This window comes from Triticum urartu, chromosome 2A, assembly GCF_056163025.1.
Source record: "Triticum urartu cultivar PI428250 chromosome 2A, HENAU_Tu73, whole genome shotgun sequence".
NCBI classification, from domain to species: Eukaryota; Viridiplantae; Streptophyta; class Magnoliopsida; order Poales; family Poaceae; genus Triticum; species Triticum urartu.
The window spans coordinates 632,462,715-632,534,803 of NC_141874.1; positions in this window are offsets into that span (position 1 = coordinate 632,462,715).

Sequence of the window (72,089 nt, forward strand, 5' to 3'; positions counted from 1 at the left end):
CAGACCGAGAGAGTCAATCAGATTTTGGAGGATATGTTGAGAGCTCGTGCGCTAGATTATGGATCTAGTTGCCAAACCAGTTTAAAGATGGCCCCTTTCGAAGCTTTGTACGGAAGGAGGTGCAGGACACCGCTGTCATGGGACGAAGTTGGAGACCGCCAATTGTTTGGACCTGACTTGATTAAAGAGTCTAAACAGAAGGTGAAGTTGATTCGCGATAGGCTCAAGGTAGCCCAGTCCAGACAGAAGAGTTATGCAGATTCTAAACGCAAGGAGACAGTTTACGAAGTTGGAGATAGAGCTTATCTTCGAGTATCTCCACTTCAGGGAACAAAGCGTTTTGGAGTTAAAGGGAAGTTAGCGCCACGATTTGTAGGACCATATCGAGTTTTGGAGCGTATGGGAGAAGTGGCCTACAAGTTGGAATTGCCCGAAGGATTGTCAGGAGTACATGATGTGTTCCACGTTTCTCAGTTAAAGAAATGTCACGCAGAGATGGCTGACATACCGTTGAGAGACACAGTGCCTTTGGAAACTATTCAGTTGGATAACGATTTGACCTACGAGGAGCAACCAATTAAGATTCTCGAGTTTGCCAGCCGAGTTACTCGCAGCAAGGTTATTAAGTTTTGCAAAGTTCAATGGAGCCACCACACGGAGGATGAAGCCACCTGGGAGCGCGAGGAAGATTTGCTCAAAGACCACCCTCACCTATTTTCTAGCCAACCCGAATCTCGAGGGCGAGATTCATCTTAAGGGGGGTAGGTTTGTAACATCCCAAATTTTCAATTTGGAATGTTATACATTAGAGCATCATGCATATCATATTTTATTTTGCATTTTGGTTGATCCTAAAAATTCTATGCAACTCAATGACCCACGGAGAGAGTTGGGGATTTCGTTATTTTCATATTTGAGTTTTCTCAAATTTTGAGAATAGGATCATTTGATTTTATTTATTTTATCATCAATTATTTCTATTACAAAAATATGAGAGAGGGAATAAAATGAATTTCCCAAAATAAAGAAATATTGAGGATTTAATAATAAAATCAAATAAGATTTTATTTCGGAGTTTTTCGGTGTTTTATATGAATTTAGGAAAAAATTGCGTTTTTCAAAATTGCATTTAGGTCCCAAATAAATGTTCACCTTGTGAGGCTTGATTTTAGAAGCCCGTGAAAATTTATTTCAGAATTTTTGGAGTCGGTTTAGTATTTCTTTTATTTTTTCTTCTGAGCGGAATAAATTAAAAAAAATGCGAACCAACTTAACGTGCCGTGTCCGACCTGGACACCGACCCGGGAGGCCTTTATAAGCTGAGGCCCAGCCCTGGGGAGAAACCCTAAAGCTCCCCAAACCCTAGCCCCGCCCTAGCTGCCGCCGCCGCCGACGTCCGCCGCCGTCGCCGGATCCCGCCGTCGAGGTTCGTCGTGCCTCGTTTTCCGTGCCGAAAAAAAGAGAGAGAAAAAATCAGCGTTCATCGTTTTTCTTTTTCTCGGATTAAGTCCGCGATTTTGCTGATCGCGATTCCTGATCCGATTTTCATTTTAGTATAACTTTTCGCTCGTTTATCGGAATCAGGCGATTCAAGCGCCTAGGGATTCGTCTCGAAACCCTCTATCCGTTTAACCAACTTAAACAAGATTTTGCTACTGTAAAATTTGCCCGAGATCCAGATTACTAGAACGAAGTTGTTTTCTTTGGCCAGTGGATTTTCGTTGCTTCATTCGATTTGATTCTTTTTGCCAACCGGACTTCTTACGTTGAACCTTCTGGTTAGATCTCTTATTTGAGTTTTACCTATGCATTAGATGAGTACTTATTGTATGCTTGTTTGTTTGTGTGCGATAGAATACCCGGAGTGCGCCGCCTGTTACTTTGAATCGTTAGGTTTCGCGGATCATCAGCAAGGCAAGTAACACTTTGATCATACCTTTTCTACTACCTAGTTTTATTGCATTAGATCAATCCTCACCCATTGCATTATTAGGATCTAATTAAATTGTGGGATGGGAAGTAGATGAGGTAGTACCTATTACCTGTTATTATCAAACCTTTGGGAGTTACTTCTATGTTTGCTTATTATGCCATGCTATGCTAGTAGACGTGGATTGGGTGAGTGATATCCATGACAGATGTGAGATTGTTAATTAATGGTTTATCTAAGGTGGCAACTTAAACACACATCTGGGTGGATTGAGGCACCTGGGTATTCCAGGACTTGCCTGTTTTCTTTTGGACCGCCACCCAGGCTCAAAGGGATCATGAGACTATTCATACTAGAAACTTCCGTGTGCAGCCACAAGCTATTATGGGCTCTAGCATAGTTGACTAAGTTGGGCGAACTCTTACAGTGGTAGACTAGCAGATGTAGGGGATGTAGGTGGTACAGTCTAACCGATCGTAAGGTGCTAGCGCTTCTGAAATACTATGTCTCGGTCATCCGTCTTCTCAAACACCATGTAGTGCGAGAAACCAAACGGAGGCGATCGAGTCTTGTGGGGAAAAGTGCGCAAACCTCTGCAGAGTGTAATAAACTAATCATGGTTAGCCGTGTCCCCGGTTATGGACATCTTGAGTATCTAGTACCTGGATTATCATGTGAATCTCAACATGTTACTCTAAATTAATTTTGTTGGGTTATGCTTAATGATGATGCTTAATTGGGATTGAGGATGCTATCAACCATTCTCAATGTTTAACAACCACCATGATAGTAATTAAATTTTATTCCTTTGAAGTAGGGAAAATTGGCTTTACGCAAAACTGTAACCATAGAGCTTTCCACCAGCCAAATATGCATGTAGTATAGCTGTTTCATTCCATTACTCTCTATGTGTTACCTTGCCAGCATATTCCATGTGCTGACCCGTTTTCGGGCTGCAACGTTAATGTTGCAGACTTTTCAGATGACGATTAAGGAGTTTTTAGGTCGTGGTTCTATACTCAGTGATGCCGTTGGAGTTGATGGACTCACTTATCTTCCAAGCCTTCCGCTGTTATCGTTATTAGATGGCCTTAAGCCATATTTAATGTAATAAGTTCTCTTTTGAGACACTCGATGTAATAAGTGTGTGATTGCTACTCTGTTATAAATCCTTCGAGTACTATGTGGTGTCAGCATTACTGATCCAGGGATGACACCGGAGCACAGAGATCAGACTGTTTGAGGTCTGGTTGCTACAGAACACAAAGCAAAACAAGCAAAGACTCATATCATACTAGACGCTCCAAGCAAAACTCATAGTATGTTACGAATAAAAATATAGCTTCGAGTAAAATACCGATGGTCGTTAGAAGAAAGAGCGGATGCCACTCGGGGCATCCCCAAGCATAGTTGATTGCTTCTCTTTGGATAATAGCTTGGGATGCCATGGGAATCCCCAAGCTTAGGCTCTTCTTACTCCTTATTCCTTCATCCATTGTAACATCACCCAAAACTTGAAAACTTTAATCACACAAAACTCAACAAAACCTTCGTGAGATCTGTTAGTATAAGAAAACAAATCACTACTATAAGTACTGTTTCAACCAATTCATTTTTTTCTTGCATTATATCTACTGTATTACAACTTTTCTACGGCAAAAACTCTTCAAAGAAAACCATAGAATCATCAAAACAAGCGCACAATGCAAATAAAATAGAATATGTCAAAAACAGAACAGTCTGTAGAAATTTGGGTATTTAGAATACTTATGTAACTCCACAAATTCAGAAAAATTAAGACAACTTGAGAAATTTGTATATAAATCTTCTGCAAAAATAATTGGTAATTTATCGCGCCTTGGTTAAAAATGAAAATTATTTTTGTGAGCGCAAAAGTTTCTGTTTTTCAGCAAGATCAAAGTAATTATCACCCAAGAAGATCCTAAAGGCTTTACTTGGCACAAACACTAATTGAAACAAAAAAACACAATCATAACAGTAGGATAATTGTGCAAACACTCAAGAACAGAAAGCAAAAGGCAAAAATAAATTTTATTCATTGGGTTGCCTCCCAACAAGCGCTATTGTTTCACGCCCCTATCTAGGCATAAAGCAAGGATCTAAGTTTTATCATCTTTCCCCTTAACTTACTTAGAGGTGTTTTTGTCATGAGGCTTTGTAAAAACAACATAAAACATATTATCCATAGAAACCTTAGCACTATTAAGTTGCTTAACATCATAACCCCTTTGATTTCCGGCAACAATCCAAGAGTAATGTTGATTAACATTATTGAAAACTTGTTGGATTATATCTAAAATGGGGACTTCCTTTTTAAGATTCTCGTCAAAGATTTGATTATCCCCAAGCAAATGTCTTAATGCATAATCACTATTGTAAAGAATTTCATCTATCATGGGATTTTCACTATTCATACCAATATACCATAAAAATCAAAGATTTCCCTAGGATTCTTTATAGCGGGAAGCTAAAAAAACTTTGCAAAGTAGCTTGAGTACGGATAAATTTACTTTAAAGTTTCAGAAGTAGTGCTGAAATAGCATCCGCATAAGATCTAGTATTTCTAAGTATAGGAGCATCATCAAGACTTAGATTTCCAACACAATTGGAAATTTTTTGGATACATTCTTTTCCCATAACATTCCCTTGACCCAAGATAAAAGTTTTAGCATCCAGATTGCTCGTATGTCCATTCTTAGGAGTTAGGCCATCATCTGTTGCTGCCATACCGAAATCACTCATGATTGCAGGCAAAGGATAGATCTGACAAGAAAACGACGAAAGAAAAAGAGGGCGAATAAAACGGCAATTTTTGTGAAGTGGGGGAGACAAAAATGAGAGGCAAATGGAAAATAATGTAAGTTGCAAGGAGATGAGATTTGTGATTAGGAACCTGGTAGATGTTGATGATGTCTCCCCAGCAACAGCGCTAGAAATTCCTTTTGATGTCTGCTAGACTACGTCGGTATTTCCCCAAAGAGGAAGGGATTATGCAGCACAGCGATGGTAGGTATTTCCCTTAGCGATGAGACCAAGGTTATCGAACCAGTAGGAGAACCAAGCAACACTACGTAAACAACACCTGCACATAGATAACAAATACTCGCAGCCCAATGTGTAAAAGGGGTTGTCAATCCCTTTCGGGTAACGACGCCAAAAATTGGCAAACGGACGTGAGAGAGTTGTAATAAATTGATAGATAGAATGCCAAATAGAATAAATTGCAGCAAGGTATTTTTGTATTTTTGGTTTAATAGATCTAAAAATAAAAGCAAAGGAAAATAGATCGTGAAGGCAAATAAAATAAAGAAGAGACCCGGGGGCCATAGGTTTCACTAGTGGCTTCTCTCGAGAAAAATAGCAAACGGTGGGTGAACAAATTACTGTTGGACAATTGATAGAACTTCAAATAATCATGACGATATCCAGGCAATGATCATTATATAGGCATCACGTGCAAGATTAGTAGACCGACTCCTGCCTACATCTACTACTATTACTCCACACATCGATCGCTATCCAGCATGCATCTAGTGTATTAAGTTCATGGAGAAACGGAGTAATGCAATAAGAACGATGCCATGATGTAGACAAGATCTAGTTATGTAGAAATAGACCCCATCTTGTTATCCTTAATAGCAACGATACATACGTGTCGGTTCCCTTTCTGTCACTGGGATCAAGCACCGTAAGATCGAACCCATCACAAAGCACCTCTTCCCATTGCAAGATAAATAGATCAAGTTGGCCAAACAAAACCCAAATATCGGAGAAGATATACGAGGCTATAAGCAATCATGCATATAAGAGATTAAAGAAGACTCAAATAACTTTCATGGATAAAAAGAGATAGATCTGATCATAAACTCAAAGTTCATAGCATCCCAACAAACACACCACAAAAGAATTACATCATATGGATCTCCAAGAGACCATTGCATTGAGAATCAAACGAGTGAGAGGAAGCCATCTAGCTACTAACTACGGACCCGAAGGTCTACAAAGAACTACTCACGCATCATCAGAGAGGCACCACTGGACATGATGAACCGCTCCGAGATGGTGTCTAGATTGGATCTGGTGGTTTCTAGAACTTGCGGCATCTGGAATTGATTTTCGTGGACTTCGCTAGGGTTTCTGGAATATTGGGGTATTTATAGAGTAAAGAGGCGGTTTTGGGGGCACCCGAGGTGGGCACAACCCACCAGGGCGTGCCTGGCACGCCTTGGTGGGTTGTGCTCCCCTCGGAGCACCCCCAGGTGCTTCTTTGGTCCACTGGATGTCTTCTGGTCCATAAAAAATCCACAACAAGTTTCGCTGCATTTGGTATTGATTTTCTATGATGTAAAAAACATCAACTGACACTTGGCACTATGTCAATAAGTTAATTAGTACCAAAAAAATGATATAAAATGATTGTAAAACATCAAAGAATGATAATATAACAGCATGGAACAATAGAAAATTATAGATACGTTGGAGACGTATCAATAACCCACTTAGCATGGAAGATACTGACCACCCCTGTCGCTTCATGAGCGGTCCAGTGCTACCTCTTGAGCTTGCATTGGTTTTTCCCTTGAAGAGAAAAGGGTGATGCAGCAAAGTAGCGTAAGTACTCAGTTTTGAGAACCAAGGTATCAATCCAGTAGGAGACAACACGCAAGCCACCGAATACCTGCACAAACAAACACCAACCTTGCACCCAACGCGATAAAGGGATTGTCGATCCATTCATGGTTATTTGCAACATGAGATCTGATAGAGATGGATAAACGATAAAGTAATATTTTTGGTATTTTTGGTTTATGGAACGGAAAGTAAAATATTGCAAAGAAAGTAAATAGGAAACTAGAATTGTAGATCGAAAACTTATATGATAGAGAATAGACCCGGGGGCCATAGGTTTCACTAGAGGCTTCTCTCAAGATAAAAAATATTACGGTGGGTGAACGAATTACTGCCAAGCAATTGATAGAAAAATGCAAAGTTATGGTGATATCTAAGGCAATGATCATGAATATAGGCATCACGCCCGTGTCAAGTAAACCGAAACGATTCTGCACATACTACTATTACTCCACACACCGACCGCTATCCAGCATGCATCTAGAGTATTAAGTTCATAAAGAACGGAGTAACACCTTAAGCAAGATGACATGATGTAGAGGAATTAACTCAAACAATATGATGAAAACCCCATCTTTTTATCCTCGATGGCAACAATACAATACGTGTCGTTTCCCCTTCTGTCACTAGGATCGAGCACCGCAAGATTGAACCCAAAGCTAAGCAGTTCTCCCATTGCAAGAAAAACCAATCTAGTTGGCCAAACCAAATTGATAGTTCAAAGAGACTTGCAAAGATATCAAATCATGCATAAAAGAATTTAGAGGAGATTCAAATAATATTCATAGATAAGCTGATCATAAATCCACAATTCATCGGATCTCGGCAAATACACCGCAAAAGAGTATTACATCAAATAGATCTCCAAGAACATCGAGGAGAACTTTGTATTGAGAATCAAAGAGAGAGAAGAAGATATCTAGCTACTAACTATGGACCCGTAGGTCTATGGTAAAATACTCACGCTTCATCGGAGAGGCAATGGTGTTGATGTAGAAGCCCTCCGTGATCGAATCCCCCTCCGGCACGATGCCGGAAAAGGCCCCAATATGGGATCTCACGGGTACAGAAGGTTGCGGCGGTGGAAAAGTGGTCTAGTGGCTTCGCTGGAAGTTTTCGGGGTATAAGAGTATATATAGGAGGAAGATCTAGGTCGGGAGGTCAACGAGGGGCCCACAAGGTCGGGGGGCGCACCCTCCACCCTTGTGGCTGTCTCGTGGCTCATCTGACTTGCACTCCAAGTCTCCCGGGTGTCTTCTGGTCCAAGAAAAATCATCGCGAAAGTTTTACTCTGTTTGTACTCCGTTTGCTATTCCTTTTCTGCTAAACTCTAAAACAAGGAAAAAAACAGAAACTGGCACTAGGCTCTAGGTTAATAGGTTAGTCCCAAAAATCATATAAAATAGCATATTAATGCATATAAAACATCCAAAACAGATAATATAATAGCATGGAACAATCAAAAATTATAGATACATTGGAGACATATCATGCAGGCACACAAAACAGATGTTCATTTGAATTTTTAGAGGTGGCACATGCAAATTTACTTGGAACGGCAGGGTAATACCGCATATAGGTAGATATAGTGGACTCACTGGAATAACTTATGCGTGAACATAGGTCCTATAAGTCTCCGAGGAGTTTGATATATCCGAAGAAAGTCAACCCCTAAAAATAAATGTCTTCATCTAAAGACTTTGGTTTTCTTGAAGACTTTGAAAATGAGGAAATTCGTGTGACCTTGAAGATATTGATGCGAGGACTATGAAGCGAGAAGACTTTTGTTTTCATAGTTTCATTTCCTTCTTTTGAGTCATAGGAAACACCATACTATTAAAGGGGGTCAAGTTAATACTAAGGAAAAATTTCCAAGTGATGCTCATCTCAAAGCCTACATATATCCAATCCTTCGAGTGAAGCCTTTGGAAATCTCTTGCAGTTCAATCAATTTCTTCAGTGACAGAAATGAAGTTATTCTGGTCTCTAAGGAATTTGTTCTAACTGAGGATTTAGGAATTTGCCAATGCAAATTGCCTATAGTGAGGAACATGATAGCCCTGAGGAATTTGAGAGCTGAAATTTCCGACCATTGCTGTGCTTCGCGCTAGCTGTCCCAAATATCTTATGCACATAACGGTCATAACATTAGGGGCATTTATGTCTTATCATGTCGGGCTGCCCCTAGCTATAAATAGCCCCCCTCAACCAATAGCTGGTTGGCTGCTTCGAGAGAAACTGGCACTTGTCATTTAGAGCGTCCCATCCTCCGAGGACTTTGAGAGAAAATCATCAGTGAGGAAAACCCAAAAACCCCAATACCTAAAACCCAAAGTGATTGAGCATCACTGAAGAGATTGTTCCTGTGTGGAATTGACACTTGTTACCTTTGAAGACTGTGCATCTTTGAGACGGTTAGGCGTCATGGTCTAGAGCGTCCAAGAGGAATTGTGGATCATTGAGTGACCAAGTCTGTGAAGGTTTGGAAGTCACCTTGAAGACTTACCATGAGTGATTAGGCGAGGTCTGTGTGACCTTAGCTCAAGGACAATACGATAAGGACTATGTGTCCTTTGGTTTAAATACCAAGCAACTCTAGAGCCAGATGTATAACTATCATAGCAGTTGTAACTGGTCTCCAAATCACTGTCTTAACCGAGGTACTAGTTCTATTTCGTCAACCCTTCCATTTGCTCGTTTATGTGTTGATGAAATTGATCATTACTATTTGAAGACTTTGACTGAAGACTTTCTCAATTTTCTCAATCCTATTTCTTTAGTCACCTTGTCTTCTCCCTGCTTATCCTATTTACACACTACCTGTGCTATGTGTATGTTTCATTTCATCCTGATGACTATGCTATTGTCTTGTTATGGATGCACCTGAGTACTTTATCTGTTGCTTGTATTTAGTCACTTAGCAAATTCCTCAAGTAGTATTTCTCAATGAATTTGTAAAAATCACCTATTCACCCCCTCTAGTCAATATAATGCACTTTCAATTGGTATCAGAGCGAGGTACTCCCTTGTTCTGTGTGATTTTGGTTTAACCACCTGGAGTTTAGTCATGTCGACCGCATGCATGAAGAAAGTGTCCGCTGCTTGCCCCATATTTGATGGTCATGATTATCCCAAGTGGAAGGCCATGATGAGGAAGCGCCTCTTGGTGATGAATAGTGAGCTATGGACCATCACTTAGATTGGTCTTACCGATCTATGCAAGATGGTGCATGCTGATGTCATTCGCAAGTTACTCAGCTGGATACTATGGCGAGGGATATCATCTGCTCATGCCTATCCAGAGACGAGTTCAGGCGCATTATGCATCTTTTGAATGCAAAGCTTATATGGGACCGAATCTTTGACATCTATGAAGGTCATCGAACTCGTCAGGATCCCTGATTCCTCGAGTTCAAGGAATCACTCAAAACGATGACTTTCGAACCTGATTCATATACTTCTGCACCATGCCTCATGGCAAAAGGTGCCAAGGTACTCAAGTATCCTTCCTCCTCTGAATCCAGTGAAGTTGAATCTGATGAAAACCTCAAACCTAGCTATTCCAAGCTTCCTAATATTGCCACTAAACAACAAAAGGCCTTGGAAAGGATTCAAAATTTGCTAAGCAAAAGCGATGACCTATTGGGTGAGGAAATGAATCGAACTCAAACCCTGACTGATGATTTTACATGTCTTCAGTCTAAGTTTGATAACCTTCAAGGTCGTCATGAAACCCTCTTAGCCAATCATGAGAAGCTTTCTTATTAATTTCTTCAAAGAAAGTAATATCTTGAGAAACTAAGGGTGACTCATGATGATCTTCAAAGGGAAAATGATTCTTTGCTTGCTCAAGAAATCAATTCCACTCAGTAAGAATTCATTCCACCATGTTTGAAATGCATCGAACGTGAATCTGCTAGTTCTTCACCTAAAAGTTCAAATGCTTCTACTGCTGCAAATTCTTCAACTATTTCCATGGTCACAAATTCTTCATCTGAGGATACCACAAGTATCACTGACGAATATGCAGGGTTGAAGGAATTGTATGTGACAGGCATGTACAAAAGCCTCAAAGGGCATCAAGCTCTTTGTGATGTACTTAAAAGGTAGATCTTGAACAAGAACCCTGGGAAAGAGGGTATTTCCTTTGAGAGGAAACTCAACACTGATGGGACCTATTGGAAACCTGAGTAGTATCCCAAAACCTCATGGGTTGCAACAAAAGGACCTCTCGTAGATCCATCTACTTTATCTGGTTTTACATGTGAATCTTCATATTCATTTGATGAGTCATTTGACTCTAACTATAAACTGTTCAAAAACCAGAATGGTGAAGTATTTGCCATATATGTTGGAACTAACTGCAGGAATGGTCCACCTATGAAGAAAACCTAGTTTCCCAAAAGGTGCCTTGAAAGTCTTCTAGTGAATGTCCACATGACACCACCTGCGAAGAACAGGAACCCCAGATCAAATTCTTCATATGGACCAAAGTCTTCATATGGTCAAAAGTACACTTATCCTCGTGCTAATGCTTATGTTTCACATGGAAAATCTAAGAGTTATGAATATGTTCATTATTCTTCAAATCATTATGTTCATAAGTCCTCGAAGAATTTCTCTACTTATTCATATGCATACTCTATCCCCTCTTCTGTGAAACGAAGTGCACTAGCTTCAATGCCACCTTTCTCATATGGAGCTCGCAGAATGATGAACTCTTTGCCACCCCTCCAGATGTGGGTGGTGAAGAATAAGAACCATTCTCTTATGCAGGGTCAGGTCTCTAGACGAACTTAAACGTCTGAATAAATTGCTGGAGACCTAGGAGTGCTTTAAAGGATGCAAGCTAATCATGAAGAAATGAATTACTCATTTCTCACGTCCTTATACTGCTATATCTATTGCACTATCATGTGTGGGAAAATAAAATACCCTGCTGATATTTTGGTTCTTGGTTCTCCACAAGATGATTTTTGTCCCATAATATTTGGTAGACCTTTCTTGAACACTGTTAATGCTAAGATAGATTGCAATAAAGAAACTGTCATTGTCAATTTTGGTGATGTGTCTCATGAGTTTAATTTCTCTAAGTTTCATAGACAACCTCATGATAAAGAATTGCCTAGTAAGGATGAAATAATTAGTCTTGCTTCTATTTCCGTACCTCCTACTGATCCGCTAGAACAATATTTGCTAGACCATGAAAATTATATGCACTCGCATGAAAGGAATGAAATAGATAAAATGTTCTTTAATCAAAAACCTATTCTTAAACAAAAGTTTCCTATTGAAACTCTAGGATGCCCTCCTCCACCTAAAGGTGATCCTGTGTTTGAATTAAAACAATTGCCTGATACTTTGAAATAGGCTTATTTTGATGAAAGGAAGACTTGTTGTTATTAGTGCTAACCTTACAGAGCATGAAGAAAAGAGATTATGAAAACTCTAAGGAAGCAGCGTGCTGCTATTAGATATACTCTTGTTGATCTTAAGGGCATCAGTCCCACTCTGTCAGCACAAGATTAATATGGAACTCAATGCTAAACCAGTTGTTGATCATCAATGACGATTAAATCCTAAGATGAAAGAAGTGTTAAGAAATGAAATACTAAAGCTTCTAGAAGCAGGTATCATTTACCCTATAGCTGATAATAGATGGGTAAGTCCTGTTCAATGTGTCCCTGAGAATGGAGGTATTACTGTCGTTCCTAATGATAAAAATGAACTTATTCCACAAACAATTGTGACTGGCTATAGAATGGTAATTGATTTTTTAGAAAATTAAACAAATCCACTAGAGAAGATAATTACCCTTTGCCTTTTATTGACCAAATGCTACAAATATTATCTAAGCATACACACTTTTGCTTTCTTGATGGATATTCTGGTTTCTCTCAAATACCTGTATAGCAACCTGATCAAGAGAAAACCACTTTTATTTTCCCTTTTGGAACGTATGCTTATAGACATATGCCTTTTGGTTTATGCAATGCACCTGCTACCTTCCAAAGATGCATGACTGCTATATTCTCTGACTTTTGTGAAAAGATTGTTGAGGTTTTCATGGATGATTTTTTTTCTGTTTATGGAACTTCTTTTGATGATTGCTTAAGAAACCTTGATCGAGTTTTGCAGAGATGTGAACAAACTAATCTTGTCTTGAATTGGGAGAAGTGCCACTTTATGGTGAATGAAGGTATTGTCTTGGGGCACAAAATTTCTGAAGGAGGTATTGAGGTGGATAAAGCTAAAGTTGATGCAATTGAGAAAATGCCATGTCCTAAAGATATTAAAGGTATAAGAAGTTTTATTGGTCATGTTGGTTTCTATAGGAGATTTATTAAAGACTTCTCTAAAATTTCTAGGCCTCTTACTAATCTCTTGCAAAAATATATTCCATTTGTTTTTTATGATATTTGTGTAGAAGCCTTTGAAACACTCCAGAAATCCCTAACTTCTGCACCTATTGTTCAACCACCTGATTGGAACCTGCCTTTTGAAATTATGTGTGATGCTGGTGATTATGCTGTTGGTGTTGTTCTAGGACAAAGAGTTGATAAGAAATTAAATGTTATCCATTATGCTAGTAAGACTCTAGACAATGCTCAAATAAATTATGATACTACTGAGAAAGATTTTTTAGCAGTTGTGTTTGCTTGTGATAAATTCAGATCTTACATAGTCAATTCTAAAGTAATTGTTCACACCGATCATGCTGCTACTAAATACCTTAGGGAAAAGAAAGATGCTAAACCTAGACTCATTAGGTGGGTTCTTTTGCTACAAGAATTTGACTTGCATATTACTGATAGGAAGGGAGCTGAGAATCCCGTAGCTGATAACTTGTCTAGGTTAGAAAATATCCTTGATGACCCACTACCTATTGATGATAGCTTCCCTGGTAAACCTGTCTCTGACCACATCCCTTGTGTTGTCACAATTGAAACAACTATTCCAAGCAGCAAATTTTTCCTATTGAATCATTCTGGGTGCAGCACCCGGGCTTCCTGGATGTGGTATCCTCTTCTTGGGCCAAACCGGTTCACACATCGAATTATGCCACCATGATATGTAAAAAAAATTAAAAATCTCAGATATGCATCGAAACAATGGAGAGAGAACACCTCAAAACTCTTAGTGGCCATTGCAAACTCTAACAAGAACCTGGAAGATATTGATGCCTTGGAAAACAAACCTTGCCTTACTGTACCCGAGAGGAACTTTATGAACATTATCAAAAATCACCTCCTCAGATTACTCACCTATCAGATGGAATATTGGTGCAAAAGGTGTACCATTTGCTGGGTATGTTTTGGTGATGAGCTTCCTAAATTTTTCCAAGCCATGGCTTCAGAAAGGTATAGAAAAACAACATCCCAACCCTTTACTTAGAAGATGGAACAATAATTGAAGATCACGCAGGAAAAGAGTCCATCATACATCAGACCTTTAAGCAACTCTTAGGGACATCTAAAGACTTCCAAATGAAATTTGATCTCCCAGCAATAATTAAAAGGGTGGTTGATCTGGATGAACTCACAACCCCCTTCACAGCAGAGGAAATTGACTCTGACATCCATGAAATGCCAACTGATAGAGCCCCGAGGCCAGACGGTTTTAATGGTGTCTTCCTAAAAACTTGTTGGCACCTCATTAAGGAAGATTTCTAAAAGTTTGCAACCAGTTCTTTGATGGAAACTTAGACCTTGAAAGCGTCAATGAGGGTTTCATCACTCTAATTCTGAAAGTATCTTCCCTAACTTTAGTCAATGACTACAAGCCAATTACTCTCCTTAACTTTTGTCTTAAGATTATTACAAAACTTCTGGTAAATAGGTTACAGAAATTCATCCTCAAAATTGTCCACCGTAACCAATATGGATTCATAAAGGGGAGAAACATCCAAGACTGCCTTGCTTCAGCATTTGAGTATATTTTTCAATGACAGAGCTTGAAGAAACAAATTATACTACTCAAACTAGACTTTGCGAAAGCTTTCGATACAATTGAGCATGAGGCCGTGATTTAGATTATGAAACATATGGGATTTAATGATAAATGGCTTGGCTGGATCAAAGGCATTTTCCCTCCGGAAAATCATATGTTCTTCTCAATGGTGCTCCAGGCAGGCAGTTTCTCTGCAAATGTGGGGTAAGATAGGGAGACCCACTCTCCCCGCACATTTTTTCCTAGCAGCCGACCTCCTCAAGGCTGCCATCAACAAGGCTTTCATACAAGGAACAATAAACTTGCCCTTTCCCAAAGAAAATCAGAGGGATTTCCCGGTCATCCAATATGCGGACGACACGATACTTATTATGCAAGCCTGCCCTGAAAAGGCACACACAATGAAATCCATCCTTCAGGACTTCGCTGAATCCATTGGCCTCGAAATAAACTTTCATAAGTCCACATTAATTCCAATTAATTGGTATGACACCCTCAGTAATACTCTTGCTGGTATTTTTGGATGCTCCATTGGAACCATGCCATTCACCTACCTGGGCCTTCCACTTGGCACTTCCAAGCCATCAGTTCAAGACCTCATGCCTCTGGTTTGCTCGACAGAGTGCAAACTATCTGCCACACTCTCCATGATGTCATATGGTGCCAAGCTCTCCCTCCTGAATTCGGTCATCACCTCCCTAACTATCTTTGCTTTATGCACACTAAGATTCCCTCCGAAAATCATTGAGATACTAGATAAAATTTGGAGGAAATGCCTATGGACCAAAAAAATAGAACAAGGAGATAATGTAACTCTCTTGCTGCATGGGATATGATCTGCCGCCCCAAAAAAGTGGAGGGATGGGAATAATTAACCTCCAAACCCAAAGTGACGCGCTCCTATTGAAATACTTGCATAAATTCTACAATCACCATGATATCCCGTGGGTGGACTTAATCTGGACAACCTACTATGACAACAAAATTCCCCATGCTATCGACCTGTGTAGATCATTCTGGTGGAGGGATGTACTCAAGCTCACTCCCATATATCGAGGCATATCTTCTATGACTATTGCATCTGGAGACAAAGTGTTAATGTGGAAAGACTTGTGGCTCAATGATGTACTCGTAGACACACGTCCAAGAGCCTTCTCATTTGCAAAGGATCAAGACATATCAGTGAGGGACTTCCTTCAAGCCACTTCGCTACAAGAAATGTTCCATCTCCCACTATCTATACAGGCACATGATGAGGTTAGGGACATGCAACAATTGGTTTCACACATCAATGTAAATGAGGGAACAGATACTTGGACCTATATTTGGGGAGCCAAAGAATTTACTGCTAGCAGATATTAAATTTTTTACTTCCAAGAGATTGAAGCACACGATGCATTCAAATGGCTATAGAAATCCAAAACAACCATGAAAATCAAAGTCTTCGGCTGGCTCCTACTCTCAGACCGTCTCAACACAAGAAACATCCTTGGAAGACAACACTATAATATTGGGAATGATTTCAACTATCTTCTATGAGGCAAGGCAATTGAGGAGGACGTGAATCATTTGTTCCTACACTGCAACTTTAGCCAACAATGTTGGAATAATCTAGGAATTGTTTGGGGGATACAAAACACTCGCCTCCCTATGCTTGAGATGGACAAGTCTACTTGGGGGAAACCAATGTTCATGGAAATATTTCTCCAGGCATCTTGGAGCATTTGGAAGGAAATAAATAACAAACATTTCAGAGGGACCCCCCCCCCCCCGCATACCAGGCCCGGCTGGCTAGATTCGAAGAGGACTTTGCATCCTCCAATATAGAGTGAAGGAAGATAAAAAAGGCTTTTATTGTATCTTTTTTAAATTCAATCCAGACTCATAAGTGAGACAAACCCTGTACTCCTGTAACCCTAGTCCCCCTAACACTCTCTCCTCCACCCATAGGGGGTGTGTTGGATGTAATTATGTAATTATGACCTGTAAATTGTAACTTTCCCTTATTTTTATAAAAGTCAGTAGGAGCCTCTCCTATTGTCATTAATGGTTCAAAAAAAAACTAGCTATCATAAATGCTTCTCATAATACTCCTTGGTATGCATACTATGCTAATTATATTGTTGCTAAATTTATTCCACCTGGTTTCACATTCCAACAAAACAAAAAATTCTTCTTTGACTTAAGACATTACTTTTGGCATGACCCACATCTTTATAAAGGAGTAGATGGTATTATTAGAAGTTGTATACCTGAGCATGAACAAGAACAAATCCTACGGAAATGTCACTCCGAAGCCTATGGAGGACATCATGCGGGAGATAGAACTGCACACAAGGTATTACAATCTAGTTTTTATTGGCCTACTCTTTTCAAGGATGCTCATAAGTTTTTTTTATCTTGTGATGAATTTCAAAGAATTGGTAATATTGGTAGACTTTAGGAAATGCCTATGAATTATTCACTTGTTATTAAACCATTTGATGTTTGGGGCTTTGATTATATGGGACCTTTTCCTTCCTCTAATGGGTATACACATATTTTGGCTGATGTTGATTATGTCACTAAGTGGGTAGAAGTTACTCCAACTAGTAGTGCTGATCATAACTCCTCCATTAAAATGCTTAAAGAAGTTATTTTCCCAAGGTTTGGAGTCCCTAGATATTTAATTACTAATGGTGGTTCACATTTTATTCATGGTGCTTTTCATAAATTGCTTGCTAAATACGATGTCAATCATAGAATCGCATCTCCTTATCACCCTCAATCTAGTGGTCAAGTTGAGTTGAGCAATAGAGAAATAAAGTTAATATTGCAAAATACTATCAATAGATCTCGTAAGAATTGGTCTAAGAAACTTGATGATGCACTTTGGGCTTATAGAACAACTTATAAAAATCCTATGGGTATGTCTCCATAAAAATTGGTTTATGGAAAATCTTGTCATTTGCCTCTTGAGTTAGAACATAAGGCATACTGGGCAATTAAAGAACTCAATTATGATTTCAAACTTGCTAGTGAGAAGAGGTTATTTGATATTAGCTCATTAGATGAATGGAGAACCCAAGCCTATGAAAATGCCAAATTGTTCAAAGAAAAAGTTAAAAGATAGTATGACAAAAGAATCCAAAAGTGGGAATTCAAAGTGGGTGAATATGTTCTATTGTACAATTCTCATTTTAGATTTTTTGAAGGAAAACTCCTCTCTAAATGAGAAGGACCATATATCATTGAAGAAGCTTATCGCTCTGGAGCTATTAAGATCAATAATGCCGAAGGTGGTCAATGGACAACTAATTAAGCACTATATTTTAGGTACACCTATTAATGTTGAAACTAACATTATTCAAACCATGACACCAGAGGAATACATAAAAGAGACCTTCCAGAACACTCTAGAACCCTGAAAAGGAAGAGGTATGTGATATGGTAAGTAATCTGGCTCTAAAAATTCCGTAAAAATGTTTTTTGTCAGTTTTGGAATATTAGAAAGAAAAAAACACCCGAGAAGGCAACCCTGGTGTCGACTAGGCACCATGGCGCACTTGCCCCTCCTGGCGCGCCCTAGTGGGTAGTGGCCCCCTCGGGAACCTTCCCGACTCCATTTCCTCTAGATTACTTATTTTGCAAGATAAAATTCTTTTTATATATTCCTGGATGTTTTGACCACCATATCACGAAGAAATCCTCTATTCTTGTTACGTGCTATTTTTCTGGCAGATCTAAAAGTATATCGTCACAAGATTCAGATGGAGTGAGCTATGTTTCCCACTATCTTGCAGATCCAAGGATCTTTGGGGATATTTATCCCTACTTATGGCCCACGGATGAGGAGGAAGATACCGACTTGGAGGAGACGGAGGATGCCAGCTCAGATGAAGATGAAGTTCCACTACCTCAACCAGGGGATATGCACGTGGAATTCAAGAAGTCAAGTCTCCCAAACGTAGTAAACAAACCTAAGATCCAATTTATCCCGTCCTGTTTTCTGCAGGAAAGCAAGGAGGCATTATGCAAAAAGATATTGAAGCTTGAGCAAGAAAATGATGATTTGAGGGAGGAAAATTTTATCCTCAAACGTAGGCTGGAGAAGAAGAATGTCACTTCATCACCACCACCATCATCACCAAAGAAGGAGACTTGAGTACACGGGTATGGGCACTCCCCTTGGCTTGTGCCAAGCTTGCACTGGTGCAAGTCGGTCCTAAACAAATGGTTTTTAACCCCTTTCCACGACGGCATATGGAACTGTCTCCAAGTGAGTGTGGGCGATTGGGGGGGGGGGGTACTTCCCACACGACCCAGAAACCGTCGAGGATAGGGCCCTTACAATACTCCTACTCATTTCTGCTCGCATTGCCATCGCAGTCGGTATTCTATGGTGCTACGCTTGTGATACATGACCCATCACAATCAGTTCACTATTATAGAACGTGTATGATATGCGGCCCATCACAAATGGTTCATAGTTAAGAAGATTAGCTAATCGTCGTACGAGTGTCGAACAGGATTACGAAACGTCGGACCGTCGTAACATCGCCGTACACGACAACTATCGCACACGCTATTCTGTGGTGCAACGTTTACGATGCATACTTCATTAGAAATAGTTCATGGTTGAGAATCGTGTATGATAAGGCAACTAACATAAACGTTTAGTTTGCCCGCACCATTTGTGATATTGTCTGACATCGCACACGCTTTGCAAACGGCAACTGCGTGCATGCTTGCACACGTTTCCTCTCTGTGAACCGTCTCGGATTATGGTGCATATCACAAACGTTTGTGTTTTACCAACCGTGTGTGCCATAACAACCTGGAGAGCATAATTTCACCGTAATTTAATTGCTGCTTTTCCAAATTGTACCAGAGTTGGATTTGAATTTGAATGTATGTTATAGCTTTATTCATATCCACCAGGTTCAAACAACTAATGCATTATTCGATTCATAGGTACATATGTTCAAGAATTACATAAGAACCAAATAAGAATGATGAACCATAGTTGTATACTTGTACTATTAAAGACGGTAAAGAAAGAGGCGAAATGTATTCTGGTTGCTGAACAAGGTGAAGCGGAATGCCCATATTGTGCCCTCCTCCATGCAGAACGCATGCACGACTCTAGTCCAATCCCTTGTGATGGCCGACCGCCCATCCTTCACGGTCTTCATGAAAACATCTAGATAATCATCGTGTTTTGGTATAAATACTTTAACCTTTGCATGCCCACCAATCATGTAGTTTGAGAGGTAATCTTGAGTAAACTGCTTTGGCAACCACTTCAAAGGAATAAGATTTCAGACATTGTCATCTAACACAACTCATTATGGGCAGTAAAAAGAAGGCTGTAGAGTTCTTACTTACCATCCCACAGTTCGCTGTTGTCTTGGATAAAGTGTAAACAAATAGTTTAATTGCCATCTTTGGACCCATTTTACTAACAATCTTTATCAGCTTCCTCACTTGATGCTGGTTCATTGGTATCTCATTGCCCCATACGCAGAAAGGGTCGAAACGCGGATCTTTACCAATGACATACGTACCTAAAAGCACCAAGTTAATATTAGAAGCTAAACAACAATGGCACAATGATATAGTACAACACTCTTTTATAATATGTCTATATACATCCGTATGTGTAGTCCATTTGAAATCTCTAAGAAGACAAATATTTAGGGACGGAGGGAGTATCTTATAACATCCAATATACTCACATATTAGATGAATTAACATCTTATATTATGGGCCGGAAGGAGTTTAGTTCGTTCTTAAAAATTATCTGCTGCTGTATCCACGGGTTACTGTTAGTTTGAGCTAGTTCGGGCTCAAATAGCCCTAAAGTATATCTAAACATGAGGGCTAGTTTGAGGTAGTTGCATCTATAACCCACCCAAAAAACTAGTATCCAACCCAAGAGGTGCTAATTGGAGCTAGTTCTCCTAGTGCATTTATTGTTAATCTAACCCTGCCATCCAAACAACTCTTTGGATGGAGGTAGTTCAGGGTTAGTAATGAGCTATAAACTAACTGTAACCTCTAGCTAAGTTGAGTATCCAAACAGGGTTGTGTTGTTGCTATTGCTGCCGCTGCTCTTCTACGTATATCTAGACATCATTAGAACATTAATGTAACACTCTTCCTTGTTCCTATGTAGCCTAGGATTGCATATTTAGACATTAAGTACAGTGCATGTTGCTATGTAGCCTCAGATATATTACATATGGCCCTAGTTAACCTAAGGAAAAATGGGTTGCAGATATATTTAGTTAAAAGTCTGATTCACCGATTAGTCCCTTATCAGCCGTCGGCCTATATGGTACCAGCTACGGATATCCTAAACAGTGAGCAGATATATGCCATGGGATGAAACTAACCTCGATGGAAAACATCAATCATTCCCAAAATTGTCCTGTGTAGGTACATAAAGAAGCATGTTAAGCACAACAGGCTAAACATCAACCAAAATTACACATGGCAGACAAAATAATCTCCAAAAGATAGCTTCAGTGTGCAGGTTTAAGCACGCTAGTAAAGCAAAACAAGTGGAAAGGTGTGCTAACTACAACAGGCCTAACATTTAACAACAAGCAAACATAGTCATTCAAACTGGTATTGTGCCGGTCTAAGTACACTGGTTATGGTTAAATAAAAATGGAAATGCGTGTTAACTACAAGATGCAGCAACCAAATGTAGTCATTCATAGTGGTATTGTTGAAACTGGTACTGATGAAATTGAACTGCACAGTTCATACTTGCACATATAGATCATCACGTTGTGAATAACTGGAATAAACAAGGGATACTACGAACAACCAAAGATAGCATTTCAAACTGAACATATGCTAACTACAAACAACCGAACAATCAAAAAACTTTAAAAGAGGCATATGCTAGCTATAACAGGCTTAACGACAAGCAAATATATGCATTCCTATCGGTATGTTTAAAACTAGATTGATGAAATGTAATACGCAGTAAATAATTGCACATATAGAGCATCACATTGTGAACAACTGAAATAAACAAATCATGGGTTTCCTCACTTGTCATAGATGGGCTCGTTCCCGTGGGAAGAGCACAGACCCTGGATGCATGCCCTCCATGTTGTCGCAGATTGGCTCCTTCCCCTTGGAAGTGCACGGCTGTAGGGTGCCCTCCCTGATGTCGCAGATGGGCGCTTTCCCCTTGGAAGAGCAGATGGGCTCTTTCCCCTTGGAAGAGCCAGAGAGGGTGCCGTCCTCGTGGTCGCCGTTGATGAGGTCTGACTTGGAAGCTGTGGATCCCAAGCCAGCGTCGCTGAACGTGTGCTTTAGAAATGACAAAAGGGGCCCGTGGGCGATTTAGAATGGCAAATTGTCGACAGCGAGCCAGAGGAGATCAGTGGCGGGGCCATGGATGAGATCGACGATGGTTGAACCCGAGGGGTTGGGGGTGGGCCACTTAACCTGTGACATAGCCCGCCTTAGGGCGTCACTGTCGATGACCTCAATGTCGTAGCCGGCGGACGAGACATGCCCGCATACTCTAGCCCGCTGCTTGAGTGCCTGCCGCCAGTAATGGTCGTCAGCTTCCTCGGTGATGTCGGGTGAAGAGACCGCTATACACCTCTTTTTGGCCAGTCGCTCCTCGAGCTCCACGGGAAGCGTAGCCGGGCTTAGGCCGTGACACTCTGGAGTGGGGGATGGGGATGGGGATCTGTGGGAAAGGGGGCATTTGGCAGGCGTCATCTAAGAAACTCGGGGCGACCTGGGTATGGAGATCGGTGGGTAAGCTGCATGGGCAAACCGGCAGATGTTGACAATGGAGGCCTTGAGGCAGCGGCGGCGGCGGGGACTTTGCTAGGATTTTGAGCAAGGGTGTGTGTGTGTGTGTGTGCGCGCACGCACGCTCGAGGAGGTTTTGGTGTGTGTGTGTGGAGGGGGGCGCGGGGTGTTTGAGGAAATGACGCGGGTACTGAAAATTTTACTACGCGGGAGTCAAACACGGGAGTGAAATGCCGGGCTATTGAAAATTTTGATGATAGTGCATCGCACACGGTCCGGAGATAACAACCATGTGTTATGAAAAATAAAAACCCTCGAGGCGGGCAAATATTTTCGATGCAGGCGGGATTGGGAACAAGAAACATCACACACGGTCTAGAGATAACAACCGTGTATTATGAAATAGAAAAACCGTCGAATCGGGCAGCTATTTTTGAGAGGGGGAGCCTCGTGGAGCCCAATGTACTGTGCGTATGTGTGCGTGACAGGTGCACCGACATGGCACATAGTTAGTTTGAGTGAACCGTGTCTGTTGTGTCATACGACTTGTCTAATGTTCATAAATTTGGCAAAAAATGACACGGGAGAGGGTCAGAACACGAACACACTTGCATGTGGACCAAATTTATGTATCAAAAGGGTGGTTTGATTTTCAAATACCAAATGCAACTTCGATGTGGCACCTCTCTCGCAAAGCACACGGTATTGCTTGCTCCCACCCTCTCGTGTCGGCACGAAGGGAATCCTAAGCTATGGATGCATGGCCCTCCCCCTCAACCGAGGTTCTCCTAGAAAAGTGCGAAGTAGCTAGCAGCCCCCCTCATCCCTCATGCTGGCACAAAGGAAATCCTAAGCTATATATTATGAATGCATGTCCCCTCCCCCTCAACCGAGGTTCACCTAGCAAAGTGCGAAGAAGCTAGCAGCCCCCCTCCTCCCTCGTGTCAGCACGAAGGGAATCCTAAGCTATATATGAATGCATGCCCCCCAGCCGAGGTTCACCGTAGCAAAGTGCGAAGTAGCTAGCATCCCCCCTCCCTCGTGTCGGCACGAAGGGAATCCTAAGCTATGAATGCATGCCCCTCAAACGAGGTTCACCTAGAAAAGTGTGAAGTATAGCTAGCAACCCCTCCCTCGTGTCGGCATGAAGGGATTCCTAAGCTATGAATGCATGCCCCCCAACCGAGGTTCACCTAGCAAAGTGCGAAGTAGCTAGCATCCCCCCTCCCTCGTGTTGGCACAAAGGGAATCCTAGCTAAGCTATGAATGCATGCCCTCCCCCCCCAACCGAGGTTCACCCTAGCAAAGTGCCAAGTAGCTAGCAGCCACCCCTCCCTCGTGTCGGCACGAAGGGAATCCTAAGCTATGAATGCACATGCCCCCCCAACCGAGGTTCACCTAGCAAAGTGCGAAGTAGCTAGCAGCCCCCACCCCCTCGTGTCGCCATGAAGGGAATCCTAATTAAGCTATGAATGCATGCCCCCCAACCAAGGTTCACCTAGCAAAGTGCGATGTAGCAACCCCCCCACACACACACTTTTAGTCGGCGGGCCAGAGATGCATATATCTCACCAAGATGGATCGTAAAATGGACCAAGAATAATCCACCTTGGTCGTACAACCTCTCTCTTGTTGTTGGTCAAAGTGAAGGCCGTTCGTGCGACCCCGGAGATGGGCTAGCTTGCCAATAATCACGCAAGTAGCTAGTCCCCGAAGACAACCATTGCATGCATGTGGCCCAAACATATGTATGGAGAGGTGTGTTTTTGAGTAACAATGAACAACTTTGATGTGGCATCGTGATTTCGAACTAGAAATCCCCACACTGAGTGAGGGTTAGGTTGACGATGCATATGTATGTTACACCACACTTCAAGCCAACGATGGAGATTCATATATGCATGCATGCGTGCATAGTATATGCGCTCAAACTTATTAGGTCTGAATCTCACCATGACCTATACTACGATAACACTAACCAAATGAAGAATCCGCCATGGTAACCTATCTTGTTGTTGGTCAAGGTGATCATGGATTTCCACGTGGGCCCATGAATATATAGGCTTGTCACCGATAACCACGCGAGGGAGTGTATTGTTCGAAGGAAACCACTACATGCATATGTATGGAGGTGATGCGTGCATGCATGTTTGAATACACAACATTGATCTGGCGCATGTGTCAAAAATCGTACACTAGCTCCCCACACAGAGCGAGATCGGTTCATGATGGTGTCGTCATACTAGCCACTTCAACTCGATGGGAGGGATTCATGCGTACACATGCATATTTATGTGCTCAAAGTGTATCATGCATGTCATCCCAGAGCAAAAATAATAATCCCCTCCTAAGTCAAATTAACCTCTCTTGTTGCCAGGCAAAAAGAAGTGATGGACCAAGCGGGCCCACAGATGGAAAGCATCGATATCGCTGATAACCGCTTAAGTGGGTGCGAGAGGACAACCATCACCGCTTTGCATGTGGGACAAACATATATATGTTGAATACCCAAAATGCACAACTTTGATGTGCCACATGCCTCAAAAACCGTAAACCATGCACCCACACAGAGCAAGGTTCATATCAAGCGTACTACATATGATGGTCCCCTTCCCCCTCTTCACCGCATACTATATGCTCCCGCCATAATATATGTACAAGTATAACCCAAAAGAATCCTCATCGATGGTGAAATTAATTAACCTCTCCCGATGTAGGTCAAAGTGATGCATGCATGCATGCATCAACAATGGCCTCGTGGGCCCATAGATGGAAGCATCACACATGAGTGTCCTAGCTAGGATATATATATATATATATATATATATATATGCATGTGGCCCAAAAAGGTGTTGTGTGATGTTTGAATAACCAATTTCACAATTTTGATGTGGCACGTGCCTCGGTAACCAAAAAGTCGGCACTGAGTGAGGTGTACTTGTTCATGGACGCATACGTATAGTATATATGTTAGTCCCCTCCCACCTCTTCGATGCGTACTATATACCACCATAACACAAAAAAGATTATACATTGCTGGTCAAATTAACCTCACCGCCGGTTGTTCGTCAAAGTGATGGACAACGACCGAGCGGGCCCACAAAAAATGTCACACACGAGTATCGACTGTCATGTAGGACAACCATCGACTGCATGTGTCCAAAACATTTATGTATGAAAGGGTTGTGTAATGTTTTAAATAATGATTTCATGACTCTGATGTGGCACCAGCCTGCCTAACAAAACGGCCAACCCACACGGTGGCTCACAACTCATAGTGTACTGCGAGCCACCCGCCACCCCCAGACGCACACCCACACACACACACACGCCGCGAATCCACCACAACTACGATGCATGTTAAATTAATTATCCCGCAGTGAACATACATGTTACCAAAGGAGGGACATTTTAATTTCAAAAAAAATCACAGAGATCAATAAGACATTTTAGTACATTGATTGATTGATTGATTTTCTATGGGTATAATGTGCAAAAATCAAATTTGAGCTACATGCATGTAACGCCCTCGATGCGGCTATATCTCCTACGTGTCGAAGCACGACTTAGAGGAATAACCGCATTGAAAGCAATGTCGCAAGTAAGGTAATCTTCACAACAACCCATGTAAATATATAAAAGGGGAAAAGATACATAGTTGGCTTACACTCGCCACGTCACACAAATACATGAATAACATTACAATCATCCAATACACTCATGGTCCGACTACGGTACCAAAATAAAAGATCACCCCCACATGCGACACGGTCCCCAATCGCCCGAATTGGGCACCTCTACTGATCATCTGGGAAAGACACATAGTAACGACGAGAGTCTTCATCGAACTCCCATTTGAGCTCAAGCGCATCGTCTGGAGCGGTATCATCGGTCCCTGCATCTGGTTTTGGAAGTAAACTGTGAGTCACGGGGACTCAGCAATCTCGCACCCTCACGATCAAGACTATTTAAGCTTATAGGTAAGGCAAGGTAATATGTGGAGCAGCAGCAAGCGACTAGCATATATGGTGGCTAACCTGTTCGCAAAAGAGAGCGAGAAGAGAAGGCAAAGCACGAACGAAGAACTATGATCAAGAAGTGATCCTAGAACAACCTACATCAAGCATTACTCCAACACCGTGTTCACTTCCCGGACTCCGCCAAGAAGAGACCATCACGGTAACACACGCAGTTGATTCATTTTAATTAAGTTAAGTTTCATGTTATCTACAAACGGACATTAACAAATTCCCATCTGCCCATAACCGCGGGCACGGCTTTCGAAATTCAAAACCCTACAGGGGAGTCCCAACTTAGCCCATCACAAGCTCTCACGGTCAACGAAGGATATTCCTTCTCCCGAGACATTCCGATCAGGCTCGGTATCCCGGTTTTACAAGACATCCTCGACAATGGTAAAACAAGTCCAGCAACACCGCCCGAATGTGCCGACAAATCCCGATAGGAGCTGCACATATCTCGATCTCAGGGCACACTCAGATGAACACTACGTACAACGAAAACCAACCGTCAAGTTTCCCCGAGGTGGCGCTGCAAGTGGCTCTGTTTGGACCAACACTCAGAGGAGCACTGGCCCGGGGGGGTTTAAATAAGATGACCCTCGGGCTCCGGAAACCCAAGGGAAAAAGAGGCTAGGTGGCAAATGGTAAAACCAAGGTTGGGCATTGCTGGAGGAGTTTTATTCAAGGTGAACTGTCAAGGGGTTCCCATTATAACCCAACCGCGTAAGGAACGCAAAATCCGGGAACATAACACCGATATGACGGAAACTAGGGCGGCAAGAGTGGAACAAAACACTAGGCAAAAGGCCAAGCCTTCCACCCTTTACCAAGTATATAGGTGCATTAAGATAACAAGATAATATAGTGATATCCCAATAATAAACAATGTTCCAACAAGGAACGATCTCCAATCTTCACCTGCAACTAGCAACGCTATAAGAGGGGCTGAGCAAAGCGGTAACATAGCCAATCAACGGTTTGCTAGGACATGGTGGGTTAGAGGTTTGACATGGAAATTTGGGAGGCATGATAAGCAAGTGGTAGGCATCGTAGCATAGGCATAGCAAAAGAGCGAGAATCTAGCAAGCAAAGATAGAAGTGATTTTGAGGGTATGATCATCTTGCCTACAAAGTTGTCAGAGTTGACTTGATCCTCGTAAGCAAACTCAACGGGCTCCTCGTTAGCGAACTCATCTCCCGGCTCTAACCAAACAAGACAAACAAGCAAAAGGAACACAATCAACCACGTGCAATGCTCGAACAACATGATGCAAACATGGTATGCTATGCGGGATGTGGTATGTGATGCATATGCAAGATTTGACAAGGAATGATTGAACCTGGCCTCAACATGGAAATCCAAGAGTGCCACTGGAAAGGTGAGGTGATTTCGGTTGAAATCGATATAAAGATCACCGGAATCGGATGCACGGTTTGGAAATGGCAAGAAAAACAAATATGGCACTGGTCTGCGATAATCAGCAAGTAGCCATCTAAAAGCATCAAGATAATTATGCTACAACATGTAAGTGCATCTAGTGCCCCTTAGTGATTTTGGTGTATTGAAGACTTATAGGTTAAGGGACTAATGCGTGTGTGAGTGTACACAGGTCTATAAGTCTATGAGGAGTTTGATATTTACAGGAAAAGTCGACCCCTAAAAATGAATATCTTCGACTGAAGATTTTGGTATTTCTGAAGACTTTCATGAAGACTTTGAAAGTGAAGAAATTGGTGTGTCCGTGAAGACTTGATATTCATGCGAGAAATATGAAGCTTGAAGACTTTCGTGTTCATAGTTTTGTTTTTCTCTTTCTTGAGTCATAGGAAACACCGTACTGTTAAAGGGGGTCGAGGAAATACTAAGGAAAAATTTCCATGTGATGCTCAACTCAAATCCTACACCTACCAATTCCTTCGAGTGAAGCCATTGGAAATCTCATACAGTTCAGTCAATTTCTTCAGTGACAGAGATGAAGTTCTTCTGGTCTCTAAGGAATTTGTCCTGACTGAGGAGTTAGGAATTCGCCAGTATGGATTGCCTACACAATGAGGAACATGATAGCCCTGAGGATTTTGCTACTCAAAATTCCGATCGTTGCTGTGCTATGCACCAGCTGTCCCAAAATATCTATCCACCTAACGGTCATATCATTGAAGGGCATTTATGTCTTATCATGTCGGGCTGCTCCCTAGGCTATAAGTAGCCGCCCCCTACAACCACTAGCTAGTTGGCTGCTCCGAGAGAAACTGACACTTGTCATTTGAGAGCAACCCATCCTCCGAGGACTTTGAGCGAAAATCATCAAGTGAGGAAAAACCAAAAACCCAAAACCCAAACACCTACAAACCCCAAGTGATTGAGCATCATTGAAGAGATTGATCCTGAGTGGATCCGACGCTTGTTACCTTTGAAGACTGTGCTTCTTCCAGACGGTTAGGCGTCATGGTCTAGAGCATCCAAGAGGAATTGTCGATCGCCGAGTGACCAAGTTTGTGAAGGTTTGGAAGTCGCCTGAAGACTTACCACGAGTGATTGGACGAGGTCTATGTGACCTTAGTTCAAGGAGAATACGGTGAGGACTGGGTGTCTTGGACTAAGTGTCCTTGACTGGGTGTCCGGGACTGTGTGTCCTCGTGTTTAAATACTTAGCCGCTCCAACCAGATGTACAACTGAGACAACAGTTGGAACTGGTCTACCAAATCATTGTCTTCACCGAGCTTACTGGTTCTATTTCCTCAACTCTTCCATTTCCTCATAACTGTGTTGTGTGGTTGTTCATATCTGTGTTTGAAGACTTTGACTGAAGACTTTCTCAATTTCCTCAGTTCAATTTCTTCAGTCTGTTTGTCTTCATCCTGTGTTATCCTATGATTACGCTTCCTGTACTCTGTGCCTGTCTTCATTTCATCATGATGACTATGCTTGTATTCTATTATGTTTACCTTTGAGTACATATTCCGCTGCTAGTAGTTCTTTGCTAAGGAATTTCCTCACCGGCAAATTCATTTCATAAAAATCGCCTATTCACCCCCCTCTAGTCGATATAACGCACTTTCAATGGGTATCAGAGCAAGGTACTCCCTTGTTCTGTGTGATTTTGGTTTAACCGCCTGGAGTTTTAGTTATGTCGACCGCAGGTATGATCAAGGTCTCTGTTGGGTGTCCTACCTTCGATGGGACGGACTACCCCTACTGGAAGAATAAGATGCGAATGCATCTTGAAGCAATTGATAACGATCTGGTATGTTGTGGAAAATGGTGTTCCCTCAGTCACACCTTCTCTGAATGCTGCCGATGTGAAGAGATTCAAGCAACTCGACTCTCAAGCGAAGAATATCATATGTGGCCATCTAAGCAAAGGACAGTATGGCAAAGTGAGTGCTTTGGAAACAGCGAAGCTTATCTGGGACAGGTTGTCCAAAGTGAATGAAGGAGTCTCAACTCAGCGTGACTCTCAAGTTGATGTTCTTCGCAATCTCTTCAACCGCTTCAAAAGACTCGACAATGAAAATGTTCAAAAAACCTTTGATCGCCTCACTGACATCTCAAATGAGCTTCAAGCACTTGGTGCCACTCACATCACTGCATGAGGTGGTGAAGAAATTGCTGAGATCGCTTGATTCCTCATTTGACACTCTGGCATTGATGATACAAGAACGTGCTGATTACAAGTCACTTGATCCCGTTGATATTCTTGAGAGACTAAATACTCATGAGTTCCAACTTGCTGAAAGAGAGATCTCTATGGTTCAAGCTATAGCAGAACACGTGCACTGAAGGCCAAGGCAGTATCTGAGTCCGAAGATGAAGACTTTGGTAGCAGCCTTGGTGATCCTGAAGAACTGAGCCATGATCTGGCTCTGCTCGTGAAGAAGTTCCAAAAGTTCTCAAGACGTGGTCGCCTTGGAAGATCCTCAAGGAGCAATGATTCCTCATCCAGTGACTACAAGAAGAGGCTCTGTCACAAGTGCAAGAAACCTGGACATTTCATTCAAGATTGTCCTTAGTGGGAAAAGGAATCAAAGAATAAGAAATACAAGGATTACAGTTCTGATGATGCAAAGAAAAAGAAGAAATCCACAAAATCCTCATCATCAAAATCCTCAAAGCCTTCATATCACAAGAAGAGCAGCTCCAAGAAGGCCAGGGCATTCATTGGCAAGGAAATGGACTCTCAGGCTGAATCTGAAGAAAATGAGGAAGAGGAGTCATCTGAGGAGTCCGAATCCGGAGTGGCGAGGCTAGCTCTCGCTACTGCATTCGTCAGCAAGTCTATCTTCAACACTGAAGAAAATGACCTCACCAACAAGGCTGATGAAGGCGATGATGACTACGCTCCCACCTATTGCTTCATGGCAAAGGGTGCCAAGGTACTCAAATATACCTCCTCTGAATCAAGTGAGAATGAATCTGATGAAAACCTTAAGCCCAGCTATTCTAAACTTGCTAAGATTGCTATAAAACAACAAAGGGCTTTAGAAAAGGTTCAAAACATGCTAAATAAAAGTGATGATATGTTGGGTGAAGAAATGGATCGCATTGAAACTTTGACTGAAAATCTTCAAAGACTTCAGTCCAAGCTTGACAAACTTCAAAGTCATCATAACACTCTCTTATCGGATCATGAGAAGCTTTCTTATGAATTTCTTCAAAGAAAGCAAGACCTTGAGAAGCTAAGAGTGAGTTATGAAGATCTTCAGAAGGAGCGCGATTCATTACTTGCTCAACAAATCAGCGCATCTCAGGAAGAATTTGTTCCTCCATGCTTGAAGTGCATTGAACGTGAATCTGCTAATTCTTCACCTGAATGTTCAAATGCTGCTAATGTTTCAAATTCTTCACATGCCTCTGCTATCACTAATTCCTCATCTGAGGACATTGCTAGTATCACTGACAATGCAGGGCTGAAGGAATTGTACACGACAGGCATGTACAAAAGCCTCAAAGGGCATCAGGCTCTTTGTGATGTGCTTAAAAAGTAGATCCTCAACAGGAACCCTAGGAAAGAGGGTATCGCCTTTGAGAGGAAACTCAATGCTGATGGTACATATTGGAAGCCTGAGCAATACCCCAAAACTACATGGGTTGCTGCAAAGGGACCTCCAGTTGATCCATCTAACTTATCTGGATTTGCATGTGAATCTCCTCATTATGATGATGAGTCAATTGACTCCAACTATAAGCTATTCAAAAATCAGAATGGTGAAGTATTTGCTAGATATGTTGGCACTAACTGCAGGAACGGCTCCCCTATGCAGAAAATCTGGGTTCCCAAAAGATGTCTTGATAATCTTCAGGTGAATGTCATCATGACACCACCTATGAAGAATAGGAACCCCAGATCAAATTCTTCATATGGACCAAATTCCTCATATGGAGCAGAGTCCTCATATGAACATCATCATGCTAACCCGTCTGTTTCGCAGGGAAGATCTAAGGATTATGGATATGTGCATTATTCTTCAAATCATTATGTCCATAAGTCCTCGAAGAATTTCTCTGCATACTCTTATGCTTACTCTAACCCCTCTTATGTGAGACGAAATGGACTGGCTTCCATGCCATCCTTTTTGTATGGAGATCGCAGAATGATGAACTCTTTGCCACCCCTTCGGATGTGGGTGGTGAAGAAAAAAAACTAATCTCTTCTGCAGGGTCAGGTCCCTAGACACACGTAATCGTCTGAAGAATTTGCTAGAGACCCGAGATGCCTGATAGGACGCAGGCTAATCATGAAGAAATGAACTTTCATTTCTCACGTCCTCATATTGCTTTATCAGTTCTTTTACTTGATGAAATTGATCTGATGAATTGATGTAATATTCTTCACTGATGAAGTATATGAGTTTGTAAGCTGCACTAATTCATCTGCAGGATGATCAACCCAAAGCCACTGAGTGGGTCCTTGATAGTGGATGTACAAACCGCATGACTGGTGACAAGAATCTATTGATGGATGCTCCATTATCTCCGTCGCATCTGAAGCATATCATCTTTGCTGACAAAGGCAAAAGTCAGGTATTGGGTCTAGGTAAGGTTGCAATTACAAAGGATCGACACATGGACAAAGTCATGCTTGTTGAGTCCTTAGGATACAACCTTATGCCTGTCTCAATGCTTCGTGATCTTGATATGGTTGTTGTCTTTGGCAAGTACCGTTGTGTTGTGGTTATGGAAGCTGACAATTCCAAAGTCTTCGAAGGCTTTAGGAGAGGAGACATGTATATTGTTGATTTCTCTACAGGACTACAACCAGCCGTGTGCTTACTTGCAAAAGCTTCAGAAGGCTGGCTCTGGCATCGACGACTTGGTCATGCAGGCATGAGGAATTTGCACACGCTTGTGAAGAAGAAGCATGTCATTGGCATCGAGAATGTCAAATTCCTCAAGGATCACCTATGCAGAGCCTGTGAAGCTGGGAAGATGACCAAGGCCAAGCATCCAGCGAAGACTATCATGACCACCACTCGCCCATTTGAATTGCTTCACATGGATCTCTTTGGTCCTAATCATTATTCTGCTATCTCAAATGAAGCATCTCAATATGGTTTCGTTATTGTTGATGATTATTCTCGTTACACATGGGTACACCTTGTTACTTACAAACATGAAGTGCAGGAAGTCTTCAAACGATTTTCCTCGAGGGCTTCAACCAACTTTGGTGTGAAGATCAAGCACATCAGAAGTGACAATGGCACTGAGTTCAAGAATTCTGGTCTCGATGACTATCTTGATGAACTTGGTATCACTCATGAGTTATCTGCTCCTTACACTCCTCAGCAGAATGGCGTCGTGGAGCGCAAGAACAGGACTCTTGCTGAGATGGCTCGCAATATGCTTGATGAATACAAAACGCCTCGTCGTTTCTGGACTGAGGCAATTGATACTGCGTGCCACATCATCAACAGAGTATATCTTCACAAATTCTTCAAAAAGACTGCCTATGAACTCCTCACTGATAAGAAACCCAACGTAAGTTATTTCAAAGTCTTCGGTGCTAAATGTTGGATTAGAGATCCTCATCACAACTCAAAATTTGCACCGAAAGCACATGAAGGTTTTATTCTTGGTTACGGAAAGGACTCGCACACCTACAGAGTCTTCAGCAACGTTCTTCACAAAGTTGTTGAAACTGTAGATGTGCGGTTCGATGAAACTAATGGCTCGCAAAGAGAGCACCTACCTACTGTGATAGATGAACCAACACCTGAGGAAACTATCAAGTTCAAGGCTACTGAGGATGTCATTCCTACTGAAGAATCTGCTGAAGAATTCATTCCAGAACATGAAGAACGTCGAGCTAATGCACCTGAAGAAAATGCTGAAGAAAATGGTGTTGAAGAAAACGCTGATCAAATTCTTCAATGACAACCAGCTCATCCTCGCATTGCAAAAGAAGTGCAAGTTGAAAAGATCATCAATGACATCAAAGCGCCAGGTCCTCTCACACGCTCAAAAGCTTCACATTTGTCTAACTTTTGTGGGCAGTATGCTTTTGTCTCTATTATAGAGCCTACTAAGGTAGATGAAGCATTTCTGGAGCCTGAGTGGATTCAGGCCATGCAAGAGGAATTACATCAGTTCGAGCTTAACAATGTCTAGGAACTGGTCAAACGTCCAGATCCTCGCAAGCACAATATCATCGGCACAAAGTGGATCTACCACAACAAGCAAGATGAAAATGGCCTTGTGGTGAGGAATAAGGCACGGCTTGTAGCTCAAGGCTACACATAGGTTGAAGGAATTGATTTCGATGAAACTTTTGCACCTGTTGCTAGACTTGAGGCTATTCGCATATTACTTGCTTATGCTAACCATCATGATATCACTCTATATCAAATGGATGTGAAAAGTGCATTCCTCAATGGTAAGCTTGAGGAAGAAGTATATGTTGCTCAACCCCCAGGTTTTGAAGATCTGAAGAATCCTGACAAAGTCTTCAGACTCAACAAGGCCCTCTATGGCCTCAAGCAGGCCCCATGGGCTTGGTATGATACTTTGAAGGAACTCTTCATGAAGAAAGGCTTCAAACCCGGTTCACTCGACCCTACTCTTTTCACTAAATCTTATGATGGTGAATTGTTTGTGTGCCAAGTATATGTTGATGATATTATCTTTGGCTGTACTGACCAACGTTATAGTGATGAATTTGCCTATATGATGAGTGAAGAATATCAAATGTCTAGGATGGGAGAGTTGAAATTCTTCTTAGGTCTTCAAATTCGTCAACAACACAATGGCATATTCATATCTCAGGAGAAATACCTCAAGGATGTACTGAGGAAATTCGGCATGCAAGATTGCAAAGGCGTCAAAATTCCTATGCCCACAAATGGCCATCTGTGCACTAATGAAAATGGTATTGACTTCGATCATAAGGTATACCGCTCCATGATAGGTTCCTTATTATACTTATGTGCATCTAGGCCAGATATAATGCTCAGTGTTTGCATGTGTGCCCGATTTTAAGCTGCACCGAAGGAAGCACACCATAAGGCTGTGAAGCATATTCTTCGATATCTAGCTCACACACCAACACTTGGATTATGGTACCCCAAGGGCTCGGCTTTTGATCTTGTTGGATATTCTGACTCTGACTATGCTGGTGATCGTGTGGATCGCAAGTCAACATCTGGTACATGTCATTTCCTCGGACGATCTTTGGTCTGTTGGTCCTCGAAGAAACAGAACTGCGTATCACTATCTACTGCTGAAGCTGAGTACATTGCCGCTGGTTCTTGCTGTGCCCAATTGCTATGGATGAAGCAAACTCTCAAGGACTATGGCGTCAACATGAAGAATGTACCTCTCTTCTATGACAATGAGAGTGCCATCAAGATTGCTCACAACCCAGTTCAGCACTCGAAGACAAAGCACATTCAGATTCATCATCATTTTCTTCGTGATTATGTATTGGAGGGCGACATTTCTATTGATCATGTGAAGACTGAAGAACAGCTAGCCAATATCTTCACAAAGCCCTTGGATGAGAAGAGATTTAGCAAGTTGCGGTGTGAGCTAAATATCTTAGAGTCTTCGAATGTTCTTTGAAAAGGACACTCATCCTAACACTTATGCAAAATTGATGATTTAGATGTGCAACACATGAAGAAACGTTTTTCTTCAATCAATGAAGAATAACACTCTTAGTGTGACGAAATTAACGAAGAATTTGATTCTCAGAACCCTACGATCATTCTACGCGGTGTCTGAAATCATCATTCTTATACGGTGGGTCAGGCCACCACCAAAAGTTGAAATTCCTCAAATTATTCATATTCTTCAACTTTGCATAGTCTTCACTGGTTTTGTCGTTTTTTCATTGGCTATATATATATATATATATGAGTTTATGTCCTCTACAGCATTCACTTATTGCTATTTCTTCAAGTTGGTTTTCTGCTAACTGAATGTGATCGGACCCTTCCCCTCTATGCTATACTCAACCCAATCTGTTCACAAATTCTTCATGTGCGTTCTATTTGAAACTCGTTCAAAATCTTCACTGTGTCCTTGTCAGCTGAAGAAATTGTGAATGGAACTTTAAAACCTATCTTATCGAAATTTTCGGTTTTGCCGCTCAAACCATTCCGCATCCCTCGATACACTTATCCACTCACCCACGATCTAACACGATCTCCACCTCTCACTACGTGGGTGACACATGTCATGCGAATGAGAAGGGTCAGGGGCACGTTCGTCCAATTTCTTCGGGCAAGCAGTTTTCCACCGTGGCTATAAATACCCCTCCTTCCCTTCCTCACTTCTTTTACTCCGCTCGACCTCTCTCTCCAGCTCGAGCTTCTCAAACCCTAGCGCCGCCGCTACTTCATCGCCGCCGGTGAGGAAGAGATTCACTGCCTCGACCTCGTCGCCGACGTACTCGCGCCAACCGCGGACATCTTCACTCCACCGCCGCTGTAGCCATCTTCCTCCGCCAAGTTAGGACGTGGAAGATCTGCACAGACGAACTTCACATCTCCTCACTCCAGTTCGTCGTGTTCTTCATCCAGGGTAAATAAAAGTTACTTTTACTGCCCTTGTTGATTCGAATGATTATCTACAAAATCTTCAAAAGTGTTTTTCTTCATATCTTCACACACTAAACACCTCACAAGTCATCTGTTCTTGATTCGTTTCTCTAAGCATCATTTTTCTTCAAGATTCCTCAATTGTGTGGATCATCGATCTATACAACTCTAGAACCTAAAACAAAGAACGCTTAGTGAAAATCTTCAAGACTCATCTGGTCAAATTCCTCAAACCTGTTCATTTTGAAAAACCTTCTGAGAACGCATATGATCTCTCCAAATTCCTCGCAACTATACTCTGTTCACAGGTACACATGTTAGCTGCTGAATCACTAGGTTCTCATCAACTTAACTCATTTGCAGCGTTCCTCGAAGAAAAGTTGCATACTTCTTTAGAGAATTCGATTGTTCAAATTCCTCAACTGAAGAAAATGGCTGATGGTAAAAGGCCACAGAAGGGAGGAAAGAGGCCTGAGGTAAATACAACGTTTGAGATCCCTGATGACATATATGCTGGGTACTGCACACCTACTGAGGAAACCAAGAATGAGCGCAAAGTACACATTCAGAAGATAGAGAGGAGATGGGCAAGAGAATGGAGGGAGTACAGATATGTCACTCCTAAGTATATGAAGAAATTCGCACTCATTCCTCCATGCCCAAGAGCACAACTGGCACCTGGCCAAATAGCAGATCCCACCAGCCTCAAGCGCAGTGAGGACTATCCTAATGAATGGGCCAAGCGCCAAGCCAAGCTGGCTAAGCAAGCCAGAGAAGCAGTGAGGAAATTTAATGAAGACTCTGCTGCTGCTACTGCTGCCTCTGCTGAGGCCTTTGCTGTCAAGACAAAGAAGGCTATGTCAAAGAAGCCTGCGCGCAAGCCAAGTGCTTCACCAACAATGCCCTCAAGGCCAAGTTCCTCAGCAATGTCCTCACGGCCAGAATCATCAAAGCCCTCACGGCTAATTCCTCATGCTGCTCCTATTCCTCCAAAGTCCTCAGCTCCTCTGACGAAGCCTTCAGTTGTTCCGACCAAATCCTCAGCACCTGTGCATCTCGCTTCGTGCCAAAGGACTGTCGGCATCTCCATTGCCTCAGGTGTCTCAGCTAGTTCCTCAGCTGCACCAAGTTCCTCAGCTGGCCCCTCACTACTGAAGACAAAGGCCACTGCTGGACGAGGTCCACGCCTAAGTCCTCAAAAGAAGCAAGTCGCTTTCCAAGTGCCGTCTGATGAAGACGAAGCTGATGATGATGAACTTGCAGAAATCATCAGAGACAGGCAAGTCAGGGCCGCTAGAGCCAAAGGATTAGAGGTGCCATTGCTTTTGGATCCCAAGCTGATCCTCGACTACATTGATGATTGGCACAAGGACTCCAACACTCCCTTGCCTGACTTCAAGCTAACTCCTGGCCAAAGTCACATGCTGACCCACTTCATTCAACAAGAAAAGATGAAATTTGAGAAGGCTAGGCAAATCAAGAAAGCGCAGTACAAGAAAGAGCGCTATCTGAAGAAAAACATTGTCTCTATGACAACTGAAGAACTTGTCACTACTCAGACTAAGATTAAGAAACCCAGTGATGACTTTGAAGCATATCGCGCTAATTGGCCTGGAGCCAAGGTTCGTTTTGTGAAACTTGCGGATAACTTCACTTCCAATGTTGCAGCCCCAACGCAACAGGAAATTCCTCAGGCTGAAGCATCTGCTCAGCCTACTGAAGAAAATGCTAGCACCACTGATGACAATCAGGCTGCTGAAGATAATGTGAGTTCCAGGGCTGATGACTGCATTCTAGCCGCTGAAGAAATTGCTAGGGCACCCACTAGTGGTGTGCCTGAAGAAACTGAAGAACTCAGGACAACTACATCAGTTGTGCCTAAAGCAAATCAACCAGATTCATCAGCTGCTCCTGCACCAACTTCAACTCCAATCCTTCCATCTGCATCGGATGTGAAGAAGACCAAGGCTGCAGAGCGTGCTGCAGTGAAGAAAAGGAAAGCATCAACTGCTTTATATTCTTCAGCTCTGAAGAAATTGAAGCCTATGACAAGTTCATTTGCACATCCGATTAATGATGTTCCCATCTCAACCAGGCCATCAAAGGACCTTATTCCTTTTGATGAAGAATATGTGATCCCCACCGGATCTGATGAAGAAAATCATTCTGCTGCTTCGTCTGAACCATTGGATGAAGAAATTGAAGTGGATGCGATCCCTTCAACACCTATCATCTCCCCGCCTATGCCTCAGTTCACAGCTGAAGAGGCTGACGTTGAAGAAATGGAAGATGAAGATGTGGACATTGGCTGTTCCACACCCGTCATCAGTGATGAATTCTGGGAAAGTCAGCATCCAAACTCTCCAATGTTCACTCCTCTACAGAAAATTCCTCAGTCCCCCACACAAATTGTTCACATGGGCTCTGAAGAAACTCATCCCACTGCATCTGTCCATGAGGAAATTCCAGCCACTAGCGCTGATGAAACTGCTGCTACTGCACAACCAACTACGCAGACTGCCATTGAGGAGGAACCAGAAATTCCTCAGCCTGAAGAACCTGCGATTGAGATTCCTGAGGTCGTGATGCAACTCACTAACACTCCTCTGCCGAAGCCAAAGGATCCTTTCTCACGCAAGAAAAAGTTCAAGGCTGATGATTTCTTTTGGCGAGCACGTATTCTTCGAAGATTGCAACCCATATGACTCTGCTTGCATTAGGAAGAGGTGTTTCTGGACTGCCAGTCAAGCAAATTTCTATTCCTCGATGTTGTTCAACAAGGAGAAGATTTTCTACCATGAGCATATTCCTCACGTGGATATGGAATCTCTGCCGTGCTTCGCACCAGTCCTCAGTGTTCTTCACGACACTGGGCTGCTCAACTTTTGCTCTGACATCTGCGATTGGAATGAAGAACTGATTCTTCAATTCTATGCAACGCTGCACATCACCGGAGATGCTGAAGATGTGAATTCATGGGTGCTGGACTAGATGTCTAAAAACACTCACTACACTGCACCAGCCTCTGAATTGCTTCGTGCTCTACCACTCAGTCCTCCCCTTGAAGAAGCTCGCTGCATCTACGGTGAACCTGAGCTCACACATCATTACATTCAGGTGCTGATGAAGCCTTTGAAACCAGGTCAGGCACCACGAACCAAATTCCTCATGAAGGAATTGATGTACATGCCCAGAACTGTATACCGTATTCTTACAAGGACAATCAGTCCCATCAAAGGCCACGACTCCTCTGACGAGGAAATTTTTGGCATCATGAAGAATCTGGTATTCAACATCGTTCATGGCATTCCTGTCAATTATCACAATTTCTTCATGAGGACTATGGCCAATGTTGCACTATCTCCGTTTGAGCTGAAGCCTTATGCACCTTGGATCATGAGATTCCTCAGGACAAGGTCTTCACTCAACTACAAAGCTGATTTCCAGAATCATCTCAGCTACTTGCCCCCAGTTGAAGTCCTCAAGCAGACATATTCCTCAGTTGATGGAAAGGGCAAGGCACCAGCTGTAATTGATGAAGGCATTCGTCCATTGGATGGTCAGTTTCGCAAAGCTGCATCGTATTCCACCAATGATGACTCTGCCACACATGACTCTGCCAATGCACCTAAGTCCACTCCTCAAGCCACTGCTCTGCGCGTGATGACTGACCGTGAACTTCTACTTAGTCTTCACCAGAAGGTGGATCGAAATCACAAATGGGTTAAGCGTCAGTTTGGTTCACTTCTTCACAACATGACTGCCACACACAATGCAGTGAAGAAAAACCACTACTACCTCCATCAAGTCTTCGGTCGCACCTGGGAAATCCTGTCACATCTATATGGTGAAGAAGATCTGAAGAACATGGGTCTTAATGAAGATTTTGACTGGTCTGCACCTCCACCGAAGAAATTCAAGCAGGTCAAGGTTCCTTCTCTGGTGGCCAGTGAAGGAAATATGCCCTAGAGGCAATAATAATGTTATTATTTTATTTCCTTATATCATGATAAATGTTTATTATTCATGCTAGAATTGTATTATCCGGAAACATAATACTTGTGTGAATACATAGACAAACCAAACGTCACTAGTATGCCTCTACTTGACTAGCTCATTAATCAATGATGGTTATGTTTCCTAACCATAGACATGTGTTGTCATTTGCTTAATGGGATCACATTATTAGGAGAATGATGTGATTGACATGACCAATTCCATTAGCTTAGCACCCGATCGTTTAGTATGTTGCTATTGCTTTCTTCATGACTTATACATGTTCCTATGACTATGAGATTATGCAACTCCCGTTTGCCGGAGGAACACTTTGTGTGCTACCAAACGTCACAACATAACTGGGTGATTATAAAGGAGCTCTACAGGTGTCTCCAAAGGTAAATGTTGGGTTGGCGTATTTCGAGATTAGGATTTGTCACTCTGATTGTCGGAGAGGTATCTCTGGGCCCTCTCGGTAATGCACATCACATAAGCCTTGCAAGCATTGCAACTAATGAGTTAGTTGCGAGATGATGTATTACAAAACGAGTAAAGAGACTTGCCGGTAACGAGATTGAACTAGGTATTGAGATACCGATGATCGAATCTCGGGCAAGTAACATACCGATGACAAAGGGAACAACGTATGTTGTTATGCGGTCTGACCGATAAAGATCTTCGTAGAATATGTAGGAGCCAATATGAGCATCCAGGTTCCGCTATTGTTTATTGACCAGAGACATGTCTTGGTCATGTCTACATTGTTCTCAAACCCGTAGGGTCCGCACGCTTAAGGTTTCGATGACAGTTATATTATGGGTTTATGAATTTTGATGTACCAAAGTTAGTTCGGAGTCCCGGATATGATCACGGACATAACGAGGAGTCTCGAATGGTCCAGACATAAAGATTGATATATTGGACGGCTATATTCGGACACCGGAAGTGTTCCGGGTGATTTCAGAGAAAACCGGAGTACCGGAGGGTTATCGGAAGCACCCGGGAGAAGTAATGGGCCATATGGGCCTTAGTGGAGAAAGAGAAGGGCAGCCAGGGTGGGCTTCACGCCTCCTCCCCCTGGTCCGAATTGGACTAGGAGAGGGGGGGTGGCGCCCCCCTTTCCTTCTCCCTCTCCACTTCCTTCCCCCTCCTAGTAGGAGTCCTACTCCTACTAGGAGGAGGACTCCTCTTTGGCGTGCCTATAGGGCCGGCCGGCCTCGTCCCCTTGCTCCTTTATATACGGGGGCAGGGGGCACCCCTAGACACACAAGTTGATCCACGTGATCGTTTTCTTAGCCGTGTGCGGTGCCCCCTTCCACCATAATCCTCGATAATATTGTAGCGGTGCTTAGGTGAAGCCCTGCGATGGTGGAACATCAAGATCGTCACCACGCCGTCGTGCTGACGGAACTCTTCCCCGACACTTTGCTGGATCGGAGTCCGGGGATCGTCATCGAGCTGAACGAGTGCTAAAACTCGGAGGTGCCGTAGTTTCGGTGCTTGATCGGTCGGGCCATGAAGACGTACGACTACATCAACCGCGTTGTGCTAACGCTTCCGCTGTTGGTCTACAAGGGTACGTAGATCACACTCTCCCCTCTCGTTGCTATGCATCACCATGATCTTGCGTGTGCGTAGGAAATTTTTTGAAATTACTACGTTCCCCAAAAGTGGCATCCGAGCCTAGGTTTTATGTGTTGATGTTATATGCATGAGTAGAACACAAGTGAGTTGTGGGCGATATAAGTCATACTGCTTACCAGCATGTCATACTTTGGTTCGGCGGTATTGTTGGACGAAGCGGCCTGGACCAACATTACGCGTACGCTTACGCGAGACCGGTTCTCCCGACGTGCTTTGCACAAAGGTGGCTAGCGGGTGTCAGTTTCTCCAACTTTATTTGAACCGAGTGTGGCTACGCCCGGTCCTTGCGAAGGTCAAAACAACACCAACTTGACAAACTATCGTTGTGGTTTTGATGCGTAGGTAAGATTGGTTCTTACTTAAGCCCGTAGCAGCCACGTAAAACTTGCAACAACAAAGTAGAGGACGTCTAACTTGTTTTTGCAGGGCATGTTGTGATGTGATATGGTCAAGACATGATGCTAAATTTTATTGTATGAGATGATCATGTTTTGTAACCAAGTTATCGGCAACTGGCAGGAGCCATATGGTTGTCGCTTTATTGTATGCAATGCAATTGCGCTGTAATGCTTTACTTTATCACTAAGCGGTAGCGATAGTCGTGGAAGCATAAGATTGGCGAGACAACAACGATGCTACGATGGTGATAAAGGTGTCGCGCCGGTGACGATGGTAATCACGACGGTGCTTCGAAGATGAAGATCACAAGCACCAGATGCTGATGGCCATATCATATCACTTATATTGATTGCATGTGATGTTTATCTTTTATGCATCTTATCTTGCTTTGATTGACGGTAGCATTTTAAGATGATCTCTCACTAATTATCAAGAAGTGTTCTCCCTGAGTATGCACCGTTGCGAAAGTTCTTCGTGCTGAGACACCATGTGATGATCGGGTGTGATAGGCTCTACGTTCAAAAACAATGGGTGCAAAACAGTTGCACATGCGGATTACTCAGGTTATACTTGACGAGCCAAGCATATACAGATATGGCCTCGGAACACGGAAACCGAAAGGTCGAGCATGAATCATATAGTAGATACAATCAACATAGTGATGTTCACCAATGAAACTACTCCATCTCACGTGATGATCGGACATGGTTTAGTTGATTTGGATCACGTAATCACTTAGAGAATTAGAGGGATGTCTATCTAAGTGGGAGTTCTTTAGTAATATGATTAATTGAACCTAAATTTATCATGAACTTAGTACCTGATAGTATCTTGCTTGTTTATGTTTGATTGTAGATAGATGGCCCGTGTTGTTGTTCCGTTGAATTTTAATGCGTTCCTTGAGAAAGCAAAGTTGAAAGATGTTGGTAGCAATTTCATGGACTGGGTCCGTAACTTGAGGATTATCCTCATTGCTGCACAGAGGAATTACGTCCTGGAAGCACCGCTGGGTGCCAGGCCTGCTGCTGGAGCAACACCAGATGTTATGAACGTCTGCAGAGCAAAGCTGATGACTACTCGATAGTTCAGTGTGCCATGCTTTATGGCTTAGAATCGGGACTTCAACGACGTTTTGAACGTCATGGAGCATATGAGATGTTCCAGCAGTTGAAGTTAATATTTCAAGCAAATGCCCAGATTGAGAGATATGAAGTCTCCAATAAGTTCTATAGCTGCAAGATGGAGGAGAACAGTTCTGTCAGTGAGCATATACTCAAAATGTCTGGGTATAATAATCACTTGATTCAATTGGGAGTTAATCTTCCAGATGATTGCGTCATTGACAGAATTCTCCAATCACTGCCACCAAGCTACAAGAGCTTCGAGATGAACTATAATATGCAAGGGATGAATAAGACTATTCCCGAGCTCTTCGCAATGCTGAAAGCTGTGGAGGTAGAAATCAAAAAGGAGAATCAAGTGTTGATGGTCAATAAGACCACCAGTTTCAAGAAAAAGGGCAAAGGGAAGAAGAAGGGGAACTTCAAGAAGAACAGCAAGCAAGTTGCTATTCAGGAGAAGAAACCCAAACCTGGACCTAAGCCTGAAACTGAGTGCTTCTACTGCAAGCAGACTGGCCACTGGAAGCGGAACTGCCCCAAGTATTTGGCGGATAAGAAGGATGGCAAGGTGAACAAAGGTATATGTGATATACATGTTATTGATGTGTACCTTACTAATGCTCGCAGTAGCACCTGGGTATTTGATACTGGTTCTGTTGCTAATATTTTCAACTCGAAACAGGGACTACGGATTAAGCGAAGATTGGCTAAGGACGAGGTGACGATGCGCATAGGAAATGGTTCCAAAGTCGATGTGATCACGGTCGGCACGCTACCTCTACATCTACCTTCGGGATTAGTATTAGACCTAAATAATTGTTATTTGGTGCCAGCGTTAAGCATGAACATTATATCTGGATCTTGTTTGATGCGAGACGGTTATTCATTTAAATCAGAGAATAATGGTTGTTCTATTTATATGAGTAATATCTTTTATGGTCATGCACCCTTAAAGATTGGTCTATTCTTATTAAATCTCGATAGTAGTGACACACATATTCATAATGTTGAAGCCAAAAGATGCAGAGTTGATAATGATAGTGCAACTTATTTGTGGCACTTCCGTTTGGGTCATATCGGTGTAAAGCGCATGAAGAAACTCCATACTGATGGACTTTTGGAACCACTTGATTATGAATCACTTGGTACTTGCGAACCGTGCCTTATGGGTAAGATGACAAAAACACCGTTCTTCGGTACTATGGAGAGAGCAACAGATTTTTTGGAAATCATACATACAGATGTATGTGGTCCGATGAATGTTGAGGCTCGTGGCGGATATCGTTATTTTCTCACCTTCACAGATGACTTAAGCAGATATGGGTATATCTACTTAATGAAACATAAGTCTGAAACATTTGAAAAGTTCAAAGAATTTCAGAGTGAAGTTGAAAATCATCGTAACAAGAAAATAAAATTCCTAAGATCTGATCGTGGAGGAGAATATTTGAGTTACGAGTTTGGTGTACATTTGAAACAGTGCGGAATAGTTTCGCAACTCACGCCACCCGGAACACCACAGCGTAATGGTGTGTCCGAACGTCGTAATCGTACTTTACTAGATATGGTGCGATCTATGATGTCTCTTACTAATTTACCGCTATCGTTTTGGGGATATGCTCTAGAGACGGCCGCATTCACGTTAAATAGGGCACCATCAAAATCCGTTGAGACGACGCCTTATGAACTGTGGTTTAGCAAGAAACCAAAGTTGTCGTTTCTGAAAGTTTGGGGCTGCGATGCTTATGTGAAAAAGCTTCAACCTGATAAGCTCGAACCCAAATCGGAGAAATGTGTCTTTATAGGATATCCAAAGGAAACTATTGGATACACCTTCTATCACAGATCCGAAGGCAAGACTTTTGTTGCTAAATTCGGAAACTTTCTAGAGAAGGAGTTTCTCTCGAAAGAAGTGAGTGGGAGGAAAGTAGAACTTGATGAGGTAACTGTACCTGCTCCCTTATTGGAAAGTAGTACATCATAGAAACCAGTTTCTGTGACACCTACACCAATTAGTGAGGAAGCTAATGATGATGATCATGAAACTTCAGAACAAGATACTACTGAACCTCGTAGATCAACCAGAGTAAGATGCGCACCAGAGTGGTATGGTAATCCTGTTTTGGAAGTCATGCTACTAGATCATGATGAACCTACGAACTATGAAGAAGCGATGGTCAGCCCAGATTCCGCAAAATGGCTTGAATCCATGAAATCTGAGATGGGATCCATGTATGAGAACAAAGTATGGACTTTGGTTGACTTGCCCAATGATCGGCAAGTAATTGAGAATAAATGGATCTTCAAGAAGAAGACTGACGCTGACGGTAATATTATTGTCTACAAAGCTCGACTTGTCGCAAAAGGTTTTCGACAAGTTCAATGGATTGACTACGATGAGACCTTCTCACCCGTAGCGATGCTTAAGTCTGTCCGAATCATGTTAGCAATTGCCGCATTTTATGATTATGAAATTTGGCAGATGGATGTCAAAACTGCATTCCTAAATGGATTTCTGGAAGAAGAGTTGTATATGATGCAGCCGGAAGGTTTTGTCGATCCAAAGGGAGCTAACAAAGTGTGCAAGCTCCAGCGATCCATTTATGGACTGGTGCAAGCCTCTCGGAGTTGGAATAAACGCTTTGATAGTGTGATCAAAGCATTTGGTTTTGTACAGACTTTTGGAGAAGCATGTATTTACAAGAAAGTGAGTGGGAGCTCTGTAGCATTTCTGATATTATATGTAGATGACATATTACTAATCGGAAATGATATAGAATTTCTGGATAGCATAAAGGGATACTTGAATAAGAGTTTTTCAATGAAAGACCTCGGTGAAGCTGCTTACATATTGGGTATTAAGATCTATAGAGACAGATCAAGATGCTTAATTGGACTTTCACAAAGCACATACCTTGACAAAGTTTTGAAAAAGTTCAAAATGGATCAAGCAAAGAAAGGATTCTTGCCTGTGTTACAAGGTGTGAAATTGAGTAAGACTCAATGCCCGACCAATGCAGAAGATAGAGAGAAAATGAAAGATGTTCCCTATGCTTCAGCCATAGGCTCTATCATGTATGCAATGCTGTGTACCAGACCTGATGTGTGTCTTGCTATAAGTCTAGCAGGGAGGTACCAAAGTAATCCAGGAGTGGATCACTGGACATCGGTCAAGAACATCCTAGAATACTTGAAAAGGACTAAGGATATGTTTCTCATATATGGAGGTGACAAAGAGCTCATCGTAAATGGTTACGTTGATGCAAGCTTTGACACTGATCCAGACGATTCTAAATCGCAAACCGGATACGTGTTTACATCAAACGGTGGAGCTGTCAGTTGGTGCAGTTCTAAACAAATCGTTGTGGCACGATCTACATGTGAAGCGGAGTACATAGCTGCTTCGGAAGTAGCAAACAAAGGAGTCTGGATGAAGGAGTTCATATCCGATCTAGGTGTCATACCTAGTGCATCGGGTCCAATGAAAATCTTTTGTGACAATACTGGTGCAATTGCCTTGGCAAAGGAATCCAAATTTCACAAGAGAACCAAGCACATCAAGAGACGCTTCAATTCCATCCGGAATCTAGTCCAGGTGGGAGACATAGAGATTTGCAAGATACATACGAGACTGAATGTTGCAGACACGTTGACTAAGCCTCTTCCACGAGCAAAACATGATCAGCACCAAAGCTCCATGGGTGTTAGAATCATTACTGTGTAATCTAGATTATTAACTCTAGTGCAAATGGGAGACTGAAGGAAATATGCCCTCGAGGCAATAATAATGTTATTATTTTATTTCCTTATATCATGATAAATGTTTATTATTCATGCTAGAATTGTATTATCCGGAAACATAATACTTGTGTGAATACATAGACAAACCAAACGTCACTAGTATGCCTCTACTTAACTAGCTCATTAATCAAAGATGGTTATGTTTCCTAACCATAGACATGTGTTGTCATTTGATTAACGGGATCACATTATTAGGAGAATGATGTGATTGACATGACCCATTCCATTAGCTTAGCACCCGATCGTTTAGTATGTTGCTATTGCTTTCTTCATGACTTATACATGTTCCTATGACTATGAGATTATGCAACTCCCGTTTGCCGGAGGAACACTTTGTGTGCTACCAAACGTCACAACGTAACTGGGTGAATATAAAGGAGCTGTACATGTGTCTCCAAAGGTAAATGTTGGGTTGGCGTATTTCGAGATTAGGATTTGTCACTCCGATTGTCGGAGAAGTATCTCTGGGCCCTCTCGGTAATGCACATCACATAAGCATTGCAAGCATTGCAACTAATGAGTTAGTTGTGAGATGATGTATTACGAAACGAGTAAAGAGACTTGCCGGTAACGAGATTGAACTAGGTATTGAGATACCGACGATCGAATCTCGGGCAAGTAACATACCGATGACAAAGGGAACAACGTATGTTGTTATGCAGTCTGACCGATACAGATCTTCGTAGAATATGTAGGAGCCAATATGAGCATCCAGGTTCCGCTATTGGTTATTGACCGGAGACATGTCTTGGTCATGTCTACATTGTTCTCGAACCCGTAGGGTCCGCACGCTTAAGGTTTCGATGACAGTTATATTATGGGTTTATGAATTTTGATGTACCGAAGTTAGTTCGGAGTCCCAGATATTATCACGGACATAACAAGGAGTCTCGAAATGGTCGAGACTTAAAGATTGCTATAGTGGACGGCTATATTCGGACACCGGAAGTGTTCCGGGTGATTTCGGAGAAAATCGGAGTACCGGAGGGTTACCGGAACCCCCCCGGGAGAAGTAATGGGCCATATGGGCCTTAGTGGAGAAAGAGAAGGGCAGCCAGGGTGGGCCGCGTGCCTCCTCCCCCCTGGTCCGAATTGTACTAGGAGAGGGGGCGGCGCCCCCCTTTCCTTCTCCCTCTCCACCCCCTTCCCTACTCCTACTAGGAGGAGGACTCCTCCTTGGCGCGCCTATAGGGCCGGCCGGCCTCCTCCCCTTGCTCCTTTATATACGGGGGCAGGGGGCACCCCTAGACACACAAGTTGATCCACGTGATCGTTTTCTTAGCCGTGTGTGGTGCCCCCTTCCACCATAATCCTCGATAATATTGTAGCGGTGCTTAGGCGAAGCCCTGTGACGGTAGAACATCAAGATCGTCACCAAGCCGTCGTGCTGACGGAACTCTTCCCCGAGACTTTGCTGGATCGGAGTCCGAGGATCGTCATCGAGCTGAACGTGTGCTAAAACTCGGAGGTGCTGTAGTTTCGGGGCTTGATCGGTCGGGCCATGAAGACGTACGACTACGTCAACCGCGTTGTGCTAACGCTTCCGCTATTGGTCTACAAGGGTACGTAGATCACACTCTCCCCTCTCGTTGCTATGCATCACCATGATCTTGCGTGTGCATAGGAATTTTTTTGAAATTACTACATTCCCCCAAAGCCAGCTCATATTCTTCATCGCGCGACACTAATGAACATGAAGATTTGGACGACACTGCGGCAGGCCCTACATCAACAAACGACCCCAACAACATTGGCGCTCCTTCATCAACATGATTATCTTCAGGGGCGTTAGTCCTCATTTTCGATCCTTTTGGTCATTCGATGACAAAGCGGGAGAAATATGAGTTAGTCTTCAAGCGGGTCTACTATATGGGCATTTTTTTTGCTAAGTTACAACTCTCGTTCTTCTGAAACTTTATTGGATCGAGTTGTAATCTTAAACCCGATGGTGCTCTCATACTTTTGATGCACTGTGCTCTGATACTCTTGATGCACTATTCTGCATGCTTATTCCTCGTTAATATTATTGCACGCATGCTGAATTTCATTAGGCACCATATTTCATCATGCATTTCAAATTCTTCATATTATATGTTAAATGCGTGTATGAATTACAAGATATAGGGGGAGATCTCCAAGATTCAACTCTTCATGTGTGCATTGCTTCAAAAGAAAATTCCTCACTATGCACATCTTCAGGGGGAGTTCTTCTATATCTTGCAATCAAATTCCTCAATATCAGTATTTACACTTCATATGTTTATCCCCGTTGAAAACTTAACCTATATTGTCATCAATCACCAAAAAGGGCGAGATTGTAAGTGCATCTAGTGCCCCTTAGTGATTTTCGTGTATTGAAGACTTATAGGTTAAGGGACTAATGCGTGTGTGAGTGTACACAGGTCTATAAGTCTATGAGGAGTTTGATATTTACAGGAAAAGTCGACCCCTAAAAATGAATATCTTCGACTGAAGATTTTGGTATTTCTGAAGACTTTCATGAAGACTTTGAAAGTGAAGAAATTGGTGTGTCCGTGAAGACTTGATATTCATGCGAGAAATATGAAGCTTGAAGACTTTCGTGTTCATAGTTTTGTTTTTCTCTTTCTTGAGTCATAGGAAACACCGTACTGTTAAAGAGGGTCGAGGAAATACTAAGGAAAAATTTCCATGTGATGCTCAACTCAAATCATACACCTACCAATCCCTTCGAGTGAAGCCATTGGAAATCTCATACAGTTCAGTCAATTTCTTCAGTGACAGAGACGAAGTTCTTCTGGTCTCTGAGGAATTTGTCCTGACTGAGGAGTTAGGAATTCGCCAGTGCGGATTGCCTACAAAGTGAGGAACATGATAGCCTTGAGGATTTTGCTACTCAAAATTCCGACCGTTGCTGTGCTATGCGCCAGCTGTCCCAAAATATCTATCCACCTAACGGTCATATCATTGAAGGGCATTTATGTCTTATCATGTCGGGCTGCTCCCTAGGCTATAAATAGCCGCCCCCTACAACCACTAGCTGGTTGGCTGCTCTAAGAGAAACTAACACTTGTCATTTGAGAGCAACCCATCCTCTGAGGACTTTGAGCGAAAATCATCAAGTGAGGAAAAACCAAAAACCCAAAACCCAAACACCTACAAACCCCAAGTGATTGAGCATCACTGAAGAGATTGATCCTGAGTGGATCCGACGCTTGTTACCTTTGAAGACTATGCTTCTTCCAGACGGTTAGGCGTCATGGTCTAGAGCATCCAAGAGGAATTGTGGATCGCCGAGTGACCAAGTTTGTGAAGGTTTGGAAGTCGCCTGAAGACTTACCACGAGTGATTGGACGAGGTCTATGTGACCTTAGTTCAAGGAGAATACAGTGAGGACTGGGTGTCTTGGACTAAGTGTCCATCACTGGGTGTCCGGGACTGTGTATCCTCGAGTTTAAATACTCAGCCGCTCCAACCAGACGTACAACTGAGACAGCAGTTGGAACTAGTCTACCAAATCATTGTCTTCACTGAGCTTACTGGTTTTATTTCCTCAACTCTTCCATTTCCTCATAACTGTGCTGTGTGGTTGTTCATATCTGTGTTTGAAGACTTTGACTAAAGACTTTCTCAATTTCCTCAGTTCAATTTCTTCAGTCTGTTTGTCTTCATCCTGTGTTATCCTGTGATTACGCTTCTTGTACTTTGTGCCTGTCTTCATTTCATCATGATGACTATGCTTGTATTCTATTGTGTTTACCTTTGAGTACTTATTCCGCTGCTAGTAGTTCTTCGCTAAGGAATTTCCTCACCGACAAATTCCTCAGTGAAGAATTTCATAAAAACGGCCTATTCACCCCCCTCTAGTCGATATAACGCACTTTCACAACATTCAAACATGACAACAAAATACATGGCAGGAATCCACTCATGATGCTTGACAAAAGATGAACACTGAGCTACAGCCAATTCATCCATTAACAGGTTCAAACAAGCATGGCAAAAGTGCAAATGATAACATGTTTCGGACTTAGTGAAATTAACACAAGTCTGGAATTTAACATTAGGTAGCACACTTTAGAGCATGAAAACTACATGCTACAGGAACTTAACATGGCAAAGCAAGGCATGGTATGAAGCTACTCAAAGCACTTAACAAAAGTCCCTTAGTGACCTTAAGCCAAAAGGGATCAAAAAATACAATTGCAAGCATGTGAACATGGCAAAAACATAATCAGATTACAGACTTGGTGAAAAACTGGAGCATGCAAATCAGTTAATGAGTAGGCATGTTCACGAGCTCGATGCACTCACTACAGAGCATGGCATGACAAACTAAGCTTACACCCATCAAGAATACATGACATAGAAGCTAGACATGACAAGAACAACAACATAGCATGCACGGATCAATAGCAACATCCTCGGCAAAATCGCTAACAAGTCACCAATCTGCCAGGATTCACGAAATAGCAAAAGTAGAGCTCGACTGACTCAAGGTAGTGTGCTCCATAAATGCAAACAAAGACATGGATGGATAGAGCACCACAATTTTAACAAATCATCCTTACTGATCATCCTCAAAAGAGGCACGGATCACTAGGAAACAACATGAACATATGGCATAATGACAAAATCAGGACAAGGACTTGGAGAAATTCTAAGTCCCTGAAATCAGCATTACCGAATACGCTACTTTGAAAGCTTGTGCTAGTCACCACACATATCAGAAAAATACATGGTAAGCACCTCTGTAAAGATGGCATGGCATATAACAAAACTCATGTAGAGCTCAGGAGCATATCATGTACACATTAATCATGGAAAAAATGATAAATAGCTACTTGATGAAACAGATCTGACAAGTTTATCACATATCCCTCTTCCAACAGCATTTCGGGCATCAAGATGAGCTCAAATGAAAATGATGCAATGAGATGAAATGATGTACTCTTTGATACGAACATTTTGATATGCTACACACGCAAATCGGAGCTACGGATGCAGAGATACGACATTCCAAAGATTGCAAACAAATACTGAGATAGAGGGGGAAAGTCAACCGATCCGGATCTAGGGTTTGCGCGTGGATCGAGGTTCGTCGCTGGCGAGCACTATAGATGGCCGGAGAAGGTGCCGGAGCTCCAGGAAGAGGGGCCCCGAGGCCCTCCCGGGCTGGATCTCGCCGGATCCGGTCACCGGCTAGTCGGAGAGGCGGCGGGGAGGCGCGGCGACGTCAGAGAAGGTGCGGGCGGCGAGGCGCGTCGGCGGCGGTGCTCTGCTCCGGCCGGCGGGGTGCGGTGGCGGCGAGCGGTGAGGAGAAGACGGCGGGGCGCGGGCGAAGGCGGCGCCTGCGGATGGGCTCGCGGGGGCCGGCCACGGGCCGAGCGGGCCCACGCGGGATCGGCGGCGAAGTGGGGCTTCCCCTGGACAGGTGGAGGATCGCGAGTGGGTGGCGGCGGTGCGTCCGGCCGGATCGGACGTGTCCGGCCGCGCAGAGGAGCTGGGAGCTAGGTTAGGGGTGGAGGAGACCCGGGATTTTTGGAGGAGGAGCTATTTATAGGCATAGAGGGAGCTAGGAAGCTCCAAATGGAGTGCGGTTTTCGGCCACGCAATCATGATCGAACGCTCTAGATGATGGAGAGGGTTTAGGTGGGGTTTGGGCCAAATTTGAAGGGTGTCGGGATGCAACACAAACGAGGCCTTCTCGGTCCCTCGGTTAATCGTTGGAGTATCAAACGAAGTCCAAATGGTACGAAACTTGACAGGCGGTCTACCGGTGGTAAACCAAGGCCGCATGGCAAGTCTCGGTCCAATCCGGAAATGTTTAACCCCCACACACGAAAAGAGGTAGAAAGGACCACCAGAGGAGATAGGAGCGCCGAAATGCAAAACGGACAACGGGGAAAATGCTCGGATGCATGAGACGAACACGTATGCAAATGCAATGCATACGATGACATGATATGAGATGCATGACAAAGGCAACAGCACACGGAGACAAAAACCCGAACCCGGGGAAAATAAAATAACTTAGCGCTAGAAACGGCAAGAGTTGGGATACATATATGGGAAATTACATCCGGGGTGTTACAATGCACGCATGATAGTGCACCTAAATGGATTGCAAAAACACATGTGTCTCACTAGGTGCATGTTTACTCCCCATGCAACAAATTTCAAACATTGAGAATCTTGATTTTTAAATTCTAGTACATCCAAAACTTATTTGAAGTTCATGAAGCTTATCGTTTTGTCATATGGACACCAATACAAAGTGGCATTGTACTTTTTTGTCAAATTTGAGACCAGTTTTGATGTAATCTTTATCTAATTACAAATGGAGATTATTAATAATTGGGAACTAATATCCCAAATGGATTATTTATTCAAACCATGAGCGTTAGACCAACAATGGATATGTGCCATGCTTCGGTTAAGCAATAAAGCGGCAGCATTAATCATCCAAATAGAGAAACAATATACGTGTCGCCGTGTGACCCGTGTGGCGTGCGAGCAGGCGTGAGTTGACGGGACGCATGCGAGCAGTCCGCCGCGCAGGCAGACGGAGAGGCGTGCGTGCAGTTGTGTGAATTGACGAAGGCATGCTCGCTGCATAGTGTCATCGAGGCACATGCGAGTAGCTGTGTGAAACTTTGGTAGGCATGCCAGCAGTCCGGTGCGCAGGCTCACCGGGAGGCGAGCCATCGGTTTGACCGCCACCCTCCTCTCTCCCACAAATCACACTACTCCATATTAATGGTGCGCCTGAGCAGCCGCAACCCCATCCTCGCTACGCACACACAATCCTCTCTCTCGGCTTGCATCCTCGACGCCGCTCTCAGTCCTCAAAGCCGTCAGTGTATGAGGATGCCGCCGAAGCGCCCCATCGGAGGGAGTGGCGACGCCGGGGCTGGTAAAGCACCAGAGCACGGCGTGGAGATGGAGACAGAGGTTGCCGTCACCGCCGGCAAGTTATCGCTGCACCTTGACGTCGTTGACGGCATCGAGCTTCCACAGCCGGAGGCGGAGTTCCACAGAGACTCCGACGACCACTCCGGTGACGACTTCGACGACCACTCCGGCGACGACTCCGACGACCACTCCGGCGACGACTCCGATGATGATGGATAGCTGGTTAGTCATCTATACCCATTTATGTGTCAAATAGATCATCGGGTTTCTCTGGTTACTCCCGCCTCCCCCTTTTTGGAATAGAAATCCTGTGGTTATGTTCTCCCAATCCATGAAATCTGAGTAAGTTTCGTTAGATCCATGTAGTGTATTGATTGTTTGAATGGTACAGGTGATAAGTGATTAGTTGTTTCATCTGTGCAAATGATTTCTGCTAGTAATCCGACTAGGGTTAGTGTTCGTGCTAATAATTCCTAGCCAAGACTTGACAATTGATTTTGAATGACCTACATATGTTTGTGCCATTATTTTCTTCAAGATTGGTCTGTACATAGACGACTGTGCTTAAAAATCGAACCATAATCTCTGAATATGTATAAATAAATAGCCATAAATTCCTAATCCTACTTCACGGCATGTAATCAGTTATTTGATGCCAAATTTGTTTTACTATATGTAGAGGTGCTGTCTGACGATGTGGACAACGAGGATGAAGATGCCCAGAGGATGTACAAGAGGCAAATCCTGAGCGAGCTTTATGCGGGAATGCATAACAGGCATATTAGGACCTGGAACGACGGCTATGGATACCCATTCTGCAACCACAATATTCATGACGCGTATCTAAGTGTTCTTGACAGGCTGTTGGCTCCTTCAAGTAGAAGTATTCTCGCAGGGTGGCGCACGACGCATACGCCGAGTACCTGGAGAAGCTTCAGGATCTTGCCGGCACATGTGAGATGAGATGTGGGATGGATCGAACTATGCACACTTGAGTATGCCTAATGACGGTTGAACTATGTACTTATGGTTGAACTATGCTTATGTACGTGTACGCTTATTATCTATGTCTGAGTATGTTAAATATTTCGCCAAATTTTGGTAAAAAATTACAACGGGGGACCAATAAACCAGGATAGAGGTAGTACGCCAATCACACACGGTTCCCAAAATTAGAACCATGTGCAATGACTAGCATTTTGCCTGCTGCGTCAATCACACACGGTTCGCTCTAGCAAACTATCGCCCCCAAAATTCTTTGTGGGATAGAAAACCCTCACCACCCAATTCCAAAAAGAAAAAAGAAAACCCTCACCATCCCCACGTCACAAAAACCCTCACCCCACCCGCCACCCACCTCGGCCCCTCCGGTATGTTCCCCATTCACACCTGCACAAGCTCCTGCGCGTCTATGCCATGGCACGGCCTATCGCGGCGGTAAACACTTAGGTCGACGCCTGCCGCCGCCAACAGGCTGCCAGCAAAGCCCACCGCATTTCGCCACTTCCAATTGCCGCCGCCTATCACCATCGACTTTCTCGACGCTACTCGCGGTCGACCCAGCTCCGCTCGGTTGGGGAATCTGCCATACTGAGGGTTCTTTCTCATGGACGACAAGGTAACTAATTTAACAAGATATTATCTCATCTCTTATCCTAGTTCATCTGCCTCCTTTAATCACCTGGCGCAAATCTCCGTGAATTCATTTTTATTGGAACTAATTTGAGGGTTTTCTTTCATTCATAGAATGTACAGTGCGCCGATACTTCAGGACTTGGCAACCACCGCCAGAGATTCCATCTCATCGTACCAGATAACTTGAGGACGTGCGCGGTATGTTCAATCTCACCCTAAATCGGTTGGCATGGCCTACTTTCCTGAACATATTCTAAATATTGCTACATTTGGATAAAAGGTGCCACATGCACCATATACGTCAAAGGGGATTTTTTCGCCTCTTCTTTCTATATTAGACAAATTAATGATGTATTGTTCTTTCGATTACTCTCATATTTCCATGACATCATGTTTACCCTATCTGTTTAATTATAGACTTTTGTCCTTCGATTTCAACCGATGTACAATTCTTTCAATTTGGGCCCATATTTGCATGTTACCATATTTTCTTTAACAACTCTACCATTTTCTGCAGGACATCCCTCGCTATGCAACAGATTATGTAGTGCACAATTTTTCCCTTTACATACATCAAGGCTCCATGAATGTCATACTGCGCACAAACCATGGATTTACAATCATTGCTACTGTAAGACTTGATGAACGTGGTGACTCCTATTTTGGCACTGGCTTTTGGAATGAGATTGCATTGCACATAGAAGGGCCTGGTCATGAGATATATCCTAACTTCCCCGACAAAACCATCCGTCTAGACTTTGTTTGAAGTAAGTTTTCTTTTCAACTATCTGCATATGTTGACTTACCCAGCAATGTCAAATGAATTGTGTAGTATTTAAGCAACCAATTGCTATTCCCTTATCTTACCATATTCCTACCTAATAACTTCTAGTTGCCAATACACTTTTCTATTGCCCTGTTTTAACTAAATATTCCCTGTACTCCCATTTCTATCAGAAAGCACCGCTGACAAGGAGACTCCAGAGGTGGAGAACGGGGCTGCCAACAAGCGGAGGCGGGGCGAGCTAGAACCGCAAGAGACTCTGGCAGGCCTAGAATTAATCAGTAGCCTCCCCGATGATATGTTGAGAGTCATCATCTCCCTCCTCCCAATCTAATATGGGGCGCAGACAACCCTCTTTTCCCGGCGGTGGCGCCCCCTACGGAACTCCAGCCCTCTTGACCTCATCGACACCCACGAGCTCTGCCATGGCTATCGCAAAAGCTTGGATGCGTTCTCCAAGATCCTCGGCAGTCACCTTGGCCCAACTAAAGGCCTTAGAATGGGAAAGTTCTGTTCCAACGGCAAGGACCGAGCCAAGCTTGACGACTGGATCCGATCCCTTGCCCTAGATCAGCTCGGGGAGCTCACTTTTGATGATGGGCATATGCGGTCACTGCCAACGTCTGCACTCTGCCTCACGCCCATGCTGCGCATTGCCAAGTTGAGGAACTGCCATTTCCCGCGCCTTAATGACGCGCCCGCTCTATTCTACCACGACTAAAGCACCTCGAGCTCGTCGTCGTCTGCCTCTCAAAGGGTGACATGGAGCGCCTGCTCTGTGGCTGTACCGTACTCGAGTACCTTCGTCTTCAGGCGATCAATGGGTTGAGTACCTTCCACATCACCTCCATGACTCTTCAGACTATTTATGTGTGTTGCTGGTGCGGCAGGAAGACATCACAAAAGGTGGACCACGGTATGGTCATCTAGGACACACCTGCACTTGAGAGATTACTTGTAGTTGATCAAGAGGGTCCAACAAGAATCAATGTCATTTCTCCGCCGAAATTGACAGTGGTGGGCTACTCGTCTGGCAAATACTCCAAACTTGTTATTGGATCCAGGCCCATTCAGGTACAACAGCCACCTTCTACCTCTCCTACAAATTAACATTATTTCTAATTTTGAAGATGTTTGTTCATCTGTCATTCAGAAAATGATTCCAACAAGCTTGACCCCGAAACTCGCACAGTGAAGGTCTTGGCACTAGAATCTATCGGGCCCGACCTGGAGCAAGTCGTCAGTTTCCTGGGATGCTTTCCGTGCCAGGAGAAGCTATATATCGAGGTGATGTTCCTTTCTTGTTAAATGTTACCATAAGGGAGTTCAATTTGTGACACCTTTTTCCAAGTTTACAATGACAATGTACTACGATTTCTGAAGGTTCTTTTGGAGGATTTCAGTACATACATGCCCCCCAGATTGGTTGCTTGATCCATATGGTTACAATCAATAAGCATTTCTCCTTTGGATTCATCTGTACAAGTTTTCTTAGGGAACTTTTCATCCACTCCAACCTCTTGTGAAGAAGGCTACATTTTTCTAGAATGTAATCAAATGCCCATGTTAATCATGTCAGATCAAAGATGGCATCTTAGTGCATTTTACAAATCCTGCAAACCAAATAGCTAGGCCTGTAGTAATGTTCAAAACTACATGTAGGCACTAACACGTTTTCTTCTTTTGTAGATAAGATTAGGCCTAGTGGTGGATAATGTGATACAATATAACAATCACGTCGAATGCCTAGATTTGCATCTCTCAGAAATTACTTTGAACTCCTACCGAGGGATCTTACCGGAGATTATATTCGCCAGGTTCTTTGTTCTCAGAGCAAGGGTGCTGAAGGAAATGAGGTTTTCCCTACATTTATTTCACAAAAATGAATGGTCTGTTGATCAGCGCCGGCACCTGCGACAGAATGGAGTAGGCTCGAAAAATGCTGAATTTCATTTTGGAACTTCAGATGACAGAGTAATCGGAAGTCATCGGGTCAACCCCATACATGACTTCTCAGTGGCTGACCCCTTTGCAAAATTGTGAGGTTTCGAAGCCAGACTTAGAAGCGGCGATATTAGTTTGAACCTCTCTGATATCCATGTTCAGCGCATCAGCGCGAGAGTTTGCAGCTGATGAGCTGAATTCCATTTCTAATATCAGTTTAAACCTTGTAATCTTCGAATTTGAGCCATATAACTCTGGAATTTGAACCTTGTAACATTTCGAGCTTTTGTGGTACAATCATTGAAATGGCATCGTATGAGACTCGTATATTGCTAGCACTATTTTGTCCTTAATATGCAATGGTCTTAGATTTTATTAACCATTCTCGAATCAGTTTACCTTGTCGATCTCATAGCACACGATCTGTATAACTAACTCGACTGCGATCTTCGACATTATTGTACACTGTTGGATTCTTCCACCGTGTGCACTGTAGAGCGCAAAATTAATCATCGCACTCGAGTTTCCATCATCACCCTTCTGTGTAACTTTGACCTCATCACCCAAGGGTAAACTTATGACCGGTTTCATTCCACACACTTCGTTTTTACAAAGCTTTTTGCCAATAAACGCCCATGATTGGTCCCTCTTCTAGCCGACGCATGGCCAAACTAGCCGGGCGGGAAGCTTGCGCGGTAAACAGTGCGATAGCGCGGGAACAGGCTCTTCGAGCCCACGCCTGGGGTGCAGTGTTGTCAATCGTGCACTGGATTCTAGAATCCTCTGCTATGAACGCCGTGACAAGACGTGATGATTACAGGCCGGCCGGCCCCCATTTATTACAGTGGCCATTTAACCTACCCATGTGTCTCTTCAACCTTTCGATTGTGCCCCACCATTGCAAGAAGCACACCCACCATGAGAAATTCTTAGAGGGTATCCTGCGCAGCTCCAAGGCGCTCCGAGCGGCTGCCGACAATGAGCAGCAGTTCACCATGTGTGCCGTGCTGGATACCCACAGAAGGTTCATGGACCTCTCGATGGTGTACACCAACGACCCGGTCTGGGCGGAGCGCTCCATCCACATCATGGAGTTGTTGCTTGCCGAGGATAAGTACAAGGTGGTCGGGTTTGACCTCGAGTACACCTACGCTCGTGCCGAGTCTCGTCCCAAGTTTGTCGTCACCCAGATGTGCGTGCGCCACCACGTCCTCGTCTACCAATACTTCCTGCCACAAGGCCTTGCGAGCGTTTCACCAGGTTTGTCAATAGCCCCCACTACATGTTCGCTACAGTGGACATCACCAACGATGTAAAGGCGCTCGAGAATTCGGGCATCACCTGCCAGAATCTTGTCGACATCTAGGGCCAATACCAGATCAGTGGCAGCAAGGAGCATCAGAAGGACTCACTGGTTCACCTCGTCGAGTCCATCATCGACCCCTACTACAGAGACATGAAGGATTCATGCAACAAGGACAAGCGTGCCTGGCACTCGGCCTGGATGGTGAAACTTGACAAAGCTCACGTCGTGTACGTGGCCAAGGAGGCGTACACGAGCTACGACATGTACCGGCATATCGTTGACATGAGGAAGTCCCTCCTTCCCCAAAACGGCCATGGATCCAGCTGGAAGCAGAGCAATGGCAAGCGTCATTGCAACAATAAGTAGATGATTAGATCCTCATTTCTCCTACTTTAGTATGCATGTAATTTCTTACTTTCGTGTGTGAAAATGTTATGTGTGTAGTCACTTGTGTAATTGTATGCTTAATTTGGTTATGCAATGCTGTCTTTTTAAGTATATATGTTGATGCTCTGTAGACAGAGCGTAGATGGTGCGCGGACAAAGAAAATTACATCGCACACGGACAAAACAATGGAACCCGTCGGTAATGTTTTCATCAATCACTCACAATTGTATACCAGCAATTGTTTGCTCACAACACACATGTCTTATTAGCAGCAACCGTCTGTGTTCTTATCGGTCTTCGGACACATTTCTGATTACATACCTGTTTACCGCGTATCACACACATCTTGTTAAGTTGAGCCATTTCTGTTCTCATGTCTCAACACAAATAGTTCATCCGAGTGAACCGCATGCCGTATATCGCACACACCTTTGATCTGGCTGATCATTTCTTTTGTGCTGCCTAATCACAAACAGTTCATCCGAGTGAACCGTATGCTGTGGATCGCACACGCCTCCATCTGGCCGCCCATTTCTTTTGTTCCTCCTCATCACATTGAACTGAACCGTATGCCCTTCATCGCACACGCAACTAAAACCTGAACCATGTTTGATGCATCCGTCATAGCGAATGTTTTACACATTTCTGACGGGTTTCATACAACACCGTTTGCGATTATGGCATCGCACATAGTTTCTCGAAGGGTCTCTGATCGTAGTGGCGCGTTAGCAGCATCCTGCAGTAGTGTTGGGGAGGTGCCCCTGTATCGTATCACCACCACTTTTATTATCTTTACCTATTTTAGTTCGATCATTATTTATTTCATGATTTAGTTGAATAAAAGTTTAGTATGATCTATTTTCGAGTGCTAGTTTCCTGATCTATCTATCTATGTAATCGAGTTGAGAGTTATATAATAAAGATTATTTGAGTTTTTGCTTCTTTGCTTTTATGTTTCAATCGAAAGAATGGAAATAATGAAAAAGATCATATGCTAATCTCATGGTAGGTAATGACATTACATAAGAAAGATTGTAAGCAGTAAAATTTATTGAAAGTTGACGAACATAGCATTGGTCAATGATGCATTTCATGAAAGAAATTAATAAGGGAAGACAAGATTCACATGCAAATATACCGTCTTGGACTTCTTTTATGATTGTGAGCCCCATTAAGTATTTTATGCCAAATTATTGACGTTGGACAAGGAAGACAACGTAATGATTTATGTTTGTTCATATTCACATAGAAGTTATATTGTCATAGATCCTCCAACATGTGGTGCTTGCCCAATATCTTTGCTAGCCAAAAATCCACACCAACTGGAGATACTACTTGTGCATCCAAAAATCTTAAACCCAATTTCAAGTTATTAGTGTCCACTATACCTACCTATGGATTGAATAAGATCCTTAATTAAGTTGTCATCGGTGCATAAGGCAATAAAAATTGCTTCTAAATATGTATGATCTTTTAGTGTAAGTGAAAATAAGTGTTGCACGAACTTGTGATGGCAGAGTAGTAAAAGCAACGGACTACATAATAAAGGTTGCTATCACAAGGGAAATATAACATTACATTCTTTTACACTCAGAGCTTGTGCATCCAAAAATTAAAAGCGCGTGACAACCTCTGCTTCCCTTTGCGAAGGGCCTATCCTTTTATTTTTATGTATTTACTTTTTTGGAAGAGTCAATAGTATTCTCATCTACTCCTTTTTATTTTTCTCTTTTTGCAAGCATCATGTGGTGGGGAAAGATCTGGGCACATATATCCAGTTGGATATGAGTGATCATGAGTTATTATTGTTGACATCACCCATGTGGTGAATAAGTTGGAAGGCGAAATTATAAGCCCCTATCTTTCTATGTGTTTGGCTGAAACTTTTTTGCTCCATATATATGTTGTGAGTGTTAGCAATCATAGAAGACTAAATGATAGTTGAGTATGTGGACTTGCCAAAAGTCTCCGACATGAGACCCTTCCTGAAAATATGATGAATTGCAATTGCATTGTTAACTGAGAACACAGTTTGTTAGTTTTCAAGAAAGTTTATTCCTTATACTTTGATGAATTGTTACTTGATCATGAGAAGTTTTATGATAAAGTTTATTGTTGTTAAAATAATTATCATGAAGCTACTATGTATGTATTTTGGTTTTTATCGACACCTCTCTCTCTAAACAAGTGGACATGATTATCGATATCGGCTTTTTCTTGAGGGCAAGCAAGGTCCAAGCTTGGGGGAGTTGATACGTCCATTTTGCATCATGTTTTCCTGGTGCCATTTTTAGTGTTTTCATTCAATATAACACTTTGCGGAGTAATTCTAATGCCTTTTCTCTCATAATATGCAAGGCTTACACAAAGAGAGAGATTACCGGCAGCTGGAATTCTGGACCTGAAAAAGCTATGTGATACGTCTCCAACATATCTATTTTTTATTGTTCCATGCTATTATATTATCTATTTTGGATGTTTTATATGCATTAATATGTTATTTTATATGATTTTTGGGACTGGCCTATTAACCTAGAGCCCAGTGTCAGTTTCTATCTTTTCCTTGTTTTAGAGTTTCACAGAAAAGGAATACCAAACGGAGTCCAAATGGAATAAAACTTTCACGATGATTTTTCTTGGACCAGAAGAAATCCAGAGGACTTGGAGTGCAAGTCAGAGAAGCCACGAGGCGGCCACAAGGATGGAGGGACTGCCCAGGGGGGTAGGGCGCGCCCCCACCCTTGTGGGCCCCTCATGACTCCACTGACCTAATTCTTTCGCCTATATATACTCTTATACCCCAAAACCATCAGGGGAGTCCATGAAAACACTTTTCCACCGCCACAACCTTCTGTACCCATGAGATCCCATGTAGGGGCCTTTTCTGGCGTCCTGTCAGAGGGGGATTTGATCACGGAGGGCTTCTGCATCAACACCATTGCCCTTCCGATGAAGCGTGAGTAGTTTATTTCAGACCTATGGGTCCATAGCTAGTAGCTAGATGGCTTCTTATCTCTCTTTGATTCTCAATACCATGTTCTCCTCGATGTTCTTGGATATCTATTCGATGTAATACTTTTTGCGGTGTGTTTGCCGAGATCCGATGAATTGTGGATTTATGATCAGCTTATCTATGAATATTATTAGAATCTCCTCTGAATTCTTATATGCATGATTTGATATCTTTGTAATTCTCTTTGAACTATCGGTTTGGTTTGGCCAACTAAATTGGTTTTCCTTGCAATGGGAAAAGTGCTTAGCTTTGGGTTCAATCTTGCGTGTCCTTTCCCAGTGACAATAGGGGCAACAAGGCACATATTGTATTGTTGCCATCGAGGATAAAAAGATTGGGTTTCATCATATTGTTTGAATTAATTCCTCTACATCATGTCATCTTGCTTAATGCCTTTCTCCGTTCTTTATGAACTTAATACTCTAGATGCATGCTGGATAGTGGTCGATGTGTGGAGTAATAGTAGTAGATGCAGAATCATTTCGGTCTACTTGACACAGACGTGATGCCTATATTCATGATCATTGCCTTAGATATCGTCATAACTTTGCACTTTTCTATCAATTGCTCGGTAGTAATTTGTTCACCCACCGTATTATTTTCTATCTTGAGAGAAGCCTCTAGTGAAACCTATGGCCCCTAGGTCTATTTTCCATCATATAATCTTCTATTTTCCATCATACACGTTTCCGATCTACAATTTTAGTTTCCAATTTACTTCCTTTGCAATCTTTTACTTTTCGATCTATAAACCAAAAATATTTACTTTATTGTTTATCTATCTTTATTAGATCTCACTTTTGCGAGTGGCCGTGAAGGGATTGACAACCCCTTTATCGCGTTGGGTGCAAGTTGTTTGATTGTTTGTGCAGGTATTCGGCGACTTGTTCATTATCTCCTACTAGATTGATACATTGGTTCTCAAAACTGAGGGAAATACTTACTCTACTTTGCTACATCACCCTTTCCTCTTCAAGGGAAAAACCAACGCAAGCTCAAGAAGTAGCAGGAAGAATTTTTGGCGCCATTGCTGGGGAGATCTATGCCAAGCCAAGATATACCAAGTACCCATCATAAACTCTCATCTCTTGCATTACATTATTCACCATTCATCTCTCGTTTTCCTCTCCCCCACTTCTAAAACGAATTTCGAAAAGATTTGCCTTCTCTTCGCCTCTCTTCCATTCGTCTTCTTCGCTTTCTTTTTGGTTGCTCGTTTGCTAGAACTTTTTTGCTGCAATCATGTCTGAAATTGGGGAGGTTATCGCCGAAAAAGATAGTAGTAATGATGGGCAAAACTTTGATGCTTTTGCCAATACTAATCCTCATGAAGAATCTACTATTCTACACACTAAAAAGCTTCGCATAGGTAGCGGCAATATTATTGCAAAAGGGGTTATTCAAGATTTCTTTACTTGTGCCGGTGCGCTTCCCACCTTGGGTGGATTTATTCTCCATAAACTTGTAGCCTTGAAGATGCTATATCTTTGCTCGTAGTTGAACTTGAAAGACAATTTGTTCATATGCATCCTTCCATACAAAGGATCTTTCTAGAGTTCTCTAATATTGAGCATTATTCCATTAAGTGTGCTGCCACTATATTTCTAGCTCGTGAGTTTAGATTTATTTTAAAAGAAGCTAGTGAAATTTTTGCGCATTATAAAGTAGATGGTGGTCATCCTCCCATAGAAGGAATTATTTTTAATCAAGAGGATATAATGCATTTACGATCTCTAGATCATGTTGCTTATAATGAAAATTTCAGAAATAGAGTCCCTACCGATGTTTTAGTTGATATGATTTCTGAGCTTAATGATAATTTTGCTATACAAAACAATAGATTGGGTTTCTCTCTTGGACACAAGCTCATGACTTTGCCAAAAGAATGCTTATGATGATGAGTTGGTATGAAGGGCCGAAGGAGGAACCAATTCCTCCCGAGATCGATCTTGGGGACTCTTATCCCATTAAATTTAGCACTTTTGATTACTTTTGCTTACTATCATGGACTTAACATGGCAGATGCCCTAGCAAAAGGACTTAGGTGTGGAGCCATCGCGATGTAGTTAGCTTGAAGGGGTTAAAGCGGGACAAAGGACACAGAGAGTTTTACCCAGGTTCGGCCCCTCTCAACGAGGTAAAATCCTACTCCTTCTTTAGGTTGTATTGCTTGGATTTCGATTATTAGGGAGCGAATACGCTTGACCTAGCTCTCGATTGATCGTTACTTGAGTCAAACCGCTGCCGGGTCACCCCTTTATATACATAGGTTGATGCCTGGTGGCTTACAGAGTCCCGGCCGGCTCATATACAACGTGTCCGGCTCGGTGACTAACTACACTTACCTTACAATACAAGTCACACATATGGCGGTTTATGCCCATGGGCCTCAAGTTGCCCTTGGATCTTGGGCCTTCAGTAAGCTTGCTTCATGGCCCGCCATCATTATCTTTAAGCCGCATGTGGTATGACCCAGTCCCTCCTGAGCGGGTCATACCCAATAGTTATATCCCCAACATTAGGCCCCAGGTTGATTTGAACTTGTTCATATCAATCTTCAGCACTTGATTTAGCAGAATCTTCCATCATCAACTTTATGAACTTATTATAACCTGCCATGATGTCAGCTCACAAAATTATGTTAACCCGCCATGACGTCATCTCGCATTAACTTTGCACAAGGCCCGGAGCATCTTAGCATATCTTTGATTTTAATGGACTTCCCGAAATTTGAGGTGTCCATGCAGCCATGATACGTCTCCAACGTATCTATATTTTTTGATTGTTCCATGCTGTTATATTATCAATATTGGATGTTTTATAATCATTTTATAGTCATTTTTTGGTACTAACCTACTCACATAGTGCCACGTGCTAGTTGCTGTTTTTTGCATGTTTTTACATTGCAAAAAATCAATACCAAACAGACTCCAAATGCCACGAAACTTTAAGGAGATTTTTTATGGACCAGAAGACACCTAATGGGCCTTGGCTGCGCCTGGGGGGTGCTCCGAGGAGAGCACAACCCACCAGGGCACGTCAGGAGGCCCAGGCACGCCCTGGTGGGTTGTGCCCACCTCGGGTGCCCCTGGACCGCATGTTTGCTCTATAAATACCCCAATATTCCCAAAACCCTAGAGGAGTCGATGAAATATTGATCCAGCCGCCGCAGTGTCTAGAACCACCAGATCCAATCTAGAGACCATCTCGGATGGGGTTTGTCGGTGTCAAAACCGGCGGATCTCGGGTAGCGGGTCCCGAACTGTGCGTCTAAGGCGGATGGTAACAGGAGGCAGGGAACACGATGTTTTACCCAGGTTCGGGCCCTCTTGATGGAGGTAAAACCCTATGTCCTGCTTGATTAATATTGATGATATGGGTAGTACAAGAGTAGATCTACCACGAGATCAGAGAGGCTAAACCCTAGAAGCTAGCCTATGGTATGATTGTATGTTGTCCTATGGACTAAAACCCTCTGGTTTATATAGACACCGGAGAGGGCTAGGGTTACACAAGGTCGGTTACAAAGGAGGAGATATCCATACCGTACTGCCAAGCTTGCCTTCCACGCCAAGTAGAGTCCCTTCCGGATACGGGACGAAGTCTTCAATCTTGTATCTTCATAGTCCAGGAGTCCGGCCAAAGGTATAGTCCGGCCATCCAGACACCCCCTAAACCAGGACTCCCTCAGTAGCCCCTGAACCAGGCTTCAATGACGATGAGTCCGGCGCGCAGTGTTGTCTTCGGCATTGCAAGGCGGGTTCCTCCTCCGAATACATCAGGAAAGAATTTGAATACAAGGATAGTGTTTGACCCTGCAAAATAAGTTCCACATACCACCGTAGAGAGAATAATATTTCCACAAATCTAATTTGCTGACTTGTTTTGGCAACACAACATTATGTCATGGCCCGGTGATTATTTGAACCGTTTCCTTTAACTAGCCCCGCACATAACGCGAGGCAGTTTTTTTACATGTCTTGTCAAAGCAGAGATCATGTCCCCCTTATTACGGGATCTCATCAATACGGGCGTGGGTAACCCAACCGCGCCATCGATTACAGCGCTAGAGGGATAAGCGAGTTTTACCAAGCTAGTGGGGACGCATAGTTTCGTCCGCCCATATAAAGGGATAAGGATTCACCTTTTCATCCACGCCTTCTTCCTCCTTTGCTCATCTATTTTCGCGCACTCGAGCTCCAGCACCCAAGTCCGCACTTCCCACCTCAACCTTCTCCAACCATGTCCGGAGCGGGAGGCAGGTGGATGGTCTCCTCCATCACGGAGGGACACATCAAGAAGCTGAGGAGAGCCGGATACCTGCCCGACGACATCGCGCACCGGCTCCCAGATGAGGGGCAGCTCATCCCCACCCCCAGGCCCCATGAGAGGGTAGTGTTCCTTACCCATTTCCTCCGTGGACTGGGATTCCCTCTCCACCCATTCGTCCGGGGGCTCATGTTCTACTACGGCCTGGATTTCCACGATCTGGCCCCAAACTTCATCCTCAACATCTCGGCGTTTATCATCGTGTGCGAGGCCTTCCTCCGCATCAAGCCCCACTTCGGCTTATGGCTGAAGACCTTCAATTTCAAGCCGAAGGTAGTGAGCGGCCGCCAGGCGGAGTGCGGAGGCGCCATGGTGAGCAAGATGCCCAACGTCACATGGCTCGAGGGCTCCTTCGTAGAGACCGTAAAGGGGTGGCAATCGGGGTGGTTCTACATCACCGAGCCGCGTGACCCTAAATGGGCAGCGGCCCCCGAGTTCCGATCTGGCATCCCCACGCGGCTCACCTCCTGGCAAGAGAAGGTCCTGTCCTAGGGTAGTTCGGGAGAGCTGACCGGACTCCAAACATGTATTCAAAACATGGTGAACAAGAAGATCAAACTCGTCAACATAGTCCAGGTCATGCTCATCCGCCAGATCCTCCTGTGCCAACAACGGGCCTTCAACTTGTGGGAGTTCGACCCGGCCCAGCACCGAACTCTGAACATGCTCTTTGACACAACTCACGAGGATGCCTGGAAGGTGCTATTCAAGGGTGCCGAGGTTCCCCCTCCCACTACCGAGGATCACGGATTCTGCGCGAAGAGCCAAGCCAGCGCGGTAAGCTGTTTTACCTCTCACGGGATACTTGTTTTTCATAGTTTGACTCTATGCGGGATCTAAGCTCCCGTACCTTTGACAGGACTGGCAGGAGACGGCCGGACAGATCGACTGTCCGGCTCCTTTGCCCGAAGGCCCAGCAGACGCTCTCCTGACGAAGATGCTAACTCCGGCTCCTTACAAGGTGCCGGAGAAGACCAAGAACGCCAAGGGAACCCGAAAGAGTTCCCGATGCCAGGCGTCATCGGACTCATCGTCCGATAACTCTGCGACACACTCCTCACCCGAAGACGAGGAGGAGGAAGAAGATTCTCCCCCTTCAGTTGGGGGAGATAAGAAAAGGAAGGCCGCCCCAATTGGGGAGGCCGAAGGGTCCAAAAAGGGAAGGACTCTCCTTCCGGACGGTTCCACCACCGCCGCCGAAGGCGAAGATGAGTGGCTGCTTAGGGCCAAGCCCCTGGCGAAGTCGTAAGTATTCGGATACCAGAGTAACTCATAGCATTCCTTTGTCGCACTGCTTCCCCTAACGCCGAATATGATTATGCAGGCCGCCACGAGCCAGTATTGATGTATCGTTGGACGGCTCCCTGGGCTCATCGGATATGGATAGCGATCCACTTCCGACCGCCACCTCCCCTTGCCCTGCGGAGGACGCCGAGGTATTGTCTCAAGAGGCACCAAGTCGAGGGGAGACAGTCCCGGAGACGCCTCAAGGCGACCCTCCGGACTCTGGGAGCAGAGGGAACAAGGCCCCTGAGGGCTCCGAGTTCGGCCCTCAGCCGAACACCGCGCCGGAACCTCTGGTGGTTCCGGACTCGAGCAGGCGGCCTCCTTCCAAGAGGGGCAAGACGCCTGTGCCGGTGACCTCTATCCATCCAGAGGCGCCGGACAATCTGCTGGGAGCGCTACGCAGCGATTCCATCGACGAGGAGCACCATACTATTATGAGTGCAGTGGTCCAGAAGGTTCAGTCCGCCAAGAGCGGATTAACTGAAGCTTGTGCCAGCCTTCTAACAGGCTTTGAGGTAAGTTTTTAAAATATAGGAAAACTATTACTGCATAGACAGTAGCCCCTGATGCTCTATTCGGTGTTCATAAAGAAAAGCCGAACAGAGGATCAAACAATATCGCAAGAGTCTAATATAAGTATGTCAATATGCGTATGTAGGCTTCGCTGCTGGCATCTGCCGCACTGACTACGGAGGTCGCCGCACTAAAGCAGGACCTTAAAGGGTCCAAGGATGAGCTCGGCCTTGCCAAGAGGCAGCTCGAGGAGAACAAAGGTAAGTAGTACCTAGTCTATGGATATGTATAAAAAGAATGCGATTGCAAAATGACAGGATCATCATGAATTTGCCAGGGGCCACGACCGAAGTGGCGACCCTAAAGCAAGCGCTGTTCGAGGCCGAAGATAAAGCGGCCAAGGAGCGCACCGAGTGGGAAAGGCAAGAGGCTCGGGTGGGCGAGGTGCAGCAAGAGCTCCAGGCTCTCGTGACGAAGCACGAGGCGTTGGAGCTTGACTCGAAGACGCGAGAGTCTGAGCTTGCCGCGGCCCTCGAGAGCGCAAAGAGTGCCAAGGCCGAAGCCCAAAAGGCCCTCCAGGAGATTGACGCGATGAAGAAAATAGCGGCGGGTAAGGCATTCTATATGCAAAGCAAGCATGTGAAAGTAAATTACCTATTACTTACCCGAATCCGGAGCTCTCCAGGAGCATTCGTAGATTTGCCCCGCAGCGTGTCGGATGCCGCATAGTTTTACCAGGCCGAGGAGGGAAGCTCAACAGAGAAGCTGTTCTGGTCTCAGTATAATGGGACCGAACACCCGGTGCCTATGAGCGACCAGCTGAAGCAGCTGGTTGAGCTACACAAGCCGGCCGAACAGGCCATGAAGGGCTTTATAGTCTGGCTGTGGCCTAGCGACGCCCTTCCGAACAGCTACTTCGGCCTAGTGAGGCGGCTGGTGGATGCCTGCCCACGGCTGGAAGTCGTCAAGCGGTCCGTCTGCATCGAAGGTGCAGGCCGGGCTTTCACCCGTGTGAAGGTGCAATGGGCCAAGCTAGACGCCGTGAAGCTGATCAAGGAAGGACCACCACAGGGCAAGGAGCATCGCACCCCCGAAATTTTGAGAAGAGAAGAGTCAAAACTCTACGTCAGGGTGCCTCACCAGAGCGATGAAGGGATTGGGGAGTAAAAAGAATTCCTAAACTCTCCGATATATAATTCCTAGAAGACTCAAAACATTTTTCTAGACTCAACAACGGCTGCTAAAACGATCAATCTGTGGGGGCTCCAAAGGTCGGGGAAGGCTCTGATTACCAACTTGTAACGCCCTCGGTGCGGCTATATCTCCCACGTGTCGAAGCACGACTTAGAGGCATAACCGCATTGAAAGCAATGTCGCAAGTGAGATAATCTTCACAAAACCCATGTAATACATAAGGGAAAGAGATACATAGTTGGCCTACAATCGCCACTTCACACAATTACATGAATAAAGCATTACAACATCCAAATACAATCAAGGTCCGTCTACGGAACCAAAATAAAAGAAGAACCCCAAATGCGACAAAGGACCCCGATCGACCCCAACTGGGCTCCACTACTGACCAACTAGAACGAAACAACACAAAGGACAAGATCTTCATCGAGCTCCTCCCGAGCTTGGTTGCGTCATCTGCAAGGACTCATCGGCACCTGCAAGCTAGTTTTGGAAGTATCTGTGAGCCACAGGGACTCAGCAATCTCGCACCCTCGCGATCAAGACTATTTAAGCTTATGGGTAAGGTAAAAGTATGAGGTGCAGCTGCAGCAAGCGACTAGCATATATGGTGGCTAACATACGCAAATGAGAGCGAGAAGAGAAGGCAAAGCACGGTCAATGAAACTATGATCAAGAAGTGATCCTAAACAACCTACGTCAAACATAACTCCAACACCGTGTTCACTTCCCGGACTCCGCCGAAAAGAGACCATCAGGGTTACACACACGGTTGATTCATTTTACTTAAGTTAAGGTTCAAGTTATCTACAACCGGACATTAACAAATTCCCATCTGCCCATAACCACGGGCACGGCTTTCGAAAGTTCAAATCCCTGCAGGGGTGTCCCAACTTAGCCCATCACAAGCTCCCACGGTCAACGAAGGAATAGACCTCCTCCCGAGACATTCCGATCAGACTCGGTATCCCGGTACAACAAGACATTTCGACAGGGTAAAACTAAACCAGCAACACCGCCCGAATGTGCCGACAAATCCCAATAGGAGCTGCACATGTCTCTTTCTCAGGGCACACTCAGATTGTCCTAGGTACGGGTAGGCCAGCCCAGAGTTGCCCCTGGTGGTCAACGGCAGCTGACAGGTTGGACCAACACTCAGAGGAGCACTGGCCCGGGGGGGGGTAAAATAATGATGACCCTTGAGTCCGCGAAACCCAAGGGAAAAAAGGCTAGGTGGCGAATGGTAAAACCAATTTTGGCCATTGCTAGAAGAGCTTTACTTAAGGCGAACTGTCAAGGGGTTCCCATTATAGCCCAACCGCGTAAGGAACGCAAAATCCGGGAACATAACACCGATATGACGGAAACTAGGGCGGTAAGAGTGGAACAAAACACCAGGCATAAGGCCGAGCCTTCCACCCTTTACCAAGTATATAGATGCATTAATTAAATAAGATATATGGTGATATCCCAACAAGTAAACATG